The following is a 72089-nucleotide window of genomic DNA, read 5'->3' as shown; positions in this document are numbered from 1 at the left end:
AGAAGAAAACTTAATTTTCTACAAAAAAGGTCTCTTAACATTTTGCCATAGCTCGCTTCGTTTCCGAGATATTTGCAGATTTATCTCAAGGGAAGGGGCCTGACGGACATATTTCGAGATATTTCTTCTTCTTGCTGTTCTTCTTCTGCACAGCTAAGCTGGAAGTGGCATTTGCAGCTCGCAATTGTGCAGAGTTATCTCAAAGAGAGGGGCCACGGTGTTTCTGTATCTCTATTATGTTGGTGCGGCTTCGGAACTTTTAAATATCTTGATATATCTCGAGAACTACGCGTCTGATCAAATAATATCATCGAACATAAAAAGTAGGAAACATAATTCTCTACACAAAAGGTCTCTTAACATTTTGCCATAGCTCGCTTCGTTTCCGAGATATTTGCAGATTTATCTCAAGGGAAGGGGCCTGATGGACATATTTCGAGATATTTCTTCTTCTTGTTGTTCTTCTTCTGCACAGCTAAGCTGGAAGTGGCATTTGCGGCTCGCACTAGTGCAGAGTTATCTCAAAGAAAGGACCCACGGTGTTTCTGTATCTCTATTATGTTGGTGCGGCTTCGGAACTTTTAAATATCTTGATATATCTCGAGAACTACGCATCTGATCAAAAAATATCATAGAACATAAAAAGTAGGAAACTTAATTCTCTACAAATAAGGTCTCTTAACATTTTGCCATAGCTCGCTTCGTTTCCGAGATATTTGCAGATTTATCTCAAGGGAAGGGGCCTGACGGACATATTTCGAGATATTTCTTCTTCTTGTTGTTCTTCTTCTGCACAGCTAAGCTGGAAGTGGCATTTGCAGCTCGCAATAGTGCAGAGTTATCTCAAAGAAAGGGGCCACGGTGTTTCTGTATCTCTATTATGTTGGTGCGGCTTCGGAACTTTTAAATATCTTGATATATCTCGAGAACTACGCGTCTGATCAAATAATATCATCGAACATAAAAAGTAGGAAACATAATTCTCTACACAAAAGGTCTCTTAACATTTTGCCATAGCTCGCTTCGTTTCCGAGATATTTGCAGATTTATCTCAAGGGAAGGGGCCTGATGGACATATTTCGAGATATTTCTTCTTCTTGTTGTTCTTCTTCTGCACAGCTAAGCTGGAAGTGGCATTTGCGTCTCGCACTAGTGCAGAGTTATCTCAAAGAAAGGGGCCACGGTGTTTCTGTATCTCTATTATGTTGGTGCAGCTTCAGAACTTTTGAATATCTTGATATATCTCGAGAACTACGCATCTGATCAAAAAATATCATGGATCATAAAAAGAAGAAAACTTAATTTTCTACAAAAAAGGTCTCTTAACATTTTGCCATAGCTCGCTTCGTTTCCGAGATATTTGCAGATTTATCTCAAGGGATGGGGCCTGACGGACATATTTCGAGATATTTCTTCTTCTTGTTGTTCTTCTTCTGCACAGCTAAGCTGGAAGTGGCATTTGCAGCTCGCAATAGTGCAGAGTTATCTCAAAGAAAGGGGCCACGGTGTTTCTGTATCTCTGTTATGTTGGTGCGGCTTCGGAACTTTTAAATATCTTGATATATCTCGAGATCTACGCATCTGATCAAAAAATATCATAGAACATAAAAAGTAGGAAACTTAATTCTCTACAAAAAAGTCTGTTAACATTTTGCCATAGCTCGCTTCGTTTCCGAGATATTTGCAGATTTATCTCAAGGGAAGGGGCCTGACGGACATATTTCGAGATATTTCTTCTTCTTGTTGTTCTTCTTCTGCACAGCTAAGCTGGAAGTGGCATTTGCGGCTCGCACTAGTGCAGAGTTATCTCAAAGAAAGGGGCCACGGTGTTTCTGTATCTCTATTATGTTGGTGCGGCTTCGGAACTTTTAAATATCTTGATATATCTCGAGAACTACGCATCTGATCAAAAAATATCATGGAACATAAAAAGAAGAAAACTTAATTTTCTACAAAAAAGGTCTCTTAACATTTTGCCATAGCTCGCTTCGTTTCCGAGATATTTGCAGATTTATCTCAAGGGAAGGGGCCTGACGGACATATTTCGAGATATTTCTTCTTCTTGCTGTTCTTCTTCTGCACAGCTAAGCTGGAAGTGGCATTTGCAGCTCGCAATTGTGCAGAGTTATCTCAAAGAGAGGGGCCACGGTGTTTCTGTATCTCTATTATGGTGGTGCGGCGTCGGAACTTTTAAATACCTTGATATGTCTCGAGAACTACGCATCTGATCAGAAAATATCATAGAAGATAAAAAGTAGGAAACTTAATACTCTACAAAAAAGGTCTCTTAACATTTTGCCATAGCTCGCTTCGTTTCCGAGATATTTGCAGATTTATCTCAAGGGAAGGGGCCTGACGGACATATTTCGAGATATTTCTTCTTCTTGTTGTTCTTCTCCAGCACAGCTAAGCTGGAAGTGGCATTTGCAGCTCGCAATAATGCAGAGATATCTCAAAGAAAGGGGCCACGGTGTTTCTGTATCTCTATTATGTTGGTGCGGCTTCGGAACTTTTAAATATCTTGATATATCTCGAGAACTACGCGTCTGATCAAAAAATATCATAGAACATAAAAAGTAGGAAACATAATTCTCTACAAAAAAGGTCTCTTAACATTTTGCCATAGCTCGCTTCGTTTCCGAGATATTTGCAGATTTATCTCAAGGGAAGGGGCCTGACGGATATATTTCGAGATATTTCTTCTTCTTGTTGTTCTTCTTCTGCACAGCTAAGCTGGAAGTGGCATTTGCGGCTCGCACTAGTGCAGAGTTATCTCAAAGAAAGGGGCCACGGTGTTTCTGTATCTCTATTATGTTGGTGCGGCTTCGGAACTTTTAAATATCTTGGTATATCTCGAGAACTACGCATCTGATCAAAAAATATCATGCAACATAAAAAGAAGAAAACTTAATTTTCTACAAAAAAGGTCTCTTAACATTTTGCCATAGCTCGCTTCGTTTCCGAGATATTTGCAGATTTATCTCAAGGGAAGGGGCCTGACGGACATATTTCGAGATATTTCTTCTTCTTGCTGTTCTTCTTCTGCACAGCTAAGCTGGAAGTGGCATTTGCAGCTCGCAATTGTGCAGAGTTATCTCAAAGAGAGGGGCCACGGTGTTTCTGTATCTCTATTATGGTGGTGCGGCTTCGGAACTTTTAAATACCTTGATATGTCTCGAGAACTACGCATCTGATCAGAAAATATCATAGAAGATAAAAAGTAGGAAACTTAATACTCTACAAAAAAGGTCTCTTAACATTTTGCCATAGCTCGCTTCGTTTCCGAGATATTTGCAGATTTATCTCAAGGGAAGGGGCCTGACGGACATATTTCGAGATATTTCTTCTTCTTGTTGTTCTTCTTCAGCACAGCTAAGCTGGAAGTGGCATTTGCAGCTCGCAATAATGCAGAGATATCTCAAAGAAAGGGGCCACGGTGTTTCTGTATCTCTATTATGTTGGTGCGGCTTCGGAACTTTTAAATATCTTGATATATCTCGAGAACTACGCGTCTGATCAAAAAATATCATAGAACATAAAAAGTAGGAAACATAATTCTCTACAAAAAAGGTCTCTTAACATTTTGCCATAGCTCGCTTCGTTTCCGAGATATTTGCAGATTTATCTCAAGGGAAGGGGCCTGACGGATATATTTCGAGATATTTCTTCTTCTTGTTGTTCTTCTTCTGCACAGCTAAGCTGGAAGTGGCATTTGCGGCTCGCACTAGTGCAGAGTTATCTCAAAGAAAGGGGCCACGGTGTTTCTGTATCTCTATTATGTTGGTGCGGCTTCGGAACTTTTAAATATCTTGATATATCTCGAGAACTACGCATCTGATCAAAAAATATCATAGAAGATAAATAGTAGGAAACTTAATTCTCTACAAAGAAGGTCTCTTAACATTTTCCCATAGCTGGCATCGCTTCCGAGATATTTGCAGATTTAGCTCAAGGGAAGGGGCCTGACGGACATATTCCGAGATATTTCTTCTTCTTGTTGTTCCTCTTCTGCACAGCTAAGCTGGAAGTGGCATTTGCAGGTCGCAATAGTGCAGAGTTATCTCAAAGAAAGGGGCCACGGTGTTTCTGTATCTCTATTATGTTGGTGCGGCGTCGGAACTTTTAAATATCTCGATATATCTCGAAAACTACGCTTCTGATCAAAAAATATCAGAGAACGTAAATTGTAGGAAACATAATTCTCTACAAAAAAGGTCTCTTAAGATTTTGCCATAGCTCGCTTCGTTTCCGAGATATTTGCAGATTTATCTCAAGGGAAGGGGCCTGACGGACATATTTCGAGATATTTCTTCTTCTTGTTGTTCTTCTTCTGCACAGCTAAGCTGGAAGTGGCATTTGCAGCTCGCAACAGTGCAGAGTTATCTCAAAGAAAGGGGCCACGGTGTTTCTGTATCTCTATTATGTTGGTGCGGCTTCGGAACTTTTAAATATCTTGATATATCTCGAGAACTACGCATCTAATCAAAAAATATCATAGAACATAAAAAGTAGGAAACATAATTCTCTACAAAGAAGGTCTCTTAACATTTTCCCATAGCTGGCATCGCTTCCGAGATATTTGCAGATTTAGCTCAAGGGAAGGGGCCTGACGGACATATTCCGAGATATTTCTTCTTCTTGTTGTTCCTCTTCTGCACAGCTAAGCTGGAAGTGGCATTTGCAGGTCGCAATAGTGCAGAGTTATCTCAAAGAAAGGGGCCACGGTGTTTCTGTATCTCTATTATGTTGGTGCGGCGTCGGAACTTTTAAATATCTCGATATATCTCGAAAACTACGCTTCTGATCAAAAAATATCAGAGAACGTAAATTGTAGGAAACATAATTCTCTACAAAAAAGGTCTCTTAACATTTTGCCATAGCTCGCTTCGTTTCCGAGATATTTGCAGATTTATCTCAAGGGAAGGGGCCTGACGGATATATTTCGAGATATTTCTTCTTCTTGTTGTTCTTCTTCTGCACAGCTAAGCTGGAAGTGGCATTTGCGGCTCGCACTAGTGCAGAGTTATCTCAAAGAAAGGGGCCACGGTGTTTCTGTATCTCTATTATGTTGGTGCGGCTTCGGAACTTTTAAATATCTTGATATATCTCGAGAACTACGCATCTGATCAAAAAATATCATGGAACATAAAAAGAAGAAAACTTAATTTTCTACAAAAAAGGTCTCTTAACATTTTGCCATAGCTCGCTTCGTTTCCGAGATATTTGCAGATTTATCTCAAGGGAAGGGGCCTGACGGACATATTTCGAGATATTTCTTCTTCTTGCTGTTCTTCTTCTGCACAGCTAAGCTGGAAGTGGCATTTGCAGGTCGCAATAGTGCAGAGTTATCTCAAAGAAAGGGGCCACGGTGTTTCTGTATCTCTATTATGTTGGTGCGGCGTCGGAACTTTTAAATATCTCGATATATCTCGAAAACTACGCTTCTGATCAAAAAATATCAGAGAACGTAAATTGTAGGAAACATAATTCTCTACAAAAAAGGTCTCTTAAGATTTTGCCATAGCTCGCTTCGTTTCCGAGATATTTGCAGATTTATCTCAAGGGAAGGGGCCTGACGGACATATTTCGAGATATTTCTTCTTCTTGTTGTTCTTCTTCTGCACAGCTAAGCTGGAAGTGGCATTTGCAGCTCGCAACAGTGCAGAGTTATCTCAAAGAAAGGGGCCACGGTGTTTCTGTATCTCTATTATGTTGGTGCGGCTTCGGAACTTTTAAATATCTTGATATATCTCGAGAACTACGCATCTAATCAAAAAATATCATAGAACATAAAAAGTAGGAAACATAATTCTCTACAAAGAAGGTCTCTTAACATTTTCCCATAGCTGGCATCGCTTCCGAGATATTTGCAGATTTAGCTCAAGGGAAGGGGCCTGACGGACATATTCCGAGATATTTCTTCTGCTTGTTGTTCCTCTTCTGCACAGCTAAGCTGGAAGTGGCATTTGCAGGTCGCAATAGTGCAGAGTTATCTCAAAGAAAGGGGCCACGGTGTTTCTGTATCTCTATTATGTTGGTGCGGCGTCGGAACTTTTAAATATCTCGATATATCTCGAAAACTACGCTTCTGATCAAAAAATATCAGAGAACGTAAATTGTAGGAAACATAATTCTCTACAAAAAAGGTCTCTTAACATTTTGCCATAGCTCGCTTCGTTTCCGAGATATTTGCAGATTTATCTCAAGGGAAGGGGCCTGACGGATATATTTCGAGATATTTCTTCTTCTTGTTGTTCTTCTTCTGCACAGCTAAGCTGGAAGTGGCATTTGCGGCTCGCACTAGTGCAGAGTTATCTCAAAGAAAGGGGCCACGGTGTTTCTGTATCTCTATTATGTTGGTGCGGCTTCGGAACTTTTAAATATCTTGATATATCTCGAGAACTACGCATCTGATCAAAAAATATCATGGAACATAAAAAGAAGAAAACTTAATTTTCTACAAAAAAGGTCTCTTAACATTTTGCCATAGCTCGCTTCGTTTCCGAGATATTTGCAGATTTATCTCAAGGGAAGGGGCCTGACGGACATATTTCGAGATATTTCTTCTTCTTGCTGTTCTTCTTCTGCACAGCTAAGCTGGAAGTGGCATTTGCAGCTCGCAATTGAGCAGAGTTATCTCAAAGAGAGGGGCCACGGTGTTTCTGTATCTCTATTATGGTGGTGCGGCTTCGGAACTTTTAAATACCTTGATATGTCTCGAGAACTACGCATCTGATCAGAAAATATCATACAAGATAAAAAGTAGGAAACTTAATACTCTACAAAAAAGGTCTCTTAACATTTTGCCATAGCTCGCTTCGTTTCCGAGATATTTGCAGATTTATCTCAAGGGAAGGGGCCTGACGGACATATTTCGAGATATTTCTTCTTCTTGTTGTTCTTCTTCAGCACAGCTAAGCTGGAAGTGGCATTTGCAGCTCGCAATAATGCAGAGATATCTCAAAGAAAGGGGCCACGGTGTTTCTGTATCTCTATTATGTTGGTGCGGCTTCGGAACTTTTAAATATCTTGATATATCTCGAGAACTACGCGTCTGATCAAAAAATATCATAGAAGATAAATAGTAGGAAACTTAATTCTCTACAAAGAAGGTCTCTTAACATTTTCCCATAGCTGGCATCGCTTCCGAGATATTTGCAGTTTTATCTCAAGGGAAGGGGCCTGACGGACATATTTCGAGATATTTCTTCTTCTTGTTGTTCTTCTTCTGCACAGCTAAGCTGGAAGTGGCATTTGCAGCTCGCAATAGTGCAGAGTTATCTCAAAGAAAGGGGCCACGGTGTTTCTGTATCTCTATTATGTTGGTGCGGCTTCGGAACTTTTAAATATCTTGATATATCTCGAGAACTACGCATCTGATCAAAAAATATCATAGAACATAAAAAGTGGGAAACTTAATTCTCTACAAAAAAGGTCTCTTAACATTTTGCCATAGCTCGCTTCGTTTCCGAGATATTTGCAGATTTATCTCAAGGGAAGGGGCCTAACGGACATATTTCCAGATACATCTTCTTCTTGTTGTTCTTCTTCTGCACAGCTAAGCTGGAAGTGGCATTTGCGGCTCGCACTAGTGCAGAGTTATCTCAAAGAAAGGGGCGACGGTGTTTCTGTATCTCTATTATGTTGGTGCAGCTTCAGAACTTTTAAATATCTTGATATATCTCGAGAACTACGCATCTGATCAAAAAATATCATGGAACATAAAAAGAAGAAAACTTAATTTTCTACAAAAAAGGTCTCTTAACATTTTGCCATAGGTCGCTTCGTTTCCGAGATATTTGCAGATTTATCTCAAGGGAAGGGGCCTGACGGACATATTCCGAGATATTTCTTCTTCTTGTTGTTCCTCTTCTGCACAGCTAAGCTGGAAGTGGCATTTGCAGGTCGCAATAGTGCAGAGTTATCTCAAAGAAAGGGGCCACGGTGTTTCTGTATCTCTATTATGTTGGTGCGGCTTCGGAACTTTTAAATATCTCGATATATCTCGAAAACTACGCTTCTGATCAAAAAATATCAGAGAACGTAAATTGTAGGAAACATAATTCTCTACAAAAAAGGTCTCTTAAGATTTTGCCATAGCTCGCTTCGTTTCCGAGATATTTGCAGATTTATCTCAAGGGAAGGGGCCTGACGGACATATTTCGAGATATTTCTTCATCTTGTTGTTCTTCTTCTGCACAGCTAAGCTGGAAGTGGCATTTGCAGCTCGCAATAGTGCAGAGATATCTCAAAGAAAGGGGCCACGGTGTTTCTGTATCTCTATTATGTTGGTGCAGCTTCAGAACTTTTAAATATCTTGATATATCTCGAGAACTACGCATCCGATCAAAAAATATCATGGAACATAAAAAGAAGAAAACTTAATTCTCTACAAAAAAGGTCTCTTAACATTTTGCCATAGCTCGCTTCGTTTCCGAGATATTTGCAGATTTATCTCAAGGGAAGGGGCCTGACGGACATATTTCGAGATATTTCTTCTTCTTGTTGTTCTTCTTCTGCACAGCTAAGCTGGAAGTGGCATTTGCAGCTCGCAATAGTGCAGAGTTATCTCAAAGAGAGGGGCCACGGTGTTTCTGTATCTCTATTATGTTGGTGCGGCTTCGGAACTTTAAATATCTTGATATATCTCGAGATCTACGCATCTGATCAAAAAATATTATAGAACATAAAAAGTAGGAAACTTAATTCTCTACAAAAAAGGTCTCTTAACATTTTGCCATAGCTCGCTTCGTTTCCGAGATATTTGCAGATTTATCTCAAGGGAAGGGGCCTGACGGACATATTTCGAGATATTTCTTCTTCTTGTTGTTCTTCTTCTGCACAGCTAAGCTGGAAGGGGCATTTGCAGCTCGCAATTGTGCAGAGTTATCTCAAAGAGAGGAGCCACGGTGTTTCTGTATCTCTATTATGTTGGTGCGGCTTCGGAACTTTTAAATATCTTGATATATCTCGAGAACTACGCATCTGATCAGAAAATATCATAGAAGATAAAAAGTAGGAAACTTAATGCTCTACAAAAAAGGTCTCTTAACATTTTCCCATAGCTCGCTTCGTTTCCGAGATATTTGCAGATTTATCTCAAGGGAAGGGGCCTGACGGACATATTTCGAGATATTTCTTCTTCTTGTTGTTCTTCTTCTGCACAGCTAAGCTGGAAGTGGCATTTGCAGCGCGCAATAGTGCAGAGTTATCTCAAAGAAAGGGGCCACGGTGTTTCTGTATCTCTATTATGTTGGTGCGGCTTCGGAACTTTCAAATATCTCGATATATCTCGAGAACTACGCATCTGATCAAAAAATATCATAGAACATAAAAAGTAGGAAACTTAATTCTCTACAAAAAAGGTCTCTTAACATTTTGCCATAGCTCGCTTCGTTTCCGAGATATTTGCAGATTTATCTCAAGGGACGGGGCCTGACGGACATATTTCGAGATATTTCTTCTTCTTGTTGTTCATCTTCTGCACAGCTAAGCTGGAAGTGGCATTTGCGGCTCGCACTAGTGCGGAGTTATCTCAAAGAAAGGGGCCACGGTGTTTCTGTATCTCTATTATGTTGGTGCGGCTTCGGAACTTTTAAATATCTCGATATATCTCGAAAACTACGCTTCTGATCAAAAAATATCATAGAACATAAATTGTAGGAAACATAATTCTCTACAAAAAACGTCTCTTAACATTTTGCCATAGCTCGCTTCGTTTCCGAGATATTTGCAGATATATCTCAAGGGAAGGGGCCTGACGGACATATTTCGAGATATTTCTTCTTCTTGTTGTTCTTCTTCTGCACAGCTAAACTGGAAGTGGCATTTCCAGCTCGCAATAGTGCCGAGTTATCTGAAAGAAAGGGGCCACGGTGTTTCTGTATCTCTATTATGTTGGTGCGGCTTCGGAACTTTTAAATATCTTGATATATCTCGAGAACTACGCATCTGATCAAAAAATATCATAGAACATAAAAAGTGGGAAACTTAATTCTCTACAAAAAAGGTCTCTTAACATTTTGCCATAGCTCGCTTCGTTTCCGAGATATTTGCAGATTTATCTCAAGGGAAGGGGCCTAACGGACATATTTCCAGATATTTCTTCTTCTTGTTGTTCTTCTTCTGCACAGCTAAGCTGGAAGTGGCATTTGCAGGTCGCAATAGTGCAGAGTTATCTCAAAGAAAGGGGCCACGGTGTTTCTGTATCTCTATTATGTTGGTGCGGCTTCGGAACTTTTAAATATCTCGATATATCTCGAAAACTACGCTTCTGATCAAAAAATATCAGAGAACGTAAATTGTAGGAAACATAATTCTCTACAAAAAAGGTCTCTTAACATTTTGCCATAGCTCGCTTCGTTTCCGAGATATTTGCAGATTTATCTCAAGGGAAGGGGCCTGACGGACATATTTCGAGATATTTCTTCTTCTTGTTGTTCTTCTTCTGCACAGCTAAGCTGGAAGTGGCATTTGCAGCTCGCAATAGTGCAGAGATATCTCAAAGAAAGGGGCCACGGTGTTTCTGTATCTCTATTATGTTGGTGCAGCTTCAGAACTTTTAAATATCTTGATATATCTCGAGAACTACGCATCCGATCAAAAAATATCATGGAACATAAAAAGAAGAAAACTTAATTCTCTACAAAAAAGGTCTCTTAACATTTTGCCATAGCTCGCTTCGTTTCCGAGATATTTGCAGATTTATCTCAAGGGAAGGGGCCTGACGGACATATTTCGAGATATTTCTTCTTCTTGTTGTTCTTCTTCTGCACAGCTAAACTGGAAGTGGCATTTGCGGCTCGCACTAGTGCAGAGTTATCTCAAAGAAAGGGGCCACGGTGTTTCTGTATCTCTATTATGTTGGTGCAGCTTCAGAACTTTTAAATATCTTGATATATCTCGAGAACTACGCATCTGATCAAAAAATATCATAGAACATAAAAAGTGGGAAACTTAATTCTCTACAAAAAAGGTCTCTTAACATTTTGCCATAGCTCGCTTCGTTTCCGAGATATTTGCAGATTTATCTCAAGGGAAGGGGCCTGACGGACATATTTCGAGATATTTCTTCTTCTTGTTGTTCTTCTTCTGCACAGCTAAGCTGGAAGTGGCATTTGCAGCTCGCAATAGTGCAGAGTTATCTCAAAGAAAGGGGCCACGGTGTTTCTGTATCTCTATTATGTTGGTGCGGCTTCGGAACTTTTAAATATCTTGAAATATCTCGAGAACTACGCATCTGATCAAAAAATATCATAGAACATAAAAAGTAGGAAACTTAATTCTCTACAAAAAAGGTCTCTTAACATTTTGCCATAGCTCGCTTCGTTTCCGAGATATTTGCAGATGTATCTCAAGGGAAGGGGCCTGACCGAGATATTTCTTCTTCTTGTTGTTCTTCTTCTGCACAGCTAAGCTGGAAGTGGCATTTGCAGCTCGCAATAGTGCAGAGTTATCTCAAAGAAAGGGGCCACGGTGTTTCCGTATCTCTATTATGTTGGTGCGGCTTCGGAATTTTTAAATATCTCGATATATCTCGAAAACTACGCTTCTGATCAAAAAATATCATAGAACACAAATTGTAGGAAACATAATTCTCTACAAAAAAGGTCTCTTAACATTTTGCCATAGCTCGCTTCGTTTCCGAGATATTTGCAGATTTATCTCAAGGGAAGGGGCCTGACGGACATATTTCGAGATATTTCTTCTTCTTGTTGTTCTTCTTCTGCACAGCTAAGCTGGAAGTGGCATTTGCAGCTCGCAATAGTGCAGAGTTATCTCAAAGAAAGGGGCCACGGTGTTTCTGTATCTCTATTATGTTGGTGCGGCATCGGAACTTTTAAATATCTTGATATATCTCGAGAACTACGCATCTGATCAAAAAACATCATAGAACATAAAAAGTAGGAAACTTAATTCGCTACAAAAAAGGTCTCTTAACATTTTGCCATAGCTCGCTTCGTTTCCGAGATATTTGCAGATGTATCTCAAGGGAAGGGGCCTGACGGATATATTTCGAGATATTTCTTCTTCTTGTTGTTCTTCTTCTGCACAGCTAAGCTGGAAGTGGCATTTGCAGTTCGCAATAGTGCAGAGTTACCTCAAAGAAAGGGGCCACGGTGTTTCTGTATCTCTATTATGTTGGTGCGGCTTCGGAACTTTTAAATATCTCGATATATCTCGAAAACTACGCTTCTGCTCAAAAAATATCATAGAACATAAATTATAGGAAACATAATTCTCTACAAAAAAGGTCTCTTAACATTTTACCATAGCTCGCTTCGTTTCCGAGATATTTGCAGATTTATCTCAAGGGAAGGGGCCTGACGGACATATTTCGAGATATTTCTTCTTCTTGTTGTTCTTCTTCTGCACAGCTAAACTGGAAGTGGCATTTGCAGTTCGCAATAGTGCAGAGTTATCTCAAAGAAAGGGGCCACGGTGTTTCTGTATCTCTATTATGTTGGTGCGGCTTCGGAACTTTTAAATATCTCGATATATCTCGAAAACTACGCTTCTGATCAAAAAATATCATAGAACGTAAATTATAGGAAACATAATTCTCTACAAAAACGGTCTCTTATCATTTTGCCATAGCTCGCTTCGTTTCCGAGATATTTGCAGATGTATCTCAAGGGAAGGGGCCTGACGGGCATATTTCGAGATATTTCCTCTTCTTGTTGTTCTTCTTCTGCACAGCTAAGCTGGAAGTGGCATTTGCAGCTCGCAATAGTGCAGAGTTATCTCAAAGAAAGGGGCCACGGTGTTTCCGTATCTCTATTAGGTTGGTGCGGCTTCGGAATTTTTAAATATCTCGACATATCTCGAAAACTATGCTTCTGATCAAAAAATATCATAGAACACAAATTGTAGGAAACATAATTCTCTACAAAAAAGGTCTCTTAACATTTTGCCATAGCTCGCTTCGTTTCCGAGATATGTGCAGATTTATCTCAAGGGAAGGGGCCTGACGGACATATTTTGAGATATTTCTTCTTCTTGTTGTTCTTCTTCTGCACAGCTAAACTGGAAGTGGCATTTCCAGCTCGCAATAGTGCAGAGTTATCTCAAAGAAAGGGGCCACGGTGTTTCTGTATCTCTATTATGTTGGTGCGGCTTCGGAACTTTTAAATATCTTGATATATCTCGAGAACTACGCATCTGATCAAAAAATATCATAGAATATAAAAAGTAGGAAACTTAATGCTCTACAAATAAAGTCTCTTAACATTTTGCCATAGCTCGCTTCGTTTCCGAGATATTTGCAGATTTATCTCAAGGGAAGGGGCCTGACGGACATATTTCGAGATATTTCTTCTTCTTGTTGTTCTTCTTCTGCACAGCTAAGCTGGAAGTGGCATTTGCAGCTCGCAATAGTGCAGAGTTATCTCAAAGAAAGGGGCCACGGTGTTTCTGTATCTCTATTATGGTGGTGCGGCTTCGGAACTTTTAAATATCTTGATATATCTCGAGAACTACGCATCTGATCAAAAAATATCATAGAACATAAAAAGTAGGAAACATAATTCTCTACAAAAAAGGTCTCTCAACATTTTGCCATAGCTCGCTTCGTTTCCGAGATATTTGCAGATTTATCTCAAGGGAAGGGGCCTGACGGACATATTTCGAGATATTTCTTCTTCTTGTTGTTCTTCTTCTGCACAGCTAAGCTGGAAGTGGCATTTGCAGCTCGCAATAGTGCAGAGTTATCTCAAAGAAAGGGGCCACGGTGTTTCTGTATCTCTATTATGGTGGTGCGGCTTCGGAACTTTTAAATATCTTGATATATCTCGAGAACTACGCATCTGATCAAAAAATATCATAGAACATAAAAAGTAGGAAACATAATTCTCTACAAAAAAGGTCTCTCAACATTTTGCCATAGCTCGCTTCGTTTCCGAGATATTTGCAGATTTATCTCAAGGGAAGGGGCCTGACGGACATATTTCGAGATATTTCTTCTTCTTGTTGTTCTTCTTCTGCACAGCTAAGCTGGAAGTGGCATTTGCAGCTCGCAATAGTGCAGAGTTATCTCAAAGAAAGGGGCCACGGTGTTTCTGTATCTCTATTATGTTGGTGCGGCTTCGGAACTTTTAAATATCTTGAACTATCTCGAGAACTACGCATCTGATCAAAAAATATCATAGAACATAAAAAGTAGGAAACTTAATTCTCTACAAAAAAGGTCTCTTAACATTTTGCCATAGCTCGCTTCGTTTCCGAGATATTTGCAGATGTATCTCAAGGGAAGGGGCCTGACGGACATATTTCGAGATATTTCTTCTTCTTGTTGTTCTTCTTCTGCACAGCTAAGCTGGAAGTGGCATTTGCAGCTCGCAATAGTGCAGAGTTATCTCAAAGAAAGGGGCCACGGTGTTTCTGTTTCTCTATTATGTTGGTGCGGCTTCGGAACTTTTAAATATCTTGATATATCTCGAGAACTACGCATCTGATCAAAAAATATCATAGAACATAAAAAGTAGGAAACTTAATTCTCTACAAAAAAGGTCTCTCAACATTTTGCCATAGCTCGCTTCGTTTCCGAGATATTTGCAGATTTATCTCAAGGGAAGGGGCCTGACGGACATATTTCGAGATATTTCTTCTTCTTGTTGTTCTTCTTCTGCACAGCTAAGCTGGAAGTGGCATTTGCAGCGCGCAGTAGTGCAGAGTTATCTCAAAGAAAGGGGCCACGGTGTTTCTGTATCTCTATTATGGTGGTGCGGCTTCGGAACTTTTAAATATCTTGATATATCTCGAGAACTACGCATCTGATCAAAAAATATCATAGAACATAAAAAGTAGGAAACATAATTCTCTACAAAAAAGGTCTCTTAACATTTTGCCATAGCTCGCTTCGTTTCCGAGATATTTGCAGATTTATCTCAAGGGAAGGGGCCTGACGGACATATTTCGAGATATTTCTTCTTCTTGTTGTTCTTCTTCTGCACAGCTAAGCTGGAAGTGGCATTTGCAGCTCGCAATATTGCAGAGTTATCTCAAAGAAAGGGGCCACGGTGTTTCTGTATCTCTATTATGTTGGTGCGGCTTCGGAACTTTTAAATATCTTGATATATCTCGAGAACTACGCATCTGATCAAAAAATATCATAGAACATAAAAAGTGGGAAACTTAATTCTCTACAAAAAAGGTCTCTTAACATTTTGCCATAGCTCGCTTCGTTTCCGAAATATTTGCAGATACATCTCAAGGGAAGGGGCCTGACGGACATATTTCGAGATATTTCTCCTTCTTGTTGTTCTTCTTCTGCACAGCTAAGCTGGAAGTGGCATTTGCAGCTCGCAATAGTGCAGAGTTATCTCAAAGAAAGGGGCCACGGTGTTTCCGTATCTCTATTATGTTGGTGCGGCTTCGGAATTTTTAAATATCTCGATATATCTCGAAAACTACGCTTCTGATCAAAAAATATCATAGAACATAAATTGTAGGAAACATAATTCTCTACAAAAAAGGTCTCTTAACATTTTGCCATAGCTCGCTTCGTTTCCGAGATATTTGCAGATTTATCTCAAGGGAAGGGGCCTGACGGACATATTTCGAATTATTTCTTCTTCTTGTTGTTCTTCTTCTGCACAGCTAAGCTGGAAGTGGCATTTGCAGCTCGCAATAGTGCAGAGTTATCTCAAAGAATGGGGCCACGGTGTTTCTGTATCTCTATTATGTTGGTGCGGCTTCGGAACTTTTAAATATCTTGATATATCTCGAGAACCTCGCACCTGATCGAAAAATATCATAGAACCTGAATTGTAGGAAACATAATTCTCTACAAAAAAGGTCTCTTAACATTTTGCCATAGCTCGCTTCGTTTCCGAAATATTTGCAGATACATCTCAAGGGAAGGGGCCTGACGGACATATTTCGAAATATTTCTTCTTCTTGTTGTTCTTCTTCTGTACAGCTAAGCTGGAAGTGGCATTTGCAGCTCGCAATAGTGCAGAGTTATCTCAGAGAAAGAGGCCACGGTGTTTCTGTATCTCTATTATGTTGGTGCGGCTTCGGAACTTTTAAATATCTCGATATATCTCGAAAACTACGCTTCTGATCAAAAAATATCATAGAACATAAAGTGTAGGAAACACAATTCTCTACAAATAAAGTCTCTTAACATTTTGCCATAGCTCGCTTCGTTTCCGAGATATTTGCAGATTTATCTCAAGGGAAGGGGCCTGACGGACATATTTCGAGATATTTCTTCTTCTTGTTGTTCTTCTTCTGCACAGCTAAACTGGAAGTGGCATTTCCAGCTCGCAATAGTGCAGAGTTATCTCAAAGAAACGGGCCACGGTGTTTCTGTATCTCTATTATGTTGGTGCGGCTTCGGAACTTTTAAATATCTTGATATATCTCGAAAACTACGCATCTGATCAAAAAATATCATAGAACATAAAAAGTAGGAAACTTAATTCTCTACAAATAAAGTCCCTCAACATTTTGCAATAGCTCGCTTCGTTTTCGAGATATTTGCAGATTTATCTCAAGGGAAGGGGCCTGACGGACATACTTCGAGATATTTCTTCTTCTTGTTGTTCTTCTTCTGCACAGCTAAGCTGGAAGTGGCATTTGCAGCTCGCAATAGTGCAGAGTTATCTCAAAGAAAGGGGCCACGGTGTTTCTGTATCTCTATTATGTTGGTGCGGCTTCGGAACTGGTAAATATCTTGATATATCTCGAGAACTACGCACCTGATCGAAAAATATCATAGAACATAAAGAGTAGGAAACTTAATTCTCTACAGAAAAGGTCTCTTAACATTTTGCCATAGCTCGCTTCGTTTCCGAGATATTTGCAGATTTATCTCAAGGGAAGGGGCCTTACGGACATATTTCGAGATATTTCTTCTTCTTGTTGTTCTTCTTCTGCACAGCTAAGCTGGAAGTGGCATTTGCAGCTCGCAATAGTGCAGAGTTATCTCAAAGAAAGGGGCCACGGTGTTTCCGTATCTCTATTATGTTGGTGCGGATTCGGAATTTTTAAATATCTCGATATATCTCGAAAACTACGCTTCTGATCAAAAAATATCATAGAACATAAATTGTAGGAAACATAATTCTCTACAAAAAAGGTCTCTTAACATTTTGCCATAGCTCGCTTCGTTTCCGAGATATTTGCAGATTTATCTCAAGGGAAGGGGCCTGACGGACATATTTCGAGATATTTCTTCTTCTTGTTGTTCTTCTTCTGCACAGCTAAGCTGGAAGAGGCATTTGCAGCTCGCAATAGTGCAGAGTTATCTCAAAGAATGGGGCCACGGTGTTTCTGTATCTCTATTATGGTGGTGCGGCTTCTGAACTTTTAAATATCTTGATATATCTCGAGAACTACGCACCTGATCGAAAAATATCATAGAACCTGAATTGTAGGAAACATAATTCTCTACAAAAAAGGTCTCTTAACATTTTGCCATAGCTCGCTTCGTTTCCGAAATATTTGCAGATACATCTCAAGGGAAGGGGCCTGACGGACATATTTCGAGATATTTCTCCTTCTTGTTGTTCTTCTTCTGCACAGCTAAGCTGGAAGTGGCATTTGCAGCTCGCAATAGTGCAGAGTTATCTCAAAGAAAGGGGCCACGGTGTTTCCGTATCTCTATTATGTTTGTGCGGATTCGGAATTTTTAAATATCTCGATATATCTCGAAAACTACGCTTCTGATCAAAAAATATCATAGAACATAAATTGTAGGAAACATAATTCTCTACAAAAAAGGTCTCTTAACATTTTGCCATAGCTCGCTTCGTTTCCGAGATATTTGCAGATTTATCTCAAGGGAAGGGGCCTGACGGACATATTTCGAGATATTTCTTCTTCTTGTTGTTCTTCTTCTGCACAGCAAAGCTGGAAGTGGCATTTGCAGGTCGCAATAGTGCAGAGTTATCTCAAAGAATGGGGCCACGGTGTTTCTGTATCTCTATTATGGTGGTGCGGCTTCTGAACTTTTAAATATCTTGATATATCTCGAGAACTACGCACCTGATCGAAAAATATCATAGAACCTGAATTGTAGGAAACATAATTCTCTACAAAAAAGGTCTCTTAACATTTTGCCATAGCTCGCTTCGTTTCCGAAATATTTGCAGATACATCTCAAGGGAAGGGGCCTGACGGACATATTTCGAGATATTTCTCCTTCTTGTTGTTCTTCTTCTGCACAGCTAAGCTGGAAGTGGCATTTGCAGCTCGCAATAGTGCAGAGTTATCTCAAAGAAAGGGGCCACGGTGTTTCCGTATCTCTATTATGTTGGTGCGGCTTCGGAATTTTTAAATATCTCGATATATCTCGAAAACTACGCTTCTGATCAAAAAATATCATAGAACATAAATTGTAGGAAACATAATTCTCTACAAAAAAGGTCTCTTAACATTTTGCCATAGCTCGCTTCGTTTCCGAGATATTTGCAGATTTATCTCAAGGGAAGGGGCCTGACGGGCATATTTCGAGATATTTCTTCTTCTTGTTGATCTTCTTCTGCACAGCTAAGCTGGAAGTGGCATTTGCAGCTCGCAATAGTGCAGAGTTATCTCAAAGAATGGGGCCACGGTGTTTCTGTATCTCTATTATGTTGGTGCGGCTTCGGAACTTTTAAATATCTTGATATATCTCGAGAACTACGCACCTGATCGAAAAATATCATAGAACCTGAATTGTAGGAAACATAATTCTCTACAAAAAAGGTCTCATAACATTTTGCCATAGCTCGCTTCGTTTCCGAAATATTTGCAGATACATCTCAAGGGAAGGGGCCTGACGGACATATTTCGAGATATTTCTCCTTCTTGTTGTTCTTCTGCACAGCTAAGCTGGAAGTGGCATTTGCAGCTCGCAATAGTGCAGAGTTATCTCAAAGAAAGGGGCCACGGTGTTTCCGTATCTCTATTATGTTGGTGCGGCTTCGGAATTTTTAAATATCTCGATATATCTCGAAAACTACGCTTCTGATCAAAAAATATCATAGAACATAAATTGTAGGAAACATAATTCTCTACAAAAAGGGTCTCTTAACATTTTGCCATAGCTCGCTTCGTTTCCGAAATATTTGCAGATACATCTCAAGGGAACGGGCCTGACGGACATATTTCGAGATATTTCTCCTTCTTGTTGTTCTTCTTCTGCACAGCTAAGCTGGAAGTGGCATTTGCAGCTCGCAATAGTGCAGAGTTATCTCAAAGAAAGGGGCCACGGTGTTTCCGTATCTCTATTATGTTGGTGCGGATTCGGAATTTTTAAATATCTCGATATATCTCGAAAACTACGCTTCTGATCAAAAAATATCATAGAACATAAATTGTAGGAAACATAATTCTCTACAAAAAAGGTCTCTTAACATTTTGCCATAGCTCGCTTCGTTTCCGAGATATTTGCAGATTTATCTCAAGGGAAGGGGCCTGACGGACATATTTCGAGATATTTCTTCTTCTTGTTGTTCTTCTTCTGCACAGCTAAGCTGGAAGTGGCATTTGCAGCTCGCAATAGTGCAGAGTTATCTCAAAGAATGGGGCCACGGTGTTTCTGTATCTCTATTATGGTGGTGCGGCTTCTGAACTTTTAAATATCTTGATATATCTCGAGAACTACGCACCTGATCGAAAAATATCATAGAACCTGAATTGTAGGAAACATAATTCTCTACAAAAAAGGTCTCTTAACATTTTGCCATAGCTCGCTTCGTTTCCGAAATATTTGCAGATACATCTCAAGGGAAGGGGCCTGACGGACATATTTCGAGATATTTCTCCTTCTTGTTGTTCTTCTTCTGCACAGCTAAGCTGGAAGTGGCATTTGCAGCTCGCAATAGTGCAGAGTTATCTCAAAGAAAGGGGCCACGGTGTTTCCGTATCTCTATTATGTTTGTGCGGATTCGGAATTTTTAAATATCTCGATATATCTCGAAAACTACGCTTCTGATCAAAAAATATCATAGAACATAAATTGTAGGAAACATAATTCTCTACAAAAAAGGTCTCTTAACATTTTGCCATAGCTCGCTTCGTTTCCGAGATATTTGCAGATTTATCTCAAGGGAAGGGGCCTGACGGACATATTTCGAGATATTTCTTCTTCTTGTTGTTCTTCTTCTGCACAGCAAAGCTGGAAGTGGCATTTGCAGGTCGCAATAGTGCAGAGTTATCTCAAAGAATGGGGCCACGGTGTTTCTGTATCTCTATTATGGTGGTGCGGCTTCTGAACTTTTAAATATCTTGATATATCTCGAGAACTACGCACCTGATCGAAAAATATCATAGAACCTGAATTGTAGGAAACATAATTCTCTACAAAAAAGGTCTCTTAACATTTTGCCATAGCTCGCTTCGTTTCCGAAATATTTGCAGATACATCTCAAGGGAAGGGGCCTGACGGACATATTTCGAGATATTTCTCCTTCTTGTTGTTCTTCTTCTGCACAGCTAAGCTGGAAGTGGCATTTGCAGCTCGCAATAGTGCAGAGTTATCTCAAAGAAAGGGGCCACGGTGTTTCCGTATCTCTATTATGTTGGTGCGGCTTCGGAATTTTTAAATATCTCGATATATCTCGAAAACTACGCTTCTGATCAAAAAATATCATAGAACATAAATTGTAGGAAACATAATTCTCTACAAAAAAGGTCTCTTAACATTTTGCCATAGCTCGCTTCGTTTCCGAGATATTTGCAGATTTATCTCAAGGGAAGGGGCCTGACGGACATATTTCGAGATATTTCTTCTTCTTGTTGATCTTCTTCTGCACAGCTAAGCTGGAAGTGGCATTTGCAGCTCGCAATAGTGCAGAGTTATCTCAAAGAATGGGGCCACGGTGTTTCTGTATCTCTATTATGTTGGTGCGGCTTCGGAACTTTTAAATATCTTGATATATCTCGAGAACTACGCACCTGATCGAAAAATATCATAGAACCTGAATTGTAGGAAACATAATTCTCTACAAAAAAGGTCTCATAACATTTTGCCATAGCTCGCTTCGTTTCCGAAATATTTGCAGATACATCTCAAGGGAAGGGGCCTGACGGACATATTTCGAGATATTTCTCCTTCTTGTTGTTCTTCTGCACAGCTAAGCTGGAAGTGGCATTTGCAGCTCGCAATAGTGCAGAGTTATCTCAAAGAAAGGGGCCACGGTGTTTCCGTATCTCTATTATGTTGGTGCGGCTTCGGAATTTTTAAATATCTCGATATATCTCGAAAACTACGCTTCTGATCAAAAAATATCATAGAACATAAATTGTAGGAAACATAATTCTCTACAAAAAGGGTCTCTTAACATTTTGCCATAGCTCGCTTCGTTTCCGAAATATTTGCAGATACATCTCAAGGGAACGGGCCTGACGGACATATTTCGAGATATTTCTCCTTCTTGTTGTTCTTCTTCTGCACAGCTAAGCTGGAAGTGGCATTTGCAGCGCGCAATAGTGCAGAGTTATCTCAAAGAAAGAGGCCACGGTGTTTCTGTATCTCTATTATGTTGGTGCGGCTTTGGAACTTTTAAATATCTTGATATATCTCGAGAACTACGCATCTGATCAAAAAATATCGTAGAGCATAAAAAGTAGGAAACTTAATTCTCTACAAAAAAGGTCTCTTAACATTTTGCCATAGCTCGCTTCGTTTCCGAGATATTTGCAGATTTATCTCAAGGGAAGGGGCCTAACGGACATATTTCGTGATATTTCTTCTTCTTGTTGTTCTTCTTCTGCACAGCTAAGCTGGAAGTGGCATTTGCAGCGCGCAACAGTGCAGAGTTATCTCAAGGAAAGAGGCCACGGTGTTTCTGTATCTCTATTATGTTGGTGCGGCTTCGGAACTTTTAAATATCTTGATATATCTCGAGATCTACGCATCTGATCAAAAAATATCATAGAACATAAAAAGTAGGAAACTTAATTCTCTACAAAAAAGGTCTCTTAAGATTTTGCCATAGCTCGCTTCGTTTCCGAGATATTTGCAGATTTATCTCAAGGGAAGGGGCCTGACGGACATATTTCGAGATATTTCTTCTTCTTGTTGTTCTTCTTCTGCACAGCTAAGCTGGAAGTGGCATTTGCAGCTCGCAATAGTGCAGAGTTATCGCAAAGAAAGGGGACACGGTGTTTCTGTATCTCTATTATGTTGGTGCGGCTTCGGAACTTTTAAATATGTTGATATATCTCGAGATCTACGCATCTGATCAAAAAATATCATAGAACATAAAAAGTAGGAAACTTAATTCTCTACAAAAAAGGTCTCTTAACATTTTGCCATAGCTCGCTTCGTTTCCGAGATATTTGCAGATTTATCTCAAGGGAAGGGGCCTGACGGACATATTTCGAGATATTTCTTCTTCTTGTTGTTCTTCTTCTGCACAGCTAAGCTGGAAGTGGCATTTGCAGCGCGCAATAGTGCAGAGTTATCTCAAAGAAAGAGGCCACGGTGTTTCTGTATCTCTATTATGTTGGTGCGGCCTCGGAACTTTTAAATATCTTGATATATCTCGAGAACTACGCATCTGATCAAAAAATATCATAGAACATAAAAAGTAGGAAACTTAATTCTCTACAAATAAAGTCTCTCAACATTTTGCAATAGCTCGCTTCGTTTTCGAGATATTTGCAGATTTATCTCAAGGGAAGGGGCCTGACGGACATACTTCGAGATATTTCTTCTTCTTGTTGTTCTTCTTCTGCACAGCTAAGCTGGAAGTGGCATTGGCAGCTCGCAATAGTGCAGAGTTATCTCAAAGAAAGGGGCCACGGTGTTTCTGTATCTCTATTATGTTGGTGCGGCTTCGGAACTTTTAAATATCTTGATATATCTCGAGAACTACGCATCTGATCAAAAAATATCATACATCATAAAAAGTAGGAAACTTCATCCTCTACAAAAAAGGTCTCTTAACATTTTGCCATAGCTAGCTTCGTTTTCGAGATATTTGCAGATTTATCTCAAGGGAAGGGGCCTGACGGACATATTTCGAGATATTTCTTCTTCTTGTTGTTCTTTTTCTGCACAGCTAAGCTGGAAGTGGCATTTGCAGGTCGCAATAGTGCAGAGTTATCTCAAAGAAAGGGGCCACGGTGTTTCTGTATCTCTATTATGTTGGTGCGGCTTCGGAACTTTTAAATATCTTGATATATCTCGAGAACTACGCATCTGATCAAAAAATATCATAGAACATAAAAAGTAGGAAACTTAATTCTCTACAAAAAAGGTCTCTTAACAGTTTGCCATAGCTCGCTTCGTTTCCGAGATATTTGCAGATTTATCTCAAGGGAAGGGGCCTGACGGACATATTCCGAGATATTTCTTCTTCTTGTTGTTCTTCTTCTGCACAGCTAAGCTGGAAGTGGCATTTGCAGCGCGCAATAGTGCAGAGTTATCTCAAAGAAAGAGGCCACGGTGTTTCTGAATCTCTATTATGTTGGTGCGGCTTTGGAACTTTTAAATATCTTGATATATCTCGAGAACTACGCATCTGATCAAAAAATATCATAGAACATAAAAAGTAGGAAACTTAATTCTCTACAAAAAAGGTCTCTTAACATTTTGCCATAGCTCGTTTCGTTTCCGAGATATTTGCAGATTTATCTCAAGGGAAGGGGCCTGACGGACATATTTCGAGGTATTTCTTCTTCTTGTTGTTCTTCTTCTGCACAGCTAAACTGGAAGTGGCATTTCCAGCTCGCAATAGTGCAGAGTTATCTCAAAGAAACGGGCCACGGTGTTTCTGTATCTCTATTATGTTGGTGCGGCTTCGGAACTTTTAAATATCTTGATATATCTCGAAAACTACGCATCTGATCAAAAAATATCATAGAACATAAAAAGTAGGAAACTTAATTCTCTACAAATAAAGTCCCTCAACATTTTGCAATAGCTCGCTTCGTTTTCGAGATATTTGCAGATTTATCTCAAGGGAAGGGGCCTGACGGACATACTTCGAGATATTTCTTCTTCTTGTTGTTCTTCTTCTGCACAGCTAAGCTGGAAGTGGCATTTGCAGCTCGCAATAGTGCAGAGTTATCTCAAAGAAAGGGGCCACGGTGTTTCTGTATCTCTATTATGTTGGTGCGGCTTCGGAACTGGTAAATATCTTGATATATCTCGAGAACTACGCACCTGATCGAAAAATATCATAGAACATAAAGAGTAGGAAACTTAATTCTCTACAGAAAAGGTCTCTTAACATTTTGCCATAGCTCGCTTCGTTTCCGAGATATTTGCAGATTTATCTCAAGGGAAGGGGCCTTACGGACATATTTCGAGATATTTCTTCTTCTTGTTGTTCTTCTTCTGCACAGCTAAGCTGGAAGTGGCATTTGCAGCTCGCAATAGTGCAGAGTTATCTCAAAGAAAGGGGCCACGGTGTTTCCGTATCTCTATTATGTTGGTGCGGATTCGGAATTTTTAAATATCTCGATATATCTCGAAAACTACGCTTCTGATCAAAAAATATCATAGAACATAAATTGTAGGAAACATAATTCTCTACAAAAAAGGTCTCTTAACATTTTGCCATAGCTCGCTTCGTTTCCGAGATATTTGCAGATTTATCTCAAGGGAAGGGGCCTGACGGACATATTTCGAGATATTTCTTCTTCTTGTTGTTCTTCTTCTGCACAGCTAAGCTGGAAGTGGCATTTGCAGCTCGCAATAGTGCAGAGTTATCTCAAAGAATGGGGCCACGGTGTTTCTGTATCTCTATTATGGTGGTGCGGCTTCTGAACTTTTAAATATCTTGATATATCTCGAGAACTACGCACCTGATCGAAAAATATCATAGAACCTGAATTGTAGGAAACATAATTCTCTACAAAAAAGGTCTCTTAACATTTTGCCATAGCTCGCTTCGTTTCCGAAATATTTGCAGATACATCTCAAGGGAAGGGGCCTGACGGACATATTTCGAGATATTTCTCCTTCTTGTTGTTCTTCTTCTGCACAGCTAAGCTGGAAGTGGCATTTGCAGCTCGCAATAGTGCAGAGTTATCTCAAAGAAAGGGGCCACGGTGTTTCCGTATCTCTATTATGTTTGTGCGGATTCGGAATTTTTAAATATCTCGATATATCTCGAAAACTACGCTTCTGATCAAAAAATATCATAGAACATAAATTGTAGGAAACATAATTCTCTACAAAAAAGGTCTCTTAACATTTTGCCATAGCTCGCTTCGTTTCCGAGATATTTGCAGATTTATCTCAAGGGAAGGGGCCTGACGGACATATTTCGAGATATTTCTTCTTCTTGTTGTTCTTCTTCTGCACAGCTAAGCTGGAAGTGGCATTTGCAGGTCGCAATAGTGCAGAGTTATCTCAAAGAATGGGGCCACGGTGTTTCTGTATCTCTATTATGGTGGTGCGGCTTCTGAACTTTTAAATATCTTGATATATCTCGAGAACTACGCACCTGATCGAAAAATATCATAGAACCTGAATTGTAGGAAACATAATTCTCTACAAAAAAGGTCTCTTAACATTTTGCCATAGCTCGCTTCGTTTCCGAAATATTTGCAGATACATCTCAAGGGAAGGGGCCTGACGGACATATTTCGAGATATTTCTCCTTCTTGTTGTTCTTCTTCTGCACAGCTAAGCTGGAAGTGGCATTTGCAGCTCGCAATAGTGCAGAGTTATCTCAAAGAAAGGGGCCACGGTGTTTCCGTATCTCTATTATGTTGGTGCGGCTTCGGAATTTTTAAATATCTCGATATATCTCGAAAACTACGCTTCTGATCAAAAAATATCATAGAACATAAATTGTAGGGAACATAATTCTCTACAAAAAAGGTCTCTGAACATTTTGCCATAGCTCGCTTCGTTTCCGAGATATTTGCAGATTTATCTCAAGGGAAGGGGCCTGACGGACATATTTCGAGATATTTCTTCTTCTTGTTGTTCTTCTTCTGCACAGCTAAGCTGGAAGTGGCATTTGCAGCTCGCAATAGTGCAGAGTTATCTCAAAGAATGGGGCCACGGTGTTTCTGTATCTCTATTATGTTGGTGCGGCTTCGGAACTTTTAAATATCTTGATATATCTCGAGAACTACGCACCTGATCGAAAAATATCATAGAACCTGAATTGTAGGAAACATAATTCTCTACAAAAAAGGTCTCTTAACATTTTGCCATAGCTCGCTTCGTTTCCGAAATATTTGCAGATACATCTCAAGGGAAGGGGCCTGACGGACATATTTCGAGATATTTCTCCTTGTTGTTGTTCTTCTTCTGCACAGCTAAGCTGGAAGTGGCATTTGCAGCTCGCAATAGTGCAGAGTTATCTCAAAGAAAGGGGCCACGGTGTTTCCGTATCTCTATTATGTTGGTGCGGCTTCGGAATTTTTAAATATCTCGATATATCTCGAAAACTACGCTTCTGATCAAAAAATATCATAGAACATAAATTGTAGGAAACATAATTCTCTACAAAAAAGGTCTCTTAACATTTTGCCATAGCTCGCTTCGTTTCCGAGATATTTGCAGATTTATCTCAAGGGAAGGGGCCTGACGGACATATTTCGCGATATTTCTTCTTCTTGTTGATCTTCTTCTGCACAGCTAAGCTGGAAGTGGCATTTGCAGCTCGCAATAGTGCAGAGTTATCTCAAAGAATGGGGCCACGGTGTTTCTGTATCTCTATTATGTTGGTGCGGCTTCGGAACTTTTAAATATCTTGATATATCTCGAGAACTACGCACCTGATCGAAAAATATCATAGAACCTGAATTGTAGGAAACATAATTCTCTACAAAAAAGGTCTCATAACATTTTGCCATAGCTCGCTTCGTTTCCGAAATATTTGCAGATACATCTCAAGGGAAGGGGCCTAACGGACATATTTCGAGATATTTCTCCTTCTTGTTGTTCTTCTGCACAGCTAAGCTGGAAGTGGCATTTGCAGCTCGCAATAGTGCAGAGTTATCTCAAAGAAAGGGGCCACGGTGTTTCCGTATCTCTATTATGTTGGTGCGGCTTCGGAATTTTTAAATATCTCGATATATCTCGAAAACTACGCTTCTGATCAAAAAATATCATAGAACATAAATTGTAGGAAACATAATTCTCTACAAAAAGGGTCTCTTAACATTTTGCCATAGCTCGCTTCGTTTCCGAAATATTTGCAGATACATCTCAAGGGAACGGGCCTGACGGACATATTTCGAGATATTTCTCCTTCTTGTTGTTCTTCTTCTGCACAGCTAAGCTGGAAGTGGCATTTGCAGCGCGCAATAGTGCAGAGTTATCTCAAAGAAAGAGGCCACGGTGTTTCTGTATCTCTATTATGTTGGTGCGGCTTTGGAACTTTTAAATATCTTGATATATCTCGAGAACTACGCATCTGATCAAAAAATATCGTAGAGCATAAAAAGTAGGAAACTTAATTCTCTACAAAAAAGGTCTCTTAACATTTTGCCATAGCTCGCTTCGTTTCCGAGATATTTGCAGATTTATCTCAAGGGAAGGGGCCTAGCGGACATATTTCGTGATATTTCTTCTTCTTGTTGTTCTTCTTCTGCACAGCTAAGCTGGAAGTGGCATTTGCAGCGCGCAACAGTGCAGAGTTATCTCAAGGAAAGAGGCCACGGTGTTTCTGTATCTCTATTATGTTGGTGCGGCTTCGGAACTTTTAAATATCTTGATATATCTCGAGATCTACGCATCTGATCAAAAAATATCATAGAACATAAAAAGTAGGAAACTTAATTCTCTACAAAAAAGGTCTCTTAACATTTTGCCATAGCTCGCTTCGTTTCCGAGATATTTGCAGATTTATCTCAAGGGAAGGGGCCTGACGGACATATTTCGAGATATTTCTTCTTCTTGTTGTTCTTCTTCTGCACAGCTAAGCTGGAAGTGGCATTTGCAGCTCGCAATAGTGCAGAGTTATCGCAAAGAAAGGGGACACGGTGTTTCTGTATCTCTATTATGTTGGTGCGGCGTCGGAACTTTTAAATATGTTGATATATCTCGAGATCTACGCATCTGATCAAAAAATATCATAGAACATAAAAAGTAGGAAACTTAATTCTCTACAAAAAAGGTCTCTTAACATTTTGCCATAGCTCGCTTCGTTTCCGAGATATTTGCAGATTTATCTCAAGGGAAGGGGCCTGACGGACATATTTCGAGATATTTCTTCTTCTTGTTGTTCTTCTTCTGCACAGCTAAGCTGGAAGTGGCATTTGCAGCGCGCAATAGTGCAGAGTTATCTCAAAGAAAGAGGCCACGGTGTTTCTGTATCTCTATTATGTTGGTGCGGCCTCGGAACTTTTAAATATCTTGATATATCTCGAGAACTACGCATCTGATCAAAAAATATCATAGAACATAAAAAGTAGGAAACTTAATTCTCTACAAATAAAGTCTCTCAACATTTTGCAATAGCTCGCTTCGTTTTCGAGATATTTGCAGATTTATCTCAAGGGAAGGGGCCTGACGGACATACTTCGAGATATTTCTTCTTCTTGTTGTTCTTCTTCTGCACAGCTAAGCTGGAAGTGGCATTGGCAGCTCGCAATAGTGCAGAGTTATCTCAAAGAAAGGGGCCACGGTGTTTCTGTATCTCTATTATGTTTGTGCGGCTTCGGAACTTTTAAATATCTTGATATATCTCGAGAACTACGCATCTGATCAAAAAATATCATACAACATAAAAAGTAGGAAACCTAATTCTCTACAAAAAAGGTCTCTTAACATTTTGCCATAGCTCGCTTCGTTTCCGAGATATTTGCAGATTTATCTCAAGGGAAGGGGTCTGACGGACATATTTCGAGATATTTCTTCTTCTTGTTGTTCTTCGTCTGCACAGCTAAGCTCGAAGTGGCATTTGCAGCTCGCAATAGTGCAGAGTGATCTCAAAGAAAGGGGCCACGGTGTTTCTGTATCTCTATTATGTTGGTGCGGCTTCGGAACTTTTAAATATCTTGATATATCTCGAGAACTACGCATCTGATCAAAAAATATCATACAACATAAAAAGTAGGGACCTTCATCCTCTACAAAAAAGGTCTCTTAACATTTTGCCATAGCTAGCTTCGTTTTCGAGATATTTGCAGATTTATCTCAAGGGAAGGGGCCTGACGGACATATTTCGAGATATTTCTTCTTCTTGTTGTTCTTTTTCTGCACAGCTAAGCTGGAAGTGGCATTTGCAGGTCGCAATAGTGCAGAGTTATCTCAAAGAAAGGGGCCACGGTGTTTCTGTATCTCTATTATGTTGGTGCGGCTTCGGAACTTTTAAATATCTTGATATATCTCGAGAACTACGCATCTGATCAAAAAATATGATAGAACATAAAAAGTAGGAAACTTAATTCTCTACAAAAAAGGTCTCTTAACAGTTTGCCATAGCTCGCTTCGTTTCCGAGATATTTGCAGATTTATCTCAAGGGAAGGGGCCTGACGGACATATTCCGAGATATTTCTTCTTCTTGTTGTTCTTCTTCTGCACAGCTAAGCTGGAAGTGGCATTTGCAGCGCGCAATAGTGCAGAGTTATCTCAAAGAAAGAGGCCACGGTGTTTCTGTATCTCTATTATGTTGGTGCGGCTTTGGAACTTTTAAATATCTTGATATATCTCGAGAACTACGCATCTGATCAAAAAATATCATAGAACATAAAAAGTAGGAAACTTAATTCTCTACAAAAAAGGTCTCTTAACATTTTGCCATAGCTCGTTTCGTTTCCTCGATATTTGCAGATATATCTCAAGGGAAGGGGCCCGACGGACATATTTCGAGATATTTCTTCTTCTTGTTGTTCTTCCTCTGCACAGCTAAACTGGAAGTGGCATTTCCAGCTCGCAATATCGCAGAGTTATCTCAAAGAAAGGGGCCACGGTGTTTCTGTATCTCTATTATGTTGGTGCGGCTTCGGAACTTTTAAATATCTCGATATATCTCGAAAACTACGCTTCTGATCAAAAAATATCATAGAACATAAATTGTAGGAAACATAATTCTCTACAAAAAAGGTCTCTTAAGATTTTGCCATAGCTCGTTTCGTTTCCGAGATATTTGCAGGTATATCTCAAGGGAAGGGGCCTGACGGACATATTTCGAGATATTTCTTCTTCTTGTTGTTCTTCTTCTGCACTGCTAAACTGGAAGTGGCATTTCCAGCTCGCAATAGTGCAGAGTTATCTCAAAGAAAGGGGCCACGGTGTTTCTGTATCTCTATTATGTTGGTGCGGCTTTGGAACTTTTAAATATCTTGATATATCTCGAGAACTACGCATCTGATCAAAAAATATCATAGAACATAAAAAGTAGGAAACTTAATTCTCTACAAAAAAGGTCTCTTAACATTTTGCCATAGCTCGTTTCGTTTCCTCGATATTTGCAGATATATCTCAAGGGAAGGGGCCCGACGGACATATTTCGAGATATTTCTTCTTCTTGTTGTTCTTCCTCTGCACAGCTAAACTGGAAGTGGCATTTCCAGCTCGCAATATCGCAGAGTTATCTCAAAGAAAGGGGCCACGGTGTTTCTGTATCTCTATTATGTTGGTGCGGCTTCGGAACTTTTAAATATCTCGATATATCTCGAAAACTACGCTTCTGATCAAAAAATATCATAGAACATAAATTGTAGGAAACATAATTCTCTACAAAAAAGGTCTCTTAAGATTTTGCCATAGCTCGTTTCGTTTCCGAGATATTTGCAGGTATATCCCAAGGGAAGGGGCCTGACGGACATATTTCGAGATATTTCTTCTTCTTGTTGTTCTTCTTCTGCACTGCTAAACTGGAAGTGGCATTTCCAGCTCGCAATAGTGCAGAGTTATCTCAAAGAAAGGGGCCACGGTGTTTCTGTATCTCTATTATGTTGGTGCGGCTTCGGAACTTTTAAATATCTTGATATATCTCGAGAACTACGCATCTGATCAAAAAGTATCATAGAACATAAAAAGTAGGAAACTTAATTCTCTACAAAAAAGGTCTCTTAACATTTTGCCATAGCTCGCTTCGTTTCCGAGATATGTGCAGATATATCTCAAGGGACGGGGCCTGACGGACATATTTCGAGATATTTCTTCTTCTTGTTGTTCTTCTTCTGCACAGCTAAGCTGGAAGTGGCATTTGCAGCTCGCAATAGTGCAGAGTTATCTCAAAGAAAGGGGCCACGGTGTTTCTGTATCTCTATTATGTTGGTGCGGCTTCGGAACTTTTAAATATCTCGATATATCTCGAAAACTAGGCTTCTGATCAAATAATATCATAGAACATAAAAAGTAGCAAGCTTAATTCTCTACAAATAAGGTCTCTTAACATTTTGCCATAGCTCGCTTCGTTTCCGAGATATTTGCAGATTTATCTCAAGGGAAGGGTCCTGACGGACATATTTCGAGATATTTCTTCTTCTTGTTGTTCTTCTTCTGCACAGCTAAACTGGAAGTGGCATTTCCAGCTCGCAATAGTGCAGAGTTATGCCAAAGAAAGGGGCCACGGTGTTTCTGTGTCCCTATTATGTTGGTGCGGCTTCGGAACTTTTAAATATCTCGATATATCTCGAAAACTACGCTTCTGATCAAAAAATATCATAGAACATAAAAAGTAGGAAACTTAATTCTCTACAAAAAAGGTCTCTGAACATTTTGCCATAGCTCGCTTCGTTTCCGAGATATTTGCAGATTTATCTCGAGGGAAGGGGCCTGACGGACATATTTCGAGATATTTCTTCTTCTTGTTGTTCTTCTTCTGCACAGCTAAGCTGGAAGCGGCATTTGCGGCTCGCACTAGTGCAGAGTTATCTCAAAGAAAGGGGCCACGGTGTTTCTGTATCTCTATTATGTTGGTGCGGCTTCGGAACTTTTAAATATCTCGATATATCTCGAAAACTAGGCTTCTGATCAAATAATATCATAGAACATAAAAAGTAGCAAGCTTAATTCTCTACAAATAAGGTCTCTTAACATTTTGCCATAGCTCGCTTCGTTTCCGAGATATTTGCAGATTTATCTCAAGGGAAGGGTCCTGACGGACATATTTCGAGATATTTCTTCTTCTTGTTGTTCTTCTTCTGCACAGCTAAACTGGAAGTGGCATTTCCAGCTCGCAATAGTGCAGAGTTATGCCAAAGAAAGGGGCCACGGTGTTTCTGTGTCCCTATTATGTTGGTGCGGCTTCGGAACTTTTAAATATCTCGATATATCTCGAAAACTACGCTTCTGATCAAAAAATATCATAGAACATAAATTGTAGGAAACATAATTCTCTACAAAAAAGGTCTCTTAAGATTTTGCCATAGCTCGTTTCGTTTCCGAGATATTTGCAGGTATATCCCAAGGGAAGGGGCCTGACGGACATATTTCGAGATATTTCTTCTTCTTGTTGTTCTTCTTCTGCACTGCTAAACTGGAAGTGGCATTTCCAGCTCGCAATAGTGCAGAGTTATCTCAAAGAAAGGGGCCACGGTGTTTCTGTATCTCTATTATGTTGGTGCGGCTTCGGAACTTTTAAATATCTTGATATATCTCGAGAACTACGCATCTGATCAAAAAGTATCATAGAACATAAAAAGTAGGAAACTTAATTCTCTACAAAAAAGGTCTCTTAACATTTTGCCATAGCTCGCTTCGTTTCCGAGATATGTGCAGATATATCTCAAGGGACGGGGCCTGACGGACATATTTCGAGATATTTCTTCTTCTTGTTGTTCTTCTTCTGCACAGCTAAGCTGGAAGTGGCATTTGCAGCTCGCAATAGTGCAGAGTTATCTCAAAGAAAGGGGCCACGGTGTTTCTGTATCTCTATTATGTTGGTGCGGCTTCGGAACTTTTAAATATCTCGATATATCTCGAAAACTAGGCTTCTGATCAAATAATATCATAGAACATAAAAAGTAGCAAGCTTAATTCTCTACAAATAAGGTCTCTTAACATTTTGCCATAGCTCGCTTCGTTTCCGAGATATTTGCAGATTTATCTCAAGGGAAGGGTCCTGACGGACATATTTCGAGATATTTCTTCTTCTTGTTGTTCTTCTTCTGCACAGCTAAACTGGAAGTGGCATTTCCAGCTCGCAATAGTGCAGAGTTATGCCAAAGAAAGGGGCCACGGTGTTTCTGTGTCCCTATTATGTTGGTGCGGCTTCGGAACTTTTAAATATCTCGATATATCTCGAAAACTACGCTTCTGATCAAAAAATATCATAGAACATAAAAAGTAGGAAACTTAATTCTCTACAAAAAAGGTCTCTGAACATTTTGCCATAGCTCGCTTCGTTTCCGAGATATTTGCAGATTTATCTCGAGGGAAGGGGCCTGACGGACATATTTCGAGATATTTCTTCTTCTTGTTGTTCTTCTTCTGCACAGCTAAGCTGGAAGCGGCATTTGCGGCTCGCACTAGTGCAGAGTTATCTCAAAGAAAGGGGCCACGGTGTTTCTGTATCTCTATTATGTTGGTGCGGCTTCGGAACTTTTAAATATCTCGATATATCTCGAAAACCACGCTTCTGATCAAAAAATATCAGAGAGCGTAAATTGTAGGAAATATAATTCTCTACAAATAAGGTCTCTTAAGATTTTGCCATAGCTCGCTTCGTTTCCGAGATATTTGCAGATTTATCTCAAGGGAAGGGGCCTGACGGACATATTTCGAGATATTTCTTCTTCTTGTTGTTCTTCTTCTGCACAGCTAAGCTGGACGTGGCATTTACAGCTCGCAATAGTGCAGAGTTATCTCAAAGAAAGGGGCCACGGTGTTTCTGTATCTCTATTATGTTGGTGCGGCTTCGGAGCTTTTAAATATCTTGATATATCTCGAGAACTACGCATCTGATCAAAAAATATCATAGAACATAAAAAGTAGGATACTTAATTCTCTACAAAAAAGGTATCTTAACATTTTGCCATAGATCGCTTCGTTTCCGAGATATTTGCAGATTTATCTCAAGGGAATGGGCCTGACGGACATATTTCGAGATATTTCTTCTTCTTGTTGTTCTTCTTCTGCACAGCTAAGCTGGAAGTGGGATTTGCTGGTCGCAATAGTGCAGAGTTATCTCAAAGAAAGGGGACACGGTGTTTCTGTATCTGTATTATGTTGGTGCGGCTTCGGAACTTTTAAATATCTTGATATATCTCGAGAACTACGCATCTGATCAAAAAATATCATAGAACATAAAAAGTAGGAAACTTAATTCTCTACAAAAAAGGTATCTTAACATTTTGCCATGGCTCGCTTCGTTTCCGAGATATTTGCAGATTTATCTCAAGGGAAGGGGCCTGACGGACATATTTCGAGATATTTCTTCTTCTTGTTGTTCTTCTTCTGCACAGCTAAGCTGGAAGTGGCATTTGCAGGTCGCAATAGTGCAGAGTTATCTCAAAGAAAGGGGCCACGGTGTTTCTGTATCTCTATTATGTTGGTGCGGCTTCGGAACTTTTAAATATCTCGATATATCTCGAGAACTACGCATCTGATCAAAAAGTATCATAGAACATAAAAAGTAGGAAACTTAATTCTCTACAAAAAAGGTCTCTGAACATTTTGCCATAGCTCGCTTCGTTTCCGAGATATTTGCAGATTTATCTCGAGGGAAGGGGCCTGACGGACATATTTCGAGATATTTCTTCTTCTTGTTGTTCTTCTTCCGCACAGCTAAGCTGGAAGCGGCATTTGCGGCTCGCACTAGTGCAGAGTTATCTCAAAGAAAGGGGCCACGGTGTTTCTGTATCTCTATTATGTTGGTGCGGCTTCGGAGCTTTTAAATATCTTGATATATCTCGAGAACTACGCATCTGATCAAAAAATATCATAGAACATAAAAAGTAGCAAACTTAATTCTCTACAAAAAAGGTATCTTAACATTTTGCCATAGATCGCTTCGTTTCCGAGATATTTGCAGATTTATCTCAAGGGAATGGGCCTGACGGACATATTTCGAGATATTTCTTCTTCTTGTTGTTCTTCTTCTGCACAGCTAAGCTGGAAGTGGGATTTGCAGGTCGCAATAGTGCAGAGTTATCTCAAAGAAAGGGGACACGGTGTTTCTGTATCTCTATTATGTTGGTGCGGCTTCGGAACTTTTAAATATCTCGATATATCTCGAAAACTACGCTTCTGATCAAAAAATATCATAGAACGTAAATTGTAGGAAACATAATTCTCTACAAAAAAGGTCTCTTAACATTTTGCCATAGCTCGCTTCGTTTCCGAGATATTTGCAGATTTATCTCAAGAGAAGGGGCCTGACGGACATATTTCGAGATATTTCTTCTTCTTGTTGTTCTTCTGCACAGCTAAACTGGAAGTGGCATTTCCAGCTCGCAATAGCGCAGAGTTATCTCAAAGAAAGGGGCCACGGTGTTTCTGTATCTCTATTATGTTGGTGCGGCTTCGGAACTTTTAAATATCTTGATATATCTCGAGAACTACGCATCTGATCAAAAAATATCATAGAACATAAAAAGTAGGAAACTTAATTCCCTACAAAAAAGGTCTCTTAACATTTTGCCATAGCTCGCTTCATTTCCGAGATATTTGCAGATTTATCTCAAGGGAAGGGGCCTGACGGACATATTTCGAGATATTTCTTCTTCTTGTTGTTCTTCTTCTGCACAGCTAAGCTGGAAGTGGCATTTGCAGCTCGCAATAGTGCAGGGTTATCTCAAAGAAAGGGGCCACGGTGTTTCTGTATCTCTATTATGTTGGTGCGGCTTCGAAACTTTTAAATATCTTGATATATCTCGAAAACTACGCTTCTGATCAAAAAATATCATAGAACATAAAAAGTAGGAAACTTAATTCTCTACAAAAAAGGTCTCTGAACATTTTGCCATAGCTCGCTTCGTTTCCGAGATATATGCAGAGTTATGTCAAGGGAAGGGGCCTGACGGACATATTTCGAGATATTTCTTCTTCTTGTTGTTCTTCTTCTGCACAGCTAAGCTGGAAGTGGCATTTGCAGCTCGCAATAGTGCAGAGTTATCTCAGAGAAAGGGGCCACGGTGTTTCTGTATCTCTTTTATGTTGGTGCGGCTTCGGAACTTTTAAATATCTCGATATATCTCGAAAACCACGCTTCTGATCAAAAAATATCGGAGAGCGTAAATTGTAGGAAATATAATTCTCTACAAATAAGGTCTCTTAACATTTTGCCATAGCTCGCTTCGTTTCCGAGATATTTGCAGATTTATCTCAAGGGAAGGGGCCTGACGGACATATTTCGAGATATTTCTTGTTCTTGTTGTTCTTCTTCTGCACAGCTAAGCTGGAAGTGGCATTTGCAGCTCGCAATAGTGCAGAGTTATCTCAGAGAAAGGGGCCACGGTGTTTCTGTATCTCTTTTATGTTGGTGCGGCTTCGGAACTTTTAAATATCTCGATATATCTCGAAAACCACGCTTCTGATCAAAAAATATCGGAGAGCGTAAATTGTAGGAAATATAATTCTCTACAAATAAGGTCTCTTAACATTTTGCCATAGCTCGCTTCGTTTCCGAGATATTTGCAGATTTATCTCAAGGGAAGGGGCCTGACGGACATATTTCGAGATATTTCTTGTTCTTGTTGTTCTTCTTCTGCACAGCTAAGCTGGACGTGGCATTTACAGCTCGCAATAGTGCATTGTTATCTCAAAGAAAGGGGCCACGGTGTTTCTGTATCTCTATTATGTTGGTGCGGCTTCGGAGCTTTTTAATATCTTGATATATCTCGAGAACTACGCATCTGATCAAAAAATATCATAGAACATAAATAGTAGGAAACTTAATTCTCTACAAAAAAGGTCTCTCATCATTTTGCCATAGCTCGCTTCGTTTCCGAGATATTTGCAGATTTATCTCAAGGGAAGGGGCCTAACGGACATATTTCCAGATATTTCTTCTTCTTGTTGTTCTTCTTCTGCACAGCTAAGCTGGAAGTGGCATTTGCGGCTCGCACTAGTGCAGAGTTATCTCAAAGAAAGGGGCCACGGTGTTTCTGTATCTCTATTATGTTGGTGCAGCTTCAGAACTTTTAAATATCTTGATATATCTCGAGAACTACGCATCTGATCAAAAAATATCATGCAACATAAAAAGTTGAAAACTTAATTCTCTACAAAAAAGGTCTCTTAACATTTTGCCATAGCTCGCTTCGTTTCCGAGATATTTGCAGATTTATCTCAAGGGAAGGTGCCTGACGGACATATTTCGAGATATTTCTTCTTCTTGTTGTTCTTCTTCTGCACAGCTAAGCTGGAAGTGGCATTTGCGGCTCGCACTAGTGCAGAGTTATCTCAAAGAAAGGGGCCACGGTGTTTCTGTATCTCTATTATGTTGGTGCGGCTTCGGAACTTTTAAATATCTTGATATATCTCGAGAACTACGCATCTGATCAAAAAATATCATAGAACATAAATAGTAGGAAACTTAATTCTCTACAAAAAAGGTCTCTCATCATTTTGCCATAGCTCGCTTCGTTTCCGAGATATTTGCAGATATATCTCAAGGGAAGGGGCCTAACGGACATATTTCCAGATATTTCTTCTTCTTGTTGTTCTTCTTCTGCACAGCTAAGCTGGAAGTGCCATTTGCGGCTCGCACTAGTGCAGAGTTATCTCAAAGAAAGGGGCCACGGTGTTTCTGTATCTCTATTATGTTGGTGCGGCTTCGGAACTTTTAAGTATCTTGATATATCTCGAGAACTACGCATCTGATCAAAAAATATCATAGAACATAAAAAGTAGGAAACTTAATTCTCTACAAAAAAGGTCTCTTAAGATTTTGCCATAGCTCGCTTCGTTTCCGAGATATTTGCAGATTTATCTCAAGGGAAGGGGCCTGACGGACATATTTCGAGATATTTCTTCTTCTTGTTGTTCTTCTTCTGCACAGCTAAGCTGGAAGTGGCATTTGCGGCTCGCACTAGTGCAGAGTTATCTCAAAGAAAGGGGCCACGGTGTTTCTGTATCTCTATTATGTTGGTGCGGCTTCGGAACTTTTAAATATCTTGATATATCTCGAGAACTACGCATCTGATCAAAAAATATCATAGAACATAAATAGTAGGAAACTTAATTCTCTACAAAAAAGGTCTCTCATCATTTTGCCATTGCTCGCTTCGATTCCGAGATATTTGCAGATGTATCTCAAGGGAAGGGGCCTAACGGACATATTTCCAGATATTTCTTCTTCTTGTTGTTCTTCTTCTGCACAGCTAAGCTGGAAGTGGCATTTGCGGCTCGCACTAGTGCAGAGTTATCTCAAAGAAAGGGGCCACGGTGTTTCTGTATCTCTATTATGTTGGTGCAGCTTCAGAACTTTTAAATATCTTGATATATCTCGAGAACTACGCATCTGATCAAAAAATATCATGCAACATAAAAAGTAGAAAACTTAATTCTCTACAAAAAAGGTCTCTTAACATTTTGCCATAGCTCGCTTCGTTTCCGAGATATTTGCAGATTTATCTCTAGGGAAGGGGCCTGACGGACATATTTCGAGATATTTCTTCTTCTTGTTGTTCTTCTGCTGCACAGCTAAGCTGGAAGTGGCATTTGCAGCTCGCAATAGTGCAGAGTTATCTCAAAGAAAGGGGCCACCGTGTTTCTGTATCTCCATTATGTTGGTGCGGCTTCGGATCTTTTAAATATCATGATATATCTCGAGATCTACGCATCTGATCAAAAAATATCATAGAACATAAAAAGTTGGAAACTTAATTCTCTACAAAAAAGGTCTCTTAACATTTTGCCATAGCTCGCTTCGTTTCCGAGATATTTGCAGATTTATCTCAAGGGAAGGGGCCTGACGGACATATTTCGAGATATTTCTTCTTCTGCACAGCTAAGCTGGAAGTGGCATTTGCAGCTCGCAATTGTGCAGAGTTATCTCAAAGAGAGGGGCCACGGTGTTTCTGTATCTCTATTATGTTGGTGCGGCTTCGGAACTTTTAAGTATCTTGATATATCTCGAGAACTACGCATCTGACCAGAAAATATCGTAGAAGATAAAAAGTAGGAAACTTAATTCTCTACAAAAAAGGTCTCTTAACATTTTGCCATAGCTCGCTTCGTTTCCGAGATATTTGCAGATTTATCTCAAGGTAAGGGGCCTGACGGACATATTTCGAGATATTTCTTCTTCTTGTTGTTCTTCTTCTGCACAGCTAAGCTGGAAGTGGCATTTGCAGCTCGCAATAGTGCAGAGTTATCTCAAAGAAAGGGGCCACGGTGTGACTGTATCTCTATTATGTTGGTGCAGCTTCGGAACTTTTAAATATCTTGATATATCTCGAGAACTACGCATCTGATCAAAAAGTATCATAGAACATAAAAAGTAGGAAACTTAATTCTCTACAAAAAGGTCTCTTAACATTTTGCCATAGCTCGCTTCGTTTCCGAGATATGTGCAGATATATCTCAAGGGACGGGGCCTGACGGTCATATTTCGAGATATTTCTTCTTCTTGTTGTTCTTCTTCTGCACAGCTAAGCTGGAAGTGGCATTTGCAGCTCGCAATAGTGCAGAGTTATCTCAAAGAAAGGGGCCACGGTGTTTCTGTATCTCTATTATGTTGGTGCGGCTTCGGAACTTTTAAATATCTCGATATATCTCGAAAACTACGCTTCTGATCAATAAATATCATACAACATAAATTGTGGGAAACATGATTCTCTACAAAAAAGGTCTCTTAACATTTTGCCATAGCTCGCTTCGTTTCCGAGATATTTGCAGATATATCTCAAGGGAAGGGGCCTGACGGACATATTTCGAGATATTTCTTCTTCTTGTTGTTCTTCTTCTGCACAGCTAAGCTGGAAGTGGCATTTGCGGCTCGCACTAGTGCAGAGTTATCTCAAAGAAAGGGGCCACGGTGTTTCTGTATCTCTATTATGTTGGTGCAGCTTCAGAACTTTTAAATATCTTGATATATCTCGAGAACTACGCATCTGATCAAAAAATATCATGCAACATAAAAAGTTGAAAACTTAATTCTCTACAAAAAAGGTCTCTTAACATTTTGCCATAGCTCGCTTCGTTTCCGAGATATTTGCAGATTTATCTCAAGGGAAGGTGCCTGACGGACATATTTCGAGATATTTCTTCTTCTTGTTGTTCTTCTTCTGCACAGCTAAGCTGGAAGTGGCATTTGCGGCTCGCACTAGTGCAGAGTTATCTCAAAGAAAGGGGCCACGGTGTTTCTGTATCTCTATTATGTTGGTGCGGCTTCGGAACTTTTAAATATCTTGATATATCTCGAGAACTACGCATCTGATCAAAAAATATCATAGAACATAAATAGTAGGAAACTTAATTCTCTACAAAAAAGGTCTCTCATCATTTTGCCATAGCTCGCTTCGTTTCCGAGATATTTGCAGATATATCTCAAGGGAAGGGGCCTAACGGACATATTTCCAGATATTTCTTCTTCTTGTTGTTCTTCTTCTGCACAGCTAAGCTGGAAGTGCCATTTGCGGCTCGCACTAGTGCAGAGTTATCTCAAAGAAAGGGGCCACGGTGTTTCTGTATCTCTATTATGTTGGTGCAGCTTCAGAACTTTTAAATATCTTGATATATCTCGAGGACTACGCATCTGATCAAAAAATATCATGCAACATAAAAAGTAGAAAACTTAATTCTCTACAAAAAAGGTCTCTTAACATTTTGCCATAGCTCGCTTCGTTTCCGAGATATTTGCAGATTTATCTCTAGGGAAGGGGCCTGACGGACATATTTCGCGATATTTCTTCTTCTTGTTGTTCTTCTGCTGCACAGCTAAGCTGGAAGTGGCATTTGCAGCTCGCAATAGTGCAGAGTTATCTCAAAGAAAGGGGCCACCGTGTTTCTGTATCTCTATTATGTTGGTGCGGCTTCGGAACTTTTAAATATCTCGATATATCTCGAAAACTACGCTTCTGATCAAAAAATATCATAGAACATAAATTGTAGGAAACATAATTCTCTACAAAAAAGGTCTCTTAACATTTTGCCATAGCTCGCTTCGTTTCCGAGATATTTGCAGATATATCTCAAGGGAAGGGGCCTGACGGACATATTTCGAGATATTTCTTCTTCTTGTTGTTCTTCTGCTGCACAGCTAAGCTGGAAGTGGCATTTGCAGCTCGCAATAGTGCAGAGTTATCTCAAAGAAAGGGGCCACCGTGTTTCTGTATCTCTATTATGTTGGTGCGGCTTCGGAACTTTTAAATATCTCGATATATCTCGAAAACTACGCTTCTGATCAAAAAATATCATAGAACATAAATTGTAGGAAACATAATTCTCTACAAAAAAGGTCTCTTAACATTTTGCCATAGCTCGCTTCGTTTCCGAGATATTTGCAGATATATCTCAAGGGAAGGGGCCTGACGGACATATTTCGAGATATTTCTTCTTCTTGTTGTTCTTCTTCTGCACAGCTAAGCTGGAAGTGGCATTTGCGGCTCGCACTAGTGCAGAGTTATCTCAAAGAAAGGGGCCACGGTGTTTCTGTATCTCTATTATGTTGGTGCGGCTTCGGAACTTTTAAATATCTCGATATATCTCGAAAACTACGCTTCTGATCAAAAAATATCATAGAACATAAATTGTAGGAAACATAATTCTCTACAAAAAAGGTCTCTTAACATTTTGCCATAGCTCGCTTCGTTTCCGAGATATTTGCAGATTTATCTCAAGGGAAGGGGCCTGACGGACATATTTCGAGATATTTCTTCTTCTTGTTGTTCTTCTTCTGCACAGCTAAGCTGGAAGTGGCATTTGCGGCTCGCACTAGTGCAGAGTTATCTCAAAGAAAGGGGCCACGGTGTTTCTGTATCTCTATTATGTTGGTGCGGCTTCGGAACTTTTAAATATCTTGATATATCTCGAGAACTACGCATCTGATCAAAAAATATCATAGAACATAAATAGTAGGAAACTTAATTCTCTACAAAAAAGGTCTCTCATCATTTTGCCATTGCTCGCTTCGTTTCCGAGATATTTGCAGATGTATCTCAAGGGAAGGGGCCTAACGGACATATTTCCAGATATTTCTTCTTCTTGTTGTTCTTCTTCTGCACAGCTAAGCTGGAAGTGGCATTTGCGGCTCGCACTAGTGCAGAGTTATCTCAAAGAAAGGGGCCACGGTGTTTCTGTATCTCTATTATGTTGGTGCAGCTTCAGAACTTTTAAATATCTTGATATATCTCGAGAACTACGCATCTGATCAAAAAATATCATGCAACATAAAAAGTAGAAAACTTAATTCTCTACAAAAAAGGTCTCTTAACATTTTGCCATAGCTCGCTTCGTTTCCGAGATATTTGCAGATTTATCTCAAGGGAAGGGGCCTGACGGACATATTTCGCGATATTTCTTCTTCTTGTTGTTCTTCTGCTGCACAGCTAAGCTGGAAGTGGCATTTGCAGCTCGCAATAGTGCAGAGTTATCTCAAAGAAAGGGGCCACCGCGTTTCTGTATCTCTATTATGTTGGTGCGGCTTCGGAACTTTTAAATATCTCGATATATCTCGAAAACTACGCTTCTGATCAAAAAATATCATAGAACATAAATTGTAGGAAACATAATTCTCTACAAAAAAGGTCTCTTAACATTTTGCCATAGCTCGCTTCGTTTCCGAGATATTTGCAGATATATCTCAAGGGAAGGGGCCTGACGGACATATTTCGAGATATTTCTTCTTCTTGTTGTGCTTCTTCTGCACAGCTAAGCTGGAAGTGGCATTTACAGCTCGCAATAGTGCAGAGTTATCTCAAAGAAAGGGGCCACGGTGTTTCTGTATCTCTATTATGTTGGTGCGGCTTCGGAACTTTTAAGTATCTTGATATATCTCGAGAACTACGCATCTGATCAAAAAATATCATAGAACATAAAAAGTAGGAAACTTAATTCTCTACAAAAAAGGTCTCTTAAGATTTTGCCATAGCTCGCTTCGTTTCCGAGATATTTGCAGATTTATCTCAAGGGAAGGGGCCTGACGGACATATTTCGAGATATTTCTTCTTCTTGTTGTTCTTCTTCTGCACAGCTAAGCTGGAAGTGGCATTTGCGGCTCGCACTAGTGCAGAGTTATCTCAAAGAAAGGGGCCACGGTGTTTCTGTATCTCTATTATGTTGGTGCGGCTTCGGAACTTTTAAATATCTTGATATATCTCGAGAACTACGCATCTGATCAAAAAATATCATAGAACATAAATAGTAGGAAACTTAATTCTCTACAAAAAAGGTCTCTCATCATTTTGCCATTGCTCGCTTCGTTTCCGAGATATTTGCAGATGTATCTCAAGGGAAGGGGCCTAACGGACATATTTCCAGATATTTCTTCTTCTTGTTGTTCTTCTTCTGCACAGCTAAGCTGGAAGTGGCATTTGCGGCTCGCACTAGTGCAGAGTTATCTCAAAGAAAGGGGCCACGGTGTTTCTGTATCTCTATTATGTTGGTGCAGCTTCAGAACTTTTAAATATCTTGATATATCTCGAGAACTACGCATCTGATCAAAAAATATCATGCAACATAAAAAGTAGAAAACTTAATTCTCTATAAAAAAGGTCTCCTAACATTTTGCCATAGCTCGCTTCGTTTCCGAGATATTTGCAGATATATCTCAAGGGAAGGGGCCTGACGGACATATTTCGAGATATTTCTTCTTCTTGTTGTTGTTCTTCTGCACAGCTAAGCTGGAAGTGGCATTTGCGGCTCGCACTAGTGCAGAGTTATCTCAAAGAAAGGGGCCACGGTGTTTCTGTATCTCTATTATGTTGGTGCGGCTTCGGAACTTTTAAATATCTCGATATATCTCGAAAACTACGCTTCTGATCAAAAAATATCATAGAACATAAATTGTAGGAAACATGATTCTCTACAAAAAAGGTCTCTTAACATTTTGCCATAGCTCGCTTCGTTTCCGAGATATTTGCAGATTTATCTCAAGGGAAGGGGCCTGACGGACATATTTCGAGATATTTCTTCTTCTTGTTGTTCTTCTTCTGCACAGCTAAGCTGGAAGTGGCATTTGCAGCTCGCAATAGTGCAGAGTTATCTCAAAGAAAGGGGCCACGGTGTTTCTGTATCTCTATTATGTTGGTGCGGCTTCGGAACTTTTAAATATCTCGATATATGTCGAAAACTACGCTTCTGATCAAAAAATATCATAGAACATAAATTGTAGGAAACATAATTCTCTACAAAAAAGGTCTCTTAACATTTTGCCATAGCTCGCTTCGTTTCCGAGATATTTGCAGATATATCTCAAGGGAAGGGGCCTGACGGACATATTTCGAGATATTTCTTCTTCTTGTTGTTCTTCTTCTGCACAGCTAAACTGGAAGTGGCATTTCCAGCTCGCAATAGTGCAGAGTTATCTCAAAGAAAGGGGCCACGGTGTTTCTGTATCTCTATTATGTTGGTGCGGCTTCGGAACTTTTAAATATCTCGATATATCTCGAAAACTACGCTTCTGATCAATAAATATCATACAACATAAATTGTGGGAAACATGATTCTCTACAAAAAAGGTCTCTTAACATTTTGCCATAGCTCGCTTCGTTTCCGAGATATTTGCAGATATATCTCAAGGGAAGGGGCCTGACGGACATATTTCGAGATATTTCTTCTTCTTGTTGTTCTTCTTCTGCACAGCTAAGCTGGAAGTGGCATTTGCGGCTCGCACTAGTGCAGAGTTATCTCAAAGAAAGGGGCCACGGTGTTTCTGTATCTCTATTATGTTGGTGCGGCTTCGGAACTTTTAAATATCTTGATATATCTCGAGAACTACACTTCTGATCAAAAAATATCATAGAACATAAATTGTAGGAAACATAATTCTCTACAAAAAAGGTCTCTTAACATTTTGCCATAGCTCGCTTCGTTTCCGAGATATTTGCAGATATATCTCAAGGGAAGGGGCCTGACGGACATATTTCGAGATATTTCTTCTTCTTGTTGTGCTTCTTCTGCACAGCTAAGCTGGAAGTGGCATTTACAGCTCGCAATAGTGCAGAGTTATCTCAAAGAAAGGGGCCACCGTGTTTCTGTATCTCCATTATGTTGGTGCGGCTTCGGATCTTTTAAATATCATGATATATCTCGAGATCTACGCATCTGATCAAAAAATATCATAGAACATAAAAAGTTGGAAACTTAATTCTCTACAAAAAAGGTCTCTTAACATTTTGCCATAGCTCGCTTCGTTTCCGAGATATTTGCAGATTTATCTCAAGGGAAGGGGCCTGACGGACATATTTCGAGATATTTCTTCTTCTGCACAGCTAAGCTGGAAGTGGCATTTGCAGCTCGCAATTGTGCAGAGTTATCTCAAAGAGAGGGGCCACGGTGTTTCTGTATCTCTATTATGTTGGTGCGGCTTCGGAACTTTTAAGTATCTTGATATATCTCGAGAACTACGCATCTGACCAGAAAATATCGTAGAAGATAAAAAGTAGGAAACTTAATTCTCTACAAAAAAGGTCTCTCAACATTTTGCCATAGCTCGCTTCGTTTCCGAGATATTTGCAGATTTATCTCAAGGTAAGGGGCCTGACGGACATATTTCGAGATATTTCTTCTTCTTGTTGTTCTTCTTCTGCACAGCTAAGCTGGAAGTGGCATTTGCAGCTCGCAATAATGCAGAGTTATCTCAAAGAAAGGGGCCACGGTGTGACTGTATCTCTATTATGTTGGTGCAGCTTCGGAACTTTTAAATATCTTGATATATCTCGAGAACTACGCATCTGATCAAAAAGTATCATAGAACATAAAAAGTAGGAAACTTAATTCTCTACAAAAAAGGTCTCTTAACATTTTGCCATAGCTCGCTTCGTTTCCGAGATATGTGCAGATATATCTCAAGGGACGGGGCCTGACGGACATATTTCGAGATATTTCTTCTTCTTGTTGTTCTTCTTCTGCACAGCTAAGCTGGAAGTGGCATTTGCAGCTCGCAATAGTGCAGAGTTATCTCAAAGAAAGGGGCCACGGTGTTTCTGTATCTCTATTATGTTGGTGCGGCTTCGGAACTTTTAAATATCTCGATATATCTCGAAAACTACGCTTCTGATCAATAAATATCATACAACATAAATTGTGGGAAACATGATTCTCTACAAAAAAGGTCTCTTAACATTTTGCCATAGCTCGCTTCGTTTCCGAGATATTTGCAGATATATCTCAAGGGAAGGGGCCTGACGGACATATTTCGAGATATTTCTTCTTCTTGTTGTTCTTCTTCTGCACAGCTCAGCTGGAAGTGGCATTTACAGCTCGCAATAGTGCAGAGTTATCTCAAAGAAAGGGACCACGGTGTTTCTGTATCTCTATTGTGTTGGTGCGGCTTCGGAACTTTTAAATATCTTGATATATCTCGAGAACTACGCATCTGAGCAGAAAATATCATAGAAGATAAAAAGTAGGAAACTTAATTCTCTACAAATAAGGTCTCTTAACATTTTGCCATAGCTCGCTTCGTTTCCGAGATATTTGCAGATTTATCTCAAGGGAAGGGGCCTGACGGACATATTTCGAGATATTTCTTCTTCTTGTTGTTCTTCTTCTGCACAGCTAAACTGGAAGTGGCATTTCCAGCTCGCAATAGCGCATAGTTATCTGAAAGAAAGGGGCCACGGTGTTTCTGTATCTCTATTATGTTGGTGCGGCTTCGGAACTTTTAAATATCTTGATATATCTCGAGAACTACGCTTCTGATCAAAAAATATCATAGAACATAAATTGTAGGAAACATAATTCTCTACAAAAAAGGTCTCTTAACATTTTGCCATAGCTCGCTTCGTTTCCGAGATATTTGCAGATATATCTCAAGGGAAGGGGCCTGACGGACATATTTCGAGATATTTCTTCTTCTTGTTGTGCTTCTTCTGCACAGCTAAGCTGGAAGTGGCATTTACAGCTCGCAATAGTGCAGAGTTATCTCAAAGAAAGGGTCCACGGTGTTTCTGTATCTCTATTATGTTGGTGCGGCTTCGGAACTTTTAAGTATCTTGATATATCTCGAGAACTACGCATCTGATCAAAAAATATCATAGAACATAAAAAGTAGGAAACTTAATTCTCTACAAAAAAGGTCTCTTAACATTTTGCCATAGCTCGCTTCGTTTCCGAGATATTTGCAGATTTATCTCAAGGGAAGTGGCCTGACGGACATATTTCGAGATATTTCTTATTCTTGTTGTTCTTCTTCTGCACAGCTAAGCTGGAAGTGGCTTTTGCAGCTCGCAATAGTGCAGAGTTATCTCAAAGAAAGAGGCCACGGTGTTTCTGTACCTCTATTATGTTGGTGCAGCTTCGGAACTTTTAAATATCTTGATATATCTCGAGAACTACGCATCTGATCAAAAAATATCATAGAACATAAAAAGTAGGAAACTTAATTCTCTACAAAAAAGGTCTCTTAACATTTTGCCATAGCTCGCTTCGTTTCCGAGATATTTGCAGATTTATCTCAAGGGAAGGGGCCTAACGGACATATTTCGAGATATTTCTTCTTCTTGTTGTTCTTCTTCTGCACAGCTAAGCTGGAAGTGGCATTCGCAGCTTGCAATAGTGCAGAGTTATCTCAAAGAAAGGGGCCACGGTGTTTCTGTATCTCTATTATGTTGGTGCGGCTTCGGAACTTTTAAATATCTCGATATATCTCGAAAACTACGCTTCTGATCAAAAAATATCATAGAACGTGAATTGTATGAAACATAATTCTCTACAAAGAAGGTCTCTTAACATTTTGCCATAGCTCGCTTCGTTTCCGAGATATTTGCAGATTTATCTCAAGGGAAGGGGTCTGACGGACATATTTCGAGATATTTCTTCTTCTTGTTGTTCTTCTTCTGCACAGCTGAGCTCGAAGTGGCATTTGCAGCTCGCAATAGTGCAGAGTTATCGCAAAGAAAGGGGCCACGGTGTTTCTGTATCTCTATTATGTTGGTGCGGCTTCGGAACTTTTAAATATCTTGATATATCTCGAGAACTACGCATCTGATCAAAAAATATCATAGAACATAAAAAGTAGGAAACTTAATTCTCTACAAAAAAGGTCTCTTAACATTTTGCCATAGCTTGCTTGGTCTCCGAGATATTTGCAGATTTATCTCGAGGGAAGGGGCCTGACGGACATATTTCGAGATATTTCTTCTTCTTGTTGTTCTTCTTCTGCACAGCTAAGCTGGAAGTGGCATTTGCGGCTCGCACTAGTGCAGAGTTATCTCAAAGAAAGGGGCCACGGTGTTTCTGTATCTCTATTAAGTTGGTGCGGCTTCAGAACTTTTAAATATCTCGATATATCTCGAAAACTACGCTTCTGATCAAAAAATATCATAGAACATAAATTGTAGGAAACATAATTCTCTACAAAAAAGGTCTCTTAACATGTTGCCATAGCTCGTTTCGTTTCCGAGATATTTGCAGATATATCTCAAGGGAAGGGGCCTGACGGACATATTTCGAAATATTTCTTCTTCTTGTTGTTCTTCTTCTGCACAGCTAAGCTGGAAGTGGCATTTGCAGCTCGCAATAGTGCAGAGTTATCTCAAAGAAAGGGGCCACGGTGTTTCTGTATCTCTATTATGTTGGTGCGGCTTCGGAACTTTTAAATATCTTGATATATCTCGAGAACTGCGCATCTGACCAAAAAATATCATAGAACATAAAAAGTAGGAAACTTAATTCTCTACAAAAAAGGTCTCTTAACATTTTGCCATAGCTCGCTTCGTTTCCGAGATATTTGCAGATATATCTCAAGGGAAGGGGCCTGACGAACATATTTCGAGATATTTCTTCTTCTTGTTGTTCTTCTTCTGCACAGCTAAGCTGGAAGTGGCATTTGCAGCTCGCAATAGTGCAGAGTTATCTCAAAGAAAGGGGCCACGGTGTTTCTGTATCTCTATTATGTTGGTGCGGCTTCGGAACTTTTAATTATCTCGATATATCTCGAAAACTACGCTTCTGATCAAAAAATATCATAGAACATAAAAAGTAGGACACTTAATTCTCTACAAAAAAGGTCTCTTAACATTTTGCCATAGCTCGCTTCGTTTCCGAGATATTTGCAGATATATCTCAAGGGAAGGGGCCTGACGGACATATTTCGAGATATTTCTTCTTCTTGTTGTTCTTCTTCTGCACAGCTAAGCTGGAAGTGGCATTTGCAGCTCGCAATAGTGCAGAGTTATCTCAAAGAAAGGGGCCACGGTGTTTCTGTATCTCTACTATGTTGGTGCGGCTTCGGAACTTTTAAATATCTTGATATATCTCGAGAACTACGCATCTGATCGAAAAATATCATAGAACATAAAAAGTAGGAAACTTAATTCTCTATAAAAAAGGTCTCCTAACATTTTGCCATAGCTCGCTTCGTTTCCGAGATATTTGCAGATATATCTCAAGGGAAGGGGCCTGACGGACATATTTCGAGATATTTCTTCTTCTTGTTGTTGTTCTTCTGCACAGCTAAGCTGGAAGTGGCATTTGCGGCTCGCACTAGTGCAGAGTTATCTCAAAGAAAGGGGCCACGGTGTTTCTGTATCTCTATTATGTTGGTGCGGCTTCGGAACTTTTAAATATCTCGATATATCTCGAAAACTACGCTTCTGATCAAAAAATATCATAGAACATAAATTGTAGGAAACATGATTCTCTACAAAAAAGGTCTCTTAACATTTTGCCATAGCTCGCTTCGTTTCCGAGATATTTGCAGATTTATCTCAAGGGAAGGGGCCTGACGGACATATTTCGAGATATTTCTTCTTCTTGTTGTTCTTCTTCTGCACAGCTAAGCTGGAAGTGGCATTTGCAGCTCGCAATAGTGCAGAGTTATCTCAAAGAAAGGGGCCACGGTGTTTCTGTATCTCTATTATGTTGGTGCGGCTTCGGAACTTTTAAATATCTCGATATATGTCGAAAACTACGCTTCTGATCAAAAAATATCATAGAACATAAATTGTAGGAAACATAATTCTCTACAAAAAAGGTCTCTTAACATTTTGCCATAGCTCGCTTCGTTTCCGAGATATTTGCAGATATATCTCAAGGGAAGGGGCCTGACGGACATATTTCGAGATATTTCTTCTTCTTGTTGTTCTTCTTCTGCACAGCTAAACTGGAAGTGGCATTTCCAGCTCGCAATAGTGCAGAGTTATCTCAAAGAAAGGGGCCACGGTGTTTCTGTATCTCTATTATGTTGGTGCGGCTTCGGAACTTTTAAATATCTTCATATATCTCGAGAACTACGCATCTGATCAAAAAATATCATAGAACATAAAAAGTAGGAAACTTAATTCTCTACAAAAAAGGTCTCTTAACATTTTGCCATAGCTCGCTTCGTTTCCGAGATATTTGCAGATTTATCTCAAGGGAAGGGGCCTAACGGACATATTTCGAGATATTTCTTCTTCTTGTTGTTCTTCTTCTGCACAGCTAAGCTGGAAGTGGCATTCGCAGCTTGCAATAGTGCAGAGTTATCTCAAAGAAAGGGGCCACGGTGTTTCTGTATCTCTATTATGTTGGTGCGGCTTCGGAACTTTTAAATATCTCGATATATCTCGAAAACTACGCTTCTGATCAAAAAATATCATAGAACGTGAATTGTATGAAACATAATTCTCTACAAAGAAGGTCTCTTAAGATTTTGCCATAGCTCGCTTCGTTTCCGAGATATTTGCAGATTTATCTCAAGGGAAGGGGTCTGACGGACATATTTCGAGATATTTCTTCTTCTTGTTGTTCTTCTTCTGCACAGCTAAGCTGGAAGTGGCATTTGCAGCTCGCAATAGTGCAGAGTTATCGCAAAGAAAGGGGCCACGGTGTTTCTGTATCTCTATTATGTTGGTGCGGCTTCGGAACTTTTAAATATCTTGATATATCTCGAGAACTGCGCATCTGATCAAAAAATATCATAGAACATAAAAAGTAGGAAACTTAATTCTCTACAAAAAAGGTCTCTTAACATTTTGCCATAGCTCGCTTCGTTTCCGAGATATTTGCAGATATATCTCAAGGGAAGGGGCCTGACGAACATATTTCGAGATATTTCTTCTTCTTGTTGTTCTTCTTCTGCACAGCTAAGCTGGAAGTGGCATTTGCAGCTCGCAATAGTGCAGAGTTACCTCAAAGAAAGGGGCCACGGTGTTTCTGTATCTCTATTATGTTGGTGCGGCTTCGGAACTTTTAATTATCTCGATATATCTCGAAAACTACGCTTCTGATCAAAAAATATCATAGAACATAAAAAGTAGGACACTTAATTCTCTACAAAAAAGGTCTCTTAACATTTTGCCATAGCTCGCTTCGTTTCCGAGATATTTGCAGATATATCTCAAGGGAAGGGGCCTGACGGACATATTTCGAGATATTTCTTCTTCTTGTTGTTCTTCTTCTGCACAGCTAAGCTGGAAGTGGCATTTGCAGCTCGCAATAGTGCAGAGTTATCTCAAAGAAAGGGGCCACGGTGTTTCTGTATCTCTACTATGTTGGTGCGGCTTCGGAACTTTTAAATATCTTGATATATCTCGAGAACTACGCATCTGATCGAAAAATATCATAGAACATAAAAAGTAGGAAACTTAATTCTCTATAAAAAAGGTCTCCTAACATTTTGCCATAGCTCGCTTCGTTTCCGAGATATTTGCAGATATATCTCAAGGGAAGGGGCCTGACGGACATATTTCGAGATATTTCTTCTTCTTGTTGTTCTTCTTCTGCACAGCTAAGCTGGAAGTGGCATTTGCGGCTCGCACTAGTGCATAGTTATCTCAAAGAAAGGGGCCACGGTGTTTCTGTATCTCTATTATGTTGGTGCGGCTTCGGAACTTTTAAATATCTCGATATATCTCGAAAACTACGCTTCTGATCAAAAAATATCATAGAACATAAATTGTAGGAAACATAATTCTCTACAAAGAAGGTCTCTTAACATGTTGCCATAGCTCGTTTCGTTTCCGAGATATTTGCAGATATATCTCAAGGGAAGGGGCCTGACGGACATATTTCGAAATATTTCTTCTTCTTGTTGTTCTTCTTCTGCACAGCTAAGCTGGAAGTGGCATTTGCAGCTCGCAATAGTGCAGAGTTATCTCAAAGAAAGGGGCCACGGTGTTTCTGTATCTCTATTATGTTGGTGCGGCTTCGGAACTTTTAAATATCTTGATATATCTCGAGAACTACGCATCTGATCAAAAAATATCATAGAACATAAAAAGTAGAAAACTTAATTCTCTACAAAAAAGGTCTCTTAACATTTTGCCATAGCTCGCTTCGTTTCCGAGATATATGCAGATTTATCTCAAGGGAAGGGGCCTGACGGACATATTTCGAGATATTTCTTCTTCTTGTTGTTCTTCTTCTGCACAGCTAAGCTGGAAGTGGCATTTGCGGCTCGCACTAGTGCAGAGTTATCTCAAAGAAAGGGGCCACGGTGTTTCTGTATCTCTATTATGTTGGTGCGGCTTCGGAACTTTTAAATATCTCGATATATCTCGAAAACTACGCTTCTGATCAAAAAATATCATAGAACATAAATTGTAGGAAACATAATTCTCTACAAAAAAGGTCTCTTAACATGTTGCCATAGCTCGTTTCGTTTCCGAGATATTTGCAGATATATCTCAAGGGAAGGGGCCTGACGGACATATTTCGAGATATTTCTTCTTCTTGTTGTGCTTCTTCTGCACAGCTAAGCTGGAAGTGGCATTTACAGCTCGCAATAGTGCAGAGTTATCTCAAAGAAAGGGTACACGGTGTTTCTGTATCTCTATTATGTTGGTGCGGCTTCGGAACTTTTAAGTATCTTGATATATCTCGAGAACTACGCATCTGATCAAAAAATATCATAGAACATAAAAAGTAGGAAACTTAATTCTCTACAAAAAAGGTCTCTTAACATTTTGCCATAGCTCGCTTCGTTTCCGAGATATTTGCAGATTTATCTCAAGGGAAGGGGCCTAACGGACATATTTCGTGATATTTCTTCTTCTTGTTGTTCTTCTTCTGCACAGCTAAGCTGGAAGTGGCATTTGCGGCTCGCACTAGTGCAGAGTTATCTCAAAGAAAGGGGCCACGGTGTTTCTGTATCTCTATTATGTTGGTGCGGCTTCGGAACTTTTAAATATCTCGATATATCTCGAAAACTACGCTTCTGATCAAAAAATATCATAGAACATAAATTGTAGGAAACATAATTCTCTACAAAAAAGGTCTCTTAACATGTTGCCATAGCTCGTTTCGTTTCCGAGATATTTGCAGATATATCTCAAGGGAAGGGGCCTGACGGACATATTTCGAGATATTTCTTCTTCTTGTTGTGCTTCTTCTGCACAGCTAAGCTGGAAGTGGCATTTACAGCTCGCAATAGTGCAGAGTTATCTCAAAGAAAGGGTACACGGTGTTTCTGTATCTCTATTATGTTGGTGCGGCTTCGGAACTTTTAAGTATCTTGATATATCTCGAGAACTACGCATCTGATCAAAAAATATCATAGAACATAAAAAGTAGGAAACTTAATTCTCTACAAAAAAGGTCTCTTAACATTTTGCCATAGCTCGCTTCGTTTCCGAGATATTTGCAGATTTATCTCAAGGGAAGGGGCCTAACGGACATATTTCGTGATATTTCTTCTTCTTGTTGTTCTTCTTCTGCACAGCTAAGCTGGAAGTGGCATTTGCGGCTCGCACTAATGCAGAGTTATCTCAAAGAAAGGGGCCACGGTGTTTCTGTATCTCTATTATGTTGGTGCGGCTTCGGAACTTTTAAATATCTCGATATATCTCGAAAACTACGCTTCTGATCAAAAAATATCATAGAACATAAATTGTAGGAAACATGATTCTCTACAAAAAAGGTCTCTTAACATTTTGCCATAGCTCGCTTCGTTTCCGAGATATTTGCAGATTTATCTCAAGGGAAGGGGCCTGACGGACATATTTCGAGATATTTCTTCTTCTTGTTGTTCTTCTTCTGCACAGCTAAGCTGGAAGTGGCATTTGCAGCTCGCAATAGTGCAGAGTTATCTCAAAGAAAGGGGCCACGGTGTTTCTGTATCTCTATTATGTTGGTGCGGCTTCGGAACTTTTAAATATCTCGATATATCTCGAAAACTACGCTTCTGATCAAAAAATATCATAGAACATAAAAAGTAGGACACTTAATTCTCTACAAAAAAGGTCTCTTAACATTTTGCCATAGCTCGCTTCGTTTCCGAGATATTTGCAGATATATCTCAAGGGAAGGGGCCTGACGGACATATTTCGAGATATTTCTTCTTCTTGTTGTTCTTCTTCTGCACAGCTAAGCTGGAAGTGGCATTTGCAGCTCGCAATAGTGCAGAGTTATCTCAAAGAAAGGGGCCACGGTGTTTCTGTATCTCTATTATGTTGGTGCGGCTTCGGAACTTTTAAATATCTTGATATATCTCGAGAACTACGCATCTGATCGAAAAATATCATAGAACATAAAAAGTAGGAAACTTAATTCTCTATAAAAAAGGTCTCCTAACATTTTGCCATAGCTCGCTTCGTTTCCGAGATATTTGCAGATGTATCTCAAGGGAAGGGGCCTGACGGACATATTTCGAGATATTTCTTCTTCTTGTTGTTCTTCTTCTGCACAGCTAAGCTGGAAGTGGCATTTGCGGCTCGCACTAGTGCAGAGTTATCTCAAAGAAAGGGGCCACGGTGTTTCTGTATCTCTATTATGTTGGTGCGGCTTCGGAACTTTTAAATATCTCGATATATCTCGAAAACTACGCTTCTGATCAAAAAATATCATAGAACATAAATTGTAGGAAACATAATTCTCTACAAAAAAGGTCTCTTAACATGTTGCCACAGCTCGTTTCGTTTCCGAGATATTTGCAGATATATCTCAAGGGAAGGGGCCTGACGGACATATTTCGAAATATTTCTTCTTCTTGTTGTTCTTCTTCTGCACAGCTAAGCTGGAAGTGCCATTTGCAGCTCGCAATAGTGCAGAGTTATCTCAAAGAAAGGGGCCACGGTGTTTCTGTATCTCTATTATGTTGGTGCGGCTTCGGAACTTTTAAATATCTTGATATATCTCGAGAACTACGCATCTGATCAAAAAATATCATAGAACATAAAAAGTAGGACACTTAATTCTCTACAAAAAAGGTCTCTTAACATTTTGCCATAGCTCGCTTCGTTTCCGAGATATTTGCAGATATATCTCAAGGGAAGGGGCCTGACGGACATATTTCGAGATATTTCTTCTTCTTGTTGTTCTTCTTCTGCACAGCTAAGCTGGAAGTGGCATTTGCAGCTCGCAATAGTGCAGAGTTATCTCAAAGAAAGGGGCCACGGTGTTTCTGTATCTCTATTATGTTGGTGCGGCTTCGGAACTTTTAAATATCTTGATATATCTCGAGAACTACGCATCTGATCGAAAAATATCATAGAACATAAAAAGTAGGAAACTTAATTCTCTATAAAAAAGGTCTCCTAACATTTTGCCATAGCTCGCTTCGTTTCCGAGATATTTGCAGATATATCTCAAGGGAAGGGGCCTGACGGACATATTTCGAGATATTTCTTCTTCTTGTTGTTCTTCTTCTGCACAGCTAAGCTGGAAGTGGCATTTGCGGCTCGCACTAGTGCAGAGTTATCTCAAAGAAAGGGGCCACGGTGTTTCTGTATCTCTATTATGTTGGTGCGGCTTCGGAACTTTTAAATATCTCGATATATCTCGAGAACAACGCATCTGATCAAAAAATATCATAGAACATAAAAAGTAGAAAACCTAATTCTCTACAAAAAAGGTCTCTTAACATTTTGCCATAGCTCGCTTCGTTTCCGAGATATATGCAGATTTATCTCAAGGGAAGGGGCCTGACGGACATATTTCGAGATATTTCTTCTTCTTGTTGTTCTTCTTCTGCACAGCTAAACGGGAAGTGGCATTTCCAGCTCGCAATAGTGCAGAGTTATCTCAAAGAAAGGGGCCACGGTGTTTCTGTATCTCTATTATGTTGGTGCGGCTTCGGAACTTTTAAATATCTCGATATATCTCGAGAACTACGCATCTGCTCAAAAAATATCATAGAACATAAAAAGTAGAAAACTTAATTCTCTACAAAAAAGGTCGCTTAACATTTTGCCATAGCTCGCTTCGTTTCCGAGATATATGCAGATTTATCTCAAGGGAAGGGGCCTGACGGACATATTTCGAGATATTTCTTCTTCTTGTTGTTCTTCTTCTGCACAGCTAAACTGGAAGTGGCATTTGCAGCTCGCAATAGTGCAGAGTTATCTCAAAGAAAGGGGCCACGGTGTTTCTGTATCTCTATTATGTTGGTGCGGCTTCGGAACTTTTAAATATCTCGATATATCTCGAAAACTACGCTTCTGATCAAAAAATATCATACAACATAACTTGTAGCAAACATAAGTCTCTACAAAAAAGGTCTCTTAACATTTTGCCATAGCTCGCTTCGTTTCCGAGATATTTGCAGATATATCTCAAGGGAAGGGGCCTGACGGACATATTTCGAGATATTTCTTCTTCTTGTTGTTCTTCTTCTGCACAGCTAAACTGGAAGTGGCGTTTCCAGCTCGCAATAGCGCAGAGTTATCTCAAAGAAAGGGGCCACGGTGTTTCTGTATCTCTATTATGTTGGTGCGGCTTCGGAACTTTTAAATATCTTGATATATCTCAGAAACTACGCATCTGATAAAAAAATATCGTAGAACATAGAAAGTAGGAAACTTAATTCTCTACAAAAAAGGTCTCTTAACATTTTGCCATAGCTCGCTTCGTTTCCGAGATATATGCAGATTTATCTCAAGGGAAGGGGCCTGACGGACATATTTCGAGATATTTCTTCTTCTTGTTGTTCTTCTTCTGCACAGCTAAGCTGGAAGTAGCATTTGCAGCTCGCAATAGTGCAGAGTTATCTCAAAGAAAGGGGCCACGGTGTTTCTGTATCTCTATTATGTTGGTGCGGCTTCGGAACTTTTAAATAACTTGATATATCTCGAGAACTACGCATCTGATCAAAAAATATCATAGAACATAAAAAGTAGGAAACTTAATTCTCTACAAAAAAGGTTTCTTAACATTTTGCCATAGCTCGCTTCGTTTCCGAGATATATGCAGATTTATCTCAAGGGAAGGGGCCTGACGGACATATTTCGAGATATTTCTTCTTCTTGTTGTTCTTCTTCTGCACAGCTACGCTGGAAGTGGCATTTGCAGCTCGCAATAGTGCAGAGTTATCTCAAAGAAAGAGGCCACGTTGTTTCTGTACCTCTATTATGTTGGTGCGGCTTCGGAACTTTTAAACATCTCGATATATCTCGAAAACTACGCTTCTGATCAAAAAATATCATAGAACATAAATTGTAGGAAACACAATTCTCTACAAAAAACGTCTCTTAACATTTTGCCATAGCTCGCTTCGTTTCCGAGATATTTGCAGATTCAGCTCAAAGGAACGGGCCTGACGGACATATTTCGAGATATTTCTTCTTCTTGTTGTTCTTCTTCTGCACAGCTATACTGGAAGTGGCATTTCCAGCTCGCAATAGTGCAGAGTTATCTCAAAGAAAGGGGCCACGGTGTTTCTGTATCTCTACTATGTTGGTGCGGCTTCGGAACTTTTAAATATCTTGATATATCTCGAGAACTACGCATCTGATCAAAAAATATCATAGAACATAAAAAGTAGGAAACTTAATTCTCTACAAAAAAGGTCTCTTAACATTTTGCCATAGCTCGCTTCGTTTCCGAGATATTTGCAGATTTATCTCAAGGGAAGGGGCCTGACGGACATATTTCGAGATATTTCTTCTTCTTGTTATTCTTCTTCTGCACAGCTAAGCTGGAAGTGACATTTGCAGCTCGCAATAGTGCAGACTTATCTCAAAGAAAGGGGCCACGGTGTTTCTGAATCTCTATTATGTTGGTGCGGCTTCGGAACTTTTAAATATCTCGATATATCTCGAAAACTACGCTTCTGATCAAAAAATATCATAGAACATAAATTGTAGGAAACATAATTCTCTACAAAAAACGTCTCTTAACATTTTGCCATATCTCGCTTCGTTTCCGAGATATTTGCAGATTTATCTCAAGGGAAGGGGCCTGACGGACATATTTCGAGATATTTCTTCTTCTTGTTGTTCTTCTTCTGCACAGCTAAGCTGGAAGTGGCATTTGCGGCTCGCACTAGTGCAGAGTTATCTCAAAGAAAGGGGCCACGGTGTTTCTGTATCTCTATTATGTTGGTGCGGCTTCGGAACTTTTAAATATCTCGATATATCTCGAAAACTACGCTTCTGATCAAAAAATATCATACAACATAACTTGTAGCAAACATAATTCTCTACAAAAAAGGTCTCTTAACATTTTGTCATAGCTCGCTTCGTTTCCGAGATATTTGCAGATATATCTCAAGGGAAGGGGCCTGACGGACATATTTCGAGATATTTCTTCTTCTTGTTGTTCTTCTTCTGCACAGCTAAGCTGGAAGTGGCATTTGCGGCTCGCACTAGTGCAGAGTTATCTCAAAGAAAGGGGCCACGGTGTTTCTGTATCTCTATTATGTTGGTGCGGCTTCGGAACTTTTAAACATCTCGATATATCTCGAAAACTACGCTTCTGATCAAAAAATATCATAGAACATAAATTGTAGGAAACATAATTCTCTACAAAAAACGTCTCTTAACATTTTGCCATAGCTCGCTTCGTTTCCGAGATATTTGCAGATTCAGCTCAAAGGAACGGGCCTGACGGACATATTTCGAGATATTTCTTCTTCTTGTTGTTCTTCTTCTGCACAGCTATACTGGAAGTGGCATTTCCAGCTCGCAATAGTGCAGAGTTATCTCAAAGAAAGGGGCCACGGTGTTTCTGTATCTCTACTATGTTGGTGCGGCTTCGGAACTTTTAAATATCTTGATATATCTCGAGAACTACGCATCTGATCAAAAAATATCATAGAACATAAAAAGTAGGGAACTTAATTCTCTACAAAAAAGGTCTCTTAACATTTTGCCATAGCTCGCTTCGTTTCCGAGATATTTGCAGATTTATCTCAAGGGAAGGGGCCTGACGGACATATTTCGAGATATTTCTTCTTCTTGTTATTCTTCTTCTGCACAGCTAAGCTGGAAGTGACATTTGCAGCTCGCAATAGTGCAGACTTATCTCAAAGAAAGGGGCCACGGTGTTTCTGAATCTCTATTATGTTGGTGCGGCTTCGGAACTTTTAAATATCTCGATATATCTCGAAAACTACGCTTCTGATCAAAAAATATCATAGAACATAAATTGTAGGAAACATAATTCTCTACAAAAAACGTCTCTTAACATTTTGCCATATCTCGCTTCGTTTCCGAGATATTTGCAGATTTATCTCAAGGGAAGGGGCCTGACGGACATATTTCGAGATATTTCTTCTTCTTGTTGTTCTTCTTCTGCACAGCTAAGCTGGAAGTGGCATTTGCGGCTCGCACTAGTGCAGAGTTATCTCAAAGAAAGGGGCCACGGTGTTTCTGTATCTCTATTATGTTGGTGCGGCTTCGGAACTTTTAAATATCTCGATATATCTCGAAAACTACGCTTCTGATCAAAAAATATCATACAACATAACTTGTAGCAAACATGATTCTCTACAAAAAAGTCTGTTAACATTTTGCCATAGCTCGCTTCGTTTCCGAGATATTTGCAGATATATCTCAAGGGAAGGGGCCTGACGGACATATTTCGAGATATTTCTTCTTCTTGTTGTTCTTCTTCTGCACAGCTAAGCTGGAAGTGGCATTTGCAGCTTGCAATAGTGCAGAGTTATCTCAAAGAAGGGGGCCACGGTGTTTTTGTATCTCTATTATGTTGGTGCGGCTTCGGAACTTTTATATATCTTGCTATATCTCGAGAACTACGCATCTGATCAACAAATATCGTAGAACATAAAAAGTAGGAAACTTAATTCTCTACAAAAAAGGTCTCTTAACATTTTGCCATAGCTCGCTTCGTTTCCGAGATATTTGCAGATTTATCTCAAGGGAAGGGGCCTGACGGACATATTTCGAGATATTTCTTCTTCTTGTTATTCTTCTTCTGCACAGCTAAGCTGGAAGTGACATTTGCAGCTCGCAATAGTGCAGACTTATCTCAAAGAAAGGGGCCACGGTGTTTCTGAATCTCTATTATGTTGGTGCGGCTTCGGAACTTTTAAATATCTCGATATATCTCGAAAACTACGCTTCTGATCAAAAAATATCATAGAACATAAATTGTAGGAAACATAATTCTCTACAAAAAACGTCTCTTAACATTTTGCCATATCTCGCTTCGTTTCCGAGATATTTGCAGATTTATCTCAAGGGAAGGGGCCTGACGGACATATTTCGAGATATTTCTTCTTCTTGTTGTTCTTCTTCTGCACAGCTAAGCTGGAAGTGGCATTTGCGGCTCGCACTAGTGCAGAGTTATCTCAAAGAAAGGGGCCACGGTGTTTCTGTATCTCTATTATGTTGGTGCGGCTTCGGAACTTTTAAATATCTCGATATATCTCGAAAACTACGCTTCTGATCAAAAAATATCATACAACATAACTTGTAGCAAACATGATTCTCTACAAAAAAGTCTGTTAACATTTTGCCATAGCTCGCTTCGTTTCCGAGATATTTGCAGATATATCTCAAGGGAAGGGGCCTGACGGACATATTTCGAGATATTTCTTCTTCTTGTTGTTCTTCTTCTGCACAGCTAAGCTGGAAGTGGCATTTGCAGCTTGCAATAGTGCAGAGTTATCTCAAAGAAGGGGGCCACGGTGTTTTTGTATCTCTATTATGTTGGTGCGGCTTCGGAACTTTTATATATCTTGCTATATCTCGAGAACTACGCATCTGATCAACAAATATCGTAGAACATAAAAAGTAGGAAACTTAATTCTCTACAAATAAGGTCTCTTAACATTTTGCCATAGCTCGCTTCGTTTCCGAGATATTTGCAGATTTATCTCAAGGGAAGGGGCCTGACGGACATATTTCGAGATATTTCTTCTTCTTGTTGTTCTTCTTCTGCACAGCTAAACTGGAAGTGGCATTTGCAGCTCGCAATAGTGCAGAGTTATCTCAAAGAAAGAGGCCACGTTGTTTCTGTACCTCTATTATGTTGGTGCAGCTTCGGAACTTTTAAATATCTTGATATATCTCGAGAACAACGCATCTGATCAAAAAATATCATAGAACATAAAAAGTAGAAAACTTAATTCTCTACAAAAAAGGTCTCTTAACATTTTGCCATAGCTCGCTTCGTTTCCGAGATATATGCAGATTTATCTCAAGGGAAGGGGCCTGACGGACATATTTCGAGATATTTCTTCTTCTTGTTGCTCTTCTTCTGCACAGCTAAACTGGAAGTGGCATTTCCAGCTCGCAATAGTGCAGAGTTATCTCAAAGAAAGGGGCCACGGTGTTTCTGTATCTCTACTATGTTGGTGCGGCTTCGGAACTTTTAAATATCTTGATATATCTCGAGAACTACGCATCTGATCAAAAAATATCATAGAACATAAAAAGTAGGAAACTTAATTCTCTACAAAAAAGGTCTCTTATCATTTTGCCATAGCTTGCTTCGTTTCCGGGATATTTGCAGATTTATCTCAAGGGAAGGGGCCTGACGGACATATTTCGAGATACTTCTTCTTCTTGTTGTTCTTCTTCTGCACAGCTAAGCTGGAAGTGGCATTTGCAGCTCGTAATAGTGCAGAGTTATCTGAAAGAAAGGGGCCTCGGTGTTTCTGTATCTCTATTATGTTGGTGCGGCTTCGGAACTTTTAAATATCTTGATATATCTCGAGATCTACGCATCTGATCAAAAAATATCATAGAACATAAAAAGTAGGAAACTGAATTCTCTACAAACAAGGTCTCTTAACATTTTGCCATAGCTCGCTTCGTTTCCGAGATATTTGCAGATTTATCTCAAGGGAAGGGGCCTGACGGACATATTTCGAGATATTTCTTCTTCTTGTTGTTCTTCTTCTGCACAGCTAAGCTGGAAGTGGCATTTGCAGCTCGCAATAGTGCAGAGTTATCTCAAAGAAAGGGACCACGGTGTTTCTGTATCTCTATTATGTTGGTGCGGCTTCGGAACTTTTAAATATCTTGATATATCTCGAGAACTACGCATCTGATCAAAAAATATCATAGAACATAAAAAGTAGGAAACTTAATTCTCTACAAAAAAGGTCTCTTAACATTTGGCCATAGCTCGCTTCGTTTCCGAGATATTTGCAGATTTATCTCAAGGGATGGGGCCTGACGGACATATTTCGAGATATTTCTTCTTCTTGTTGTTCTTCTTCTGCACAGCTAAGCTGGAAGTGGCATTTGCGGCTCGCACTAGTGCAGAGTTATCTCAAAGAAAGGGGCCACGATGTTTCTGTATCTCTATTATGTTGGTGCGGCTTCGGAACTTTTAAATATCTCGATATATCTCGAAAACTACGCTTCTGATCAAAAAATATCATACAACATAGCTTGTGGCAAACATAATTCTCTACAAAAAAGGTCTTTTAACATTTTGCCATATCTCGCTTCGTTTCCGAGATATTTGCAGATTTATCTCAAGGGAAGGGGCCTGACGGACATATTTCGAGATATTTCTTCTTCTTGTTATTCTTCTTCTGCACAGCTAAGCTGGAAGTGACATTTGCAGCTCGCAATAGTGCAGACTTATCTCAAAGAAAGGGGCCACGGTGTTTCTGAATCTCTATTATGTTGGTGCGGCTTCGGAACTTTTAAATATCTCGATATATCTCGAAAACTACGCTTCTGATCAAAAAATATCATAGAACATAAATTGTAGGAAACATAATTCTCTACAAAAAACGTCTCTTAACATTTTGCCATATCTCGCTTCGTTTCCGAGATATTTGCAGATTTATCTCAAGGGAAGGGGCCTGACGGACATATTTCGAGATATTTCTTCTTCTTGTTGTTCTTCTTCTGCACAGCTAAACTGGAAGTGGCATTACCAGCTCGCAATAGTGCCGACTTATCTCAAAGAAAGGGGCTACGGTGTTTCTGAATCTCTATTATGTTGGTGCGGCTTCGGAACTTTTAAATATCTCGATATATCTCGAAAACTCCGGTTCTGATCAAAAAATATCATAGAACATAAATTGTAGGAAACATAATTCTCTACAAAAAACGTCTCTTAACATTTTGCCATATCTCGCTTCGTTTCCGAGATATTTGCAGATTTATCTCAAGGGAAGGGGCCTGACGGACATATTTCGAGATATTTCTTCTTCTTGTTGTTCTTCTTCTGCACAGCTAAACTGGAAGTGGCATTTGCAGCTCGCAATAGTGCAGAGTTATCTCAAAGAAAGAGGCCACGTTGTTTCTGTACCTCTATTATGTTGGTGCGGCTTCGGAACTTTTAAATATCTCGATATATCTCGAAAACTACGGTTCTGATCAAAAAATATCATAGAACATAAATTGTAGGAAACATAATTCTCTACAAAAAACGTCTCTTAACATTTTGCCATATCTCGCTTCGTTTCCGAGATATTTGCAGATTTATCTCAAGGGAAGGGGCCTGACGGACATATTTCGAGATATTTCTTCTTCTTGTTGTTCTTCTTCTGCACAGCTAAGCTGGAAGTGGCATTTGCGGCTCGCACTAGTGCAGAGTTATCTCAAAGAAAGGGGCCACGGTGTTTCTGTATCTCTATTATGTTGGTGCGGCTTCGGAACTTTTAAATATCTTGATATATCTCGAGAACTACGCATCTGATCAAAAAATATCATAGAACATAAAAAGTAGGAAACTTAATTCTCTACAAAAATGGTCTCTTAACATTTTGCCATAGCTCACTTCGTTTCCGAGATATTTGCAGATTTATCTCAAGGGAAGGGGCCTAACGGACATATTTCGAGATATTTCTTCTTCTTGTTGTTCTTCTTCTGCACAGCTAAACTGGAAGTGGCATTTCCAGCTCGCAATAGTGCAGAGTTATCTCAAAGAAAGGGGCCACGGTGTTTCTGTATCTCTATTATGTTGGTGCGGCTTCGGAACTTTTAAATATCTTGATATATCTCGAGAACTACGCATCTGATCAAAAAATATCATAGAACATAAAAAGTAGGAAACTTAATTCTCTACAAAAAAGGTCTCTTAACATTTTGCCATAGCTCGCTTCGTTTCCGAGATATTTGCAGAATTATCTCAAGGGAAGGGGCCTAACGGACATATTTCGAGATATTTCTTCTTCTTGTTGTTCTTCTTCTGCACAGCTAAGCTGGAAGTGGCATTTGCAGCTCGTAATAGTGCAGAGTTATCTCAAAGAAAGGGGCCACGGTGTTTCTGTATCTCTATTATGTTGGTGCTGCTTCGGAACTTTTAAATATCTTGATATATCTCGAGAACTACGCATCTGATCAAAAAATATCATAGAACATAAATAGTAGGAAACTTAATTCTCTACAAAAAAGGTCTCTCAACATTTTGCCATAGCTCGCTTCGTTTCCGAGATATTTGCAGATTTATCTCAAGGGAAGGTACCTGACGGACATATTTCGAGATATTTCTTCTTCTTGTTGTTCTTCTTCTGCACAGCTAAACTGGAAGTGGCATTTCCAGCTCGCAATAGTGCAGAGTTATCTCAAAGAGAGGGGCCACGGTGTTTCTGTATCTCTATTATGTTGGTGCAGCTTCGGAACTTTTAAATATCTTGATATATCTCGAGAACTACGCATCTGATCAAAAAATATCATAGAACATAAAAAGTAGAAAGCTTAATTCTCTACAAAAAAGGTCTCTTAACATTTTGCCATAGCTCGCTTCGTTTCCGAGATATTTGCAGATTTATCTCAAGGGAAGGGGCCTGACGGACATATTTCGAGATATTTCTTCTTCTTGTTGTTCTTCTTCTGCACAGCTAAGCTGGAAGTGGCATTTGCAGCTCGTAATAGTGCAGAGTTATCTCAAAGAAAGGGGCCACGGTGTTTCTGTATCTCTATTATGTTGGTGCTGCTTCGGAACTTTTAAATATCTTGTTATATCTCGAGATCTACGCATCTGATCAAAAAATATCATAGAACATACAAAGTAGGAAACTTAATTCTCTACAAAAAAGGCCTCTTAACATTTTGCCATAGCTCGCTTCGTTTCCGAGATATTTGCAGATTTATCTCAAGGGAAGGGGCCTGACGGACATATTTCGAGATATTTCTTCTTCTTGTTGTTCTTCTTCTGCACAGCTAAGCTGGAAGTGGCATTTGCGGCTCGCACTAGTGCAGAGTTATCTCAAAGAAAGGGGCCACGGTGTTTCTGTATCTCTATTATGTTGGTGCGGCTTCGGAACTTTTAAATATCTTGATATATCTCGAGAACTACGCATCTGATCAAAAAATATCATAGAACATACAAAGTAGGAAACTTAATTCTCTACAAAAAAGGCCTCTTAACATTTTGCCATAGCTCGCTTCGTTTCCGAGATATTTGCAGATTTATCTCAAGGGAAGGGGCCTGACGGACATATTTCGAGATATTTCTTCTTCTTGTTGTTCTTCTTCTGCACAGCTAAGCTGGAAGTGGCATTTGCAGCTCGCAATGGTGCAGAGTTATCTCAAAGAAGGGGGCCACGGTGTTTCTGTATCTCTATTATGTTGGTGCGGCTTCGGAACTTTTAAATATCTTGATATATCTCGAGAACTACGCATCTGATCAAAAAATATCATAGAACATAAAAAGTAGGAAACTTAATTCTCTACAAAAAAGGTCTCTTAACATTTTGCCATAGCTCACTTCGTTTCCGAGATATTTGCAGATTTATCTCAAGGGAAGGTACCTGACGGACATATTTCGAGATATTTCTTCTTCTTGTTGTTCTTCTTCTGCACAGCTAAACTGGAAGTGGCATTTCCAGCTCGCAATAGTGCAGAGTTATCTCAAAGAGAGGGGCCACGGTGTTTCTGTATCTCTATTATGTTGGTGCAGCTTCGGAACTTTTAAATATCTTGATATATCTCGAGAACTACGCATCTGATCAAAAAATATCATAGAACATAAAAAGTAGAAAGCTTAATTCTCTACAAAAAAGGTCTCTTAACATTTTGCCATAGCTCGCTTCGTTTCCGAGATATTTGCAGATTTATCTCAAGGGAAGGGGCCTGACGGACATATTTCGAGATATTTCTTCTTCTTGTTGTTCTTCTTCTGCACAGCTAAGCTGGAAGTGGCATTTGCAGCTCGTAATAGTGCAGAGTTATCTCAAAGAAAGGGGCCACGGTGTTTCTGTATCTCTATTATGTTGGTGCTGCTTCGGAACTTTTAAATATCTTGTTATATCTCGAGATCTACGCATCTGATCAAAAAATATCATAGAACATACAAAGTAGGAAACTTAATTCTCTACAAAAAAGGCCTCTTAACATTTTGCCATAGCTCGCTTCGTTTCCGAGATATTTGCAGATTTATCCCAAGGGAAGGGGCCTGACGGACATATTTCGAGATATTTCTTCTTCTTGTTGTTCTTCTTCTGCACAGCTAAGCTGGAAGTGGCATTTGCGGCTCGCACTAGTGCAGAGTTATCTCAAAGAAAGGGGCCACGGTGTTTCTGTATCTCTATTATGTTGGTGCGGCTTCGGAACTTTTAAATATCTTGATATATCTCGAGAACTACGCATCTGATCAAAAAATATCATACCACATAAAAAGTAGGAAACTTAATTCTCTACAAGAAAGGTCTCTAAACATTTTGCCATAGCTCGCTTCGATTCCGAGATATTTGCAGATTTATCTCAAGGGAAGGGGCCTGACGGACATATTTCGAGATATTTCTTCTTTTTGTTGTTCTTCTTCTGCACAGCTAAGCTGGAAGTGGCATTTGCAGCTCGTAATAGTGCAGAGTTATCTCAAAGAAAGGGGCCACGGTGTTTCTGTATCTCTATTATGTTGGTGCTGCTTCGGAACTTTTAAATATCTTGTTATATCTCGAGATCTACGCATCTGATCAAAAAATATCATAGAACATACAAAGTAGGAAACTTAATTCTCTACAAAAAAGGCCTCCTAACATTTTGCCATAGCTCGCTTCGTTTCCGAGATATTTGCAGATTTATCTCAAGGGAAGGGGCCTGACGGACATATTTCGAGATATTTCTTCTTCTTGTTGTTCTTCTTCTGCACAGCTAAGCTGGAAGTGGCATTTGCGGCTCGCACTAGTGCAGAGTTATCTCAAAGAAAGGGGCCACGGTGTTTCTGTATCTCTATTATGTTGGTGCGGCTTCGGAACTTTTAAATATCTTGATATATCTCGAGAACTACGCATCTGATCAAAATATATCATACCACATAAAAAGTAGGAAACTTAATTCTCTACAAGAAAGGTCTCTAAACATTTTGCCATAGCTCGCTTCGATTCCGAGATATTTGCAGATTTATCTCAAGGGAAGGGGCCTGACGGACATATTTCGAGATATTTCTTCTTCTTGTTGTTCTTCTTCTGCACAGCTAAGCTGGAAGTGGCATTTGCAGCTCGCAATAGTGCAGAGTTATCTCAAAGAAAGGGGCCACGGTGTTTCTGTATCTCTATTATGTTGGTGCGGCTTCGGAACTTTTAAATATCTTGATATATCTCGAGAACTACGCATCTGATCAAAAAATATCATAGAACATAAAAAGTAGGAAACTTAATTCTCTACAAAAAAGGTCTCTCAACATTTTGCCATAGCTCGCTTCGTTTCCGAGATATTTGCACATGTATCTCAAGGGAAGGGGCCTAACGGACATATTTCGAGATATTTCTTCTTCTTGTTCTTCTTCTGCACAGCTAAGCTGGAAGTGGCATTTGCGGCTCGCACTAGTGCAGAGTTATCTCAAAGAAAGGGGCCACGGTGTTTCTGTATCTCTATTATGTTGGTGCAGCTTCGGAACTTTTAAATATCTTGATATATCTCGAGAACTACGCATCTGATCAAAAAATATCATAGAACATAAAAAGTAGAACACTTAATTCTCTACAAAAAAGGTCTCTTAACATTTTGCCATAGCTCGCTTTGTTTCCGAGATATTTGCAGATTTATCTCAAGGGAAGGGGCCTGACGGACATATTTCGAGATATTTCTTCTTCTTGTTGTTCTTCTTCTGCACAGCTAAGCTGGAAGTGGCATTTGCAGCTCGTAATAGTGCAGAGTTATCTCAAAGAAAGGGGCCACGGTGTTTCTGTATCTCTATTATGTTGGTGCCGCTTCGGAACTTTTAAATATCCTGATATATCTCGAGATCTACGCATCTGATCAAAAAATATCATAGAACATAAGAAGTAGGAAACTTAATTCTCTACAAGAAACGTCTCTAAACATTTTGCCATAGCTCGCTCCGTTTCCGAGATATTTGCAGATTTATCTCAAGGGAAGGGGCCTGACGGACATATTTCGAGATATTTCTTCTTCTTGTTGTTCTTCTTCTGCACAGCTAAGCTGGAAGTGGCATTTGCAGCTCGCAATAGTGCAGAGTTATCTCAAAGAACGGGGCCACGGTGTTTCTGTATCTCTATTATGTTGGTGCGGCTTCGGAACTTTTAAATATCTTGATATATCTCGAGAACTACGCGTCTGATAAAAAAATATCATAGAACATAAAAAGTAGGAAACATAATTCTCTACAAAAAAGCTCTCGTAACATTTTGCCATAGCTCGCTTCGTTTCCGAGATATTTGCAGATTTATCTCAAGGGAAGGGGCCGGACGGACATATTTCGAGATATTTCTTCTTCTTGTTGTTCTTCTTCTGCACAGCTAAGCTGGAAGTGGCATTTGCAGCTCGCAATAGTGCAGAGTTATCTCAAAGAAGTGGGCCACGGTGTTTCTGTATCTCTATTATGTTGGTGCGGCTTCGGAACTTTTAAATATCTTGATATATCTCGAGAACTACGCATCTGATCAAAAAATATCATAGAACATAAAAAGTAGGAAACTTAATTCTCTACAAAAAAGGTCTCTTAACATTTTGCCATAGCTCACTTCGTTTCCGAGATATTTGCAGATTTATCTCAAGGGAAGGGGCCTAACGGACATATTTCGAGATATTTCTTCTTCTTCTTGTTCTTCTTCTGCACAGCTAAACTGGAAGTGGCATTTCCAGCTCGCAATAGTGCAGAGTTATCTCAAAGAAAGGGGCCACGGTGTTTCTGTATCTCTATTATGTTGGTGCGGCTTCGGAACTTTTAAATATCTTGATATATCTCGAGAACTACGCATCTGATCAAAAAATATCATAGAACATAAAAAGTAGGAAACTTAATTCTCTACAAAAAAGGTCTCTTAACATTTTGCCATAGCTCGCTTCGTTTCCGAGATATTTGCAGATTTATCTCAAGGGAAGGGGCCTAACGGACATATTTCGAGATATTTCTTCTTCTTGTTGTTCTTCTTCTGCACAGCTAAGCTGGAAGTGGCATTTGCAGCTCGTAATAGTGCAGAGTTATCTCAAAGAAAGGGGCCACGGTGTTTCTGTATCTCTATTATGTTGGTGCTGCTTCGGAACTTTTAAATATCTTGATATATCTCGAGAACTACGCATCTGATCAAAAAATATCATAGAACATAAATAGTAGGAAACTTAATTCTCTACAAAAAAGGTCTCTCAACATTTTGCCATAGCTCGCTTCGTTTCCGAGATATTTGCAGATTTATCTCAAGGGAAGGTACCTGACGGACATATTTCGAGATATTTCTTCTTCTTGTTGTTCTTCTTCTGCACAGCTAAACTGGAAGTGGCATTTCCAGCTCGCAATAGTGCAGAGTTATCTCAAAGAGAGGGGCCACGGTGTTTCTGTATCTCTATTATGTTGGTGCAGCTTCGGAACTTTTAAATATCTTGATATATCTCGAGAACTACGCATCTGATCAAAAAATATCATAGAACATAAAAAGTAGAAAGCTTAATTCTCTACAAAAAAGGTCTCTTAACATTTTGCCATAGCTCGCTTCGTTTCCGAGATATTTGCAGATTTATCTCAATGGAAGGGGCCTGACGGACATATTTCGAGATATTTCTTCTTCTTGTTGTTCTTCTTCTGCACAGCTAAGCTGGAAGTGGCATTTGCAGCTCGTAATAGTGCAGAGTTATCTCAAAGAAAGGGGCCACGGTGTTTCTGTATCTCTATTATGTTGGTGCTGCTTCGGAACTTTTAAATATCTTGTTATATCTCGAGATCTACGCATCTGATCAAAAAATATCATAGAACATACAAAGTAGGAAACTTAATTCTCTACAAAAAAGGCCTCTTAACATTTTGCCATAGCTCGCTTCGTTTCCGAGATATTTGCAGATTTATCTCAAGGGAAGGGGCCTGACGGACATATTTCGAGATATTTCTTCTTCTTGTTGTTCTTCTTCTGCACAGCTAAGCTGGAAGTGGCATTTGCGGCTCGCACTAGTGCAGAGTTATCTCAAAGAAAGGGGCCACGGTGTTTCTGTATCTCTATTATGTTGGTGCGGCTTCGGAACTTTTAAATATCTTGATATATCTCGAGAACTACGCATCTGATCAAAAAATATCATACCACATAAAAAGTAGGAAACTTAATTCTCTACAAGAAAGGTCTCTAAACATTTTGCCATAGCTCGCTTCGATTCCGAGATATTTGCAGATTTATCTCAAGGGAAGGGGCCTGACGGACATATTTCGAGATATTTCTTCTTCTTGTTGTTCTTCTTCTGCACAGCTAAGCTGGAAGTGGCATTTGCAGCTCGTAATAGTGCAGAGTTATCTCAAAGAAAGGGGCCACGGTGTTTCTGTATCTCTATTATGTTGGTGCTGCTTCGGAACTTTTAAATATCTTGTTATATCTCGAGATCTACGCATCTGATCAAAAAATATCATAGAACATACAAAGTAGGAAACTTAATTCTCTACAAAAAAGGCCTCCTAACATTTTGCCATAGCTCGCTTCGTTTCCGAGATATTTGCAGATTTATCTCAAGGGAAGGGGCCTGACGGACATATTTCGAGATATTTCTTCTTCTTGTTGTTCTTCTTCTGCACAGCTAAGCTGGAAGTGGCATTTGCGGCTCGCACTAGTGCAGAGTTATCTCAAAGAAAGGGGCCACGGTGTTTCTGTATCTCTATTATGTTGGTGCGGCTTCGGAACTTTTAAATATCTTGATATATCTCGAGAACTACGCATCTGATCAAAATATATCATACCACATAAAAAGTAGGAAACTTAATTCTCTACAAGAAAGGTCTCTAAACATTTTGCCATAGCTCGCTTCGATTCCGAGATATTTGCAGATTTATCTCAAGGGAAGGGGCCTGACGGACATATTTCGAGATATTTCTTCTTCTTGTTGTTCTTCTTCTGCACAGCTAAGCTGGAAGTGGCATTTGCAGCTCGCAATAGTGCAGAGTTATCTCAAAGAAAGGGGCCACGGTGTTTCTGTATCTCTATTATGTTGGTGCGGCTTCGGAACTTTTAAATATCTTGATATATCTCGAGAACTACGCATCTGATCAAAAAATATCATAGAACATAAAAAGTAGGAAACTTAATTCTCTACAAAAAAGGTCTCTCAACATTTTGCCATAGCTCGCTTCGTTTCCGAGATATTTGCACATGTATCTCAAGGGAAGGGGCCTAACGGACATATTTCGAGATATTTCTTCTTCTTGTTCTTCTTCTGCACAGCTAAGCTGGAAGTGGCATTTGCGGCTCGCACTAGTGCAGAGTTATCTCAAAGAAAGGGGCCACGGTGTTTCTGTATCTCTATTATGTTGGTGCAGCTTCGGAACTTTTAAATATCTTGATATATCTCGAGAACTACGCATCTGATCAAAAAATATCATAGAACATAAAAAGTAGAACACTTAATTCTCTACAAAAAAGGTCTCTTAACATTTTGCCATAGCTCGCTTTGTTTCCGAGATATTTGCAGATTTATCTCAAGGGAAGGGGCCTGACGGACATATTTCGAGATATTTCTTCTTCTTGTTGTTCTTCTTCTGCACAGCTAAGCTGGAAGTGGCATTTGCAGCTCGTAATAGTGCAGAGTTATCTCAAAGAAAGGGGCCACGGTGTTTCTGTATCTCTATTATGTTGGTGCCGCTTCGGAACTTTTAAATATCCTGATATATCTCGAGATCTACGCATCTGATCAAAAAATATCATAGAACATAAGAAGTAGGAAACTTAATTCTCTACAA

This window comes from Osmia lignaria, chromosome 11 (assembly GCF_051020975.1).
Source record: "Osmia lignaria lignaria isolate PbOS001 chromosome 11, iyOsmLign1, whole genome shotgun sequence".
NCBI classification, from domain to species: Eukaryota; Metazoa; Arthropoda; class Insecta; order Hymenoptera; family Megachilidae; genus Osmia; species Osmia lignaria.
Note: the sequence above shows the minus strand (reverse complement) of the source record.